Here is a 72,089-nt window from a genome sequence, read left to right on the forward strand (position 1 = left end):
AAAGAAAAATATAGGCTGATCTGGTATGCAGAAAGTAATTATTTTCTTGTAACAATCAATACTGGCGTGATGAGAAGATAACCAATCCATGCCAAGTATAATATCAAAACCCTGGATCTCTAGGAGAATCAAATCAGCAAGGAGTTCGTGGTCTCCAATAGAGATCAAACAAGATGGGTAGACCAATTTTGTTGCCAATGAATCTCCAACAGCAGTTGTTACATATAACATATAATCTAGGGGTTTAGGTAGAATATCCAAGTGACAAGCAAAGTATTTTGAAACAAACGATAAGTTGGAGCCGGGATCAAACAAAACTTTTGCATTTCTTTTAGAAACATGAAGAATACCTTCCACCACTGATTTAGAAGCTCTAGAATCTTGTTCAGTGATAGCGTATACTCTAGCATGGGCTGAGGGTCTAGGAGACAATGGCTCTCTTTTCCTGTTCAGTGGGCAATCTTTTATTTGATGACCTAGCTTTCCACAATTGAAACATGCTCCAGTCACCCGAAAACACCGACTTGTCTCATGATTTAACCCGCATTTTTCACATAACTGAGTCCTCCCCCATGGTTTCCTTTTCTCAAATCCAGATGTCTTAAACCTCTTGTTACTATCTTCGTATTCATTTACTCTCCTGCTTTTGCTAGTAAATTTGTCCCTTTGGTTCTTGCCAATGATTTCTTGAATTTCCTCCATGTCTCTTTCAATTTTCAAAGCTCTTTCTACCGTATCAGCATATGTTTGTAATTTTAAAGCTGACATTCGGCTTCTTATTGCCGGCCGTAATCCCCTTTCAAACCTTCTTGCCTTTCTAGATTCATCATCAGTCATATGTGTGGCAAACCTGGAGAGCTCAGTAAATTTAGATTCATACTTTGTAACCGTCATACTTCCCTGGATAAGATTCAAGAACTCCAATTCTTTTTGCTCTCTCATACATTCTGAAAAATATTTATCGTTAAACTTTTCTTGGAATAACTTCCATGTCATTGGCTCATGTTTGATTTTAGACATCCTCTTAATCATTCTCCACCAGTGTTCAGCTTCTCCCTCCAGCATAAAGGTGGCAAGAAAAACCTTTCGTTCATCAGAGTAATTTAAGGCATCAAATATTTTCTCTATCTGCATCATCCATCGTTCCGCCACCATTGGATCAGACTCACCACTGAAACTGGGAGGACTAAGCTTCTTAAACTGTCCAATTCCCAACCCCGTCTGGTTTGATGTCTCTGCCCCATCATTATTTCCTTGTTGGACAGGTTGTTGTTGTTGTTGCATCACTTGTGCCATAGTCTCCAAAGTCCGCATAAAACCACTCAATTGATCAGCAGTAGATGCAACAGGAGAACCAGATGATCTCGTCATCCTCGCTTCCTAAAATATCAAAAGAACATTTTCTTTGATCAATCTCTAAATGGTAGTCAATAAACCTCAAATAAAGATAATATTCTTAGTGATTCTCAAATCATGCTCTGATACCACCTCTGTCACGCCCCTAAAAATATCCATGATATTTAAATTTTTTTTTTTTTCGCCACAACTAACCCAGGATCCAAACACACATTTGAGGTCACTAAGAAAACATTCAGATCGAAAATTTCACTTCTATAATCTATCAATTCATAACCCTGTGCAATTCATAAACATAGCACACATCACTCGATAATTTATACAATCTGAACTCAACTCATCAAAATAAAAACCACAATATAAATCCACAAGTGGGGAAATCTATGCAGTCACCACAATCATCGATTTACCATAAGTTCATATCATTACACGAATTTAATTTAACATTCCAAAACCCTATACATGAGGGATCCTTTAACTTACACAAAATCCACAGGTTTAGATTCATAGTCACATTTCATTAGATGCAACGTAGCTTATACACAACTACATATATGCTAACAAAAGTTCTGCCCAACGTCTTCTAAACTTTCCACTGCCTCAGCCCATTCTTAATATTTAAGCAAGCGATACGCTATCCTGAAAAATTTATCAACAAATGGGGTGAGCATAAAGAGCTCAGCAAGTGACTAACATATCCATATCAAAATAGTACAATTTCCAAAAAGATGCAGTTTCAAACACAAAGCAGAATATACGATTTCGTATACATAATATCATTAGGAGCAGAATCATAATTGTCCTTTTTAATCATACATATTTGGTTCCTGACAGATGGGGCATAGAGTAATTGGAGCATATCAGAAACAAAGGAAACATATCGGAGCTTATCAATGGCATATAAAATGTTCCAAATCACATCAACGACATAGGGAACATTACGAAGCAAAATCAGCAGTGAATGAAGCATTTCAGAGCATATCAAACTCATATGTCGTACAGAAGCTCAAACGTCGTCCTTGACGTTACAATCATATCATAACTATCCAGAGCACGAACAGAAATAACTCACCAAAACTCTGGATGTCATATCAAACATATAGAGGGTGTAGTGGGATCTCAGTCAGAATGTGATTCATCCATTTCTGAATAACCACCTGACAAAAGTCTCCCACGTCTGGGAGCTCCATCCACCCACGTCTAGGTAAAGTCAAAGGGGCCGGCAGAGCATCGCAGGCTCTAAGCAATATCCCACAAAGTGGGACCCCACAAAGCGGGCAAATAAGCGCATACCAGAATATCCCACAAAGCGGGACCCCACAAAGCGGGCAAATAAGCGCATACCAGAATATCCCACAAAGCGGGACCCCACAAAGCGGGCAAATCAGCGCATACCCTTTACCATTTCTGGCAAAGGTCCAGACAATCCCACACACCAGAGTACAAGAAGGCAGTTTCAACAATAAGTAGCATATAACGGAAGCACACGCGGAACAACCAAACGTACATGTGCCTTTTCAAAAGCAATGTGATGCAAGGAACAAATCTCTCACAAAAGTATTCATTTTAGGAAAGAAATGAAGCAAGAGTGTATAGGGATTCCAAACAATCATAATCAGCTCAATTCCAATAAGAAGATTAGGCGAATTCAAGTATCCAAAGGAAATGGAACAGAATACGCGAAATCGACCAAAGCTCGATTTCGGACAGAATTCCAATGGCACATCAAACAAATATTTCAGAATAACAATTATACTCCAATACCCATAAGAAGGCTATGGTCGAACCATATATCAATCTATATTCGGATGGAACAGATTTCATATGAAACAGGGCTCCCAACACAGAGTTACCTCTGATTTGGTAACACAAGGTCAAAATCACAATCACTGTTTTGCAGAATTTATAAGGTCGGATTCAACAGACGATAGGGTGGGCAATTGAACTCCAAAATTTTCAAACTATTTGTCAAAAGAGAGTATTTCAAGTCTAGTTTCAAATAAAATCAGTTTGGTACAAACCAGAATTTTCAACAGGGAGTTATAGGCGTTTTAGTATCGAAAGGTCAGAAATCTTGAACTCTGTTTTACAGCGTCTATAGGCTCTTTTGAAACAAATTTTTGGGTAAGTATTCGGTGTCCAAAATCTACAAAATCGGTGTCAAAAGAAATATATACGAGTCTAATTTCAAACAAAAATAGTTCCTGCCTGAATCCTCATTCTGTACTAAAACTTATAGCTGAAACAGTGCTTAGGGGTCAGTTTACCGAAAAAAAACTTTCAGAATCCATGGTTTTATGTCCAAGGAGAGACACATCAGTTTCTAAATAGAAATCTTCCAATTTATTTTGAATCAACATAAAAACAGAGTCTAATACTGCTGTAGGATGGGGTTAGAATACTTGCCTTTGGAAATTTTGACCCGAAATGACAAGATTAAAGCAAGAACCCTAAAAGCCCCAATTTTCTTTCTCTTCTTCTTCTTCTTCTTCTTCTTCTTCTTCTTCTTTCTTTCTTTCTTTCTTTCTTTCCCTGATCACCCACGAGCTGCCTCCTCTGCTTCCTTAAGAATGAAGGCAGAGAGGCTTAAGCGGTGGAATTTGTCATTTGGTGCATTTTGCAGTTTAGTCCTTGTTTTCATCATATTCACAATTAGGTCCTTAGGGTTTACATATAGGTCCTCAGATTCTTTCTTTTCTCTTTTTTTTTTTTGAACAGATCTCCCAAATCTTACAAATAAGGTACCTCTGATTCATACTCTATTTCTTTTGTCAATTAAAATAGATGCTTACGTTATCACCAGAAATTTATACGAACATTCGGAAATGAGGGGTGTTACAATAGGAGTCTTAAGTAGGAGTCCTATTAGGAGTTGGCTAGAAGTAGGAGTCTTGAGTAGGAGTCCTATTATGAGTTAGGGTTTAGAAGCCCTATAAATAGTCATGTATTCCTCCTCTTTTCACAAGCAATAGATGAATCTTTTCTGCAGCCTTTGAGCAGCAACTTGGAGGGAGGAGTCTTAAGTAGGAGTCCTATTAGGAGTTGGCTAGAAGTAGGAGTCTTGAGTAGTTGTCCTATTATGAGTTAGGGTTTAGAACCCCTATAGAGTTCCAAGGAGGCCGATCCCCTAAAGAGATCAACCCCAAGTTTAGAATCTGTAAGGGTTCTAACAAAGTTCTGCAAGAACCACTCGAGAAGTCTAAGAGCTTGCCATAGAAGCTTATCAGAACTCACCAAGAAGATCATCGCGAAGTCCAGGAGCTTGCCGGGAGAACATCGGAGCATCGCCGAGAGTTCGTCGGATGTTCGTTGGAAGTACGCTAGAAGCTCACCGGAAGAAGTGATTGATACACCGAAACATGAATTGCAGTAATCATATCTTAATTATCGTAGTTAGAGTATAGATTAAGTTAGGATTGGGAGGTAATCCCAGTAACTTAATTAGGGGCCAATTGAGCCCTTAAAAGACCTAAATTGGGCCGAATGGAACAGCCCATTCGACCCTTGAATTCCTGGCCGACGATGGCACCGCTTGGGAGACTCAGTCTCCCAGAAATTTTGGGTGGTAGTACCACCCCTGTTAGGTAGTAATACTGCTAGAGTTCGGTCTCCAAGCTCTATCGGGCGGTAGTATCGCCCAGACTGAGCGGTAGTACCGCCAGGACCCCGGAAATCTAGGATTGGATACTTTTAGGCTCCATCTTTGAACTCATTGGGGCCTATAAAAACCTCACCCTTTTCTACGTGAAAAGGAACGAAATCTTGAAATACTCTTGAGTCTTTGAGGCCTTAAAGTATTGTAAAAGCTAGAGTTCTCCTCCTTCTTTTCTAAGTGTTGAGATCATTCAAGAGAGGAGTGAAACTTGTAAGGGTTGTCTCCTAAGCCCGACAAAAGGAGAAAAGCTGTAAAATGGTAGTTGGCCTTCGCCTATTGAAGAAAGGCCTCTAGTGGATGTTGGTGACCTCGTCGGAGGAGGAAGTCGAAAGTGGATGTAGGTCACGTTTGACTGAACTACGCCATAGTCCATAGATAATACAAGGAAATCCAATCCATTCGACCTGTTTGTCATTAGTTACCGTATACTTATAGTCTCTCATCCATATAATATCTCAATGACCATATACTGGGCATGGTGTTATCAGGCCCATATGGTTTCTGCTCGAGTCTCGCTTAATTAGATTCTCCAAGAGAACTCTTTCTCTCTTAATCCGAACGACCCTAGCCAGGCATTTGTCTAAGCAAGAACATATGAGATATTCCTTTTATAACATCGAGAGTGGATGATCCTATATCGACACTCAATAGGCCTCATAAGAGTAGCTACCACTCCCAATTACCGATTGTGCTAGATTTGGAATCTCCAGACCTATAAGTCCAGTATCAAAGAGTAGAGTACTCATACAGGATATTCTTGGTGTCTTAGGTCCAAGGACCAAATACACCACTTGGACTACGAAATTGCTGTTTGTCGAAATGGCATCATCAACCATCTAAAATTTCGTAAGCGTATCAATTAGTGAACTCATTCTCCAATGAGCACTTGTATTGTATCTCTAGTATCCTGTTAGGACTCTAGCTAGGAGAGTCCTAATTGAGAGGGACATTCTGTTAGGACTCTAGCTAGGAGAGTCCTAATTGAGAGGGACATTCTGTTAGGACTCTAGCTAGGAGAGTCCTAATTGAAAGGGACACTCTGTTAGGACTAATTAGGAGAGTCCTAATTGAAAGGGACATTCTGTTAGGAGGTTTTTTCTTAGAGAAGAATTAGGAGTTGTAAGGGAATAGGAGTTTTGAGTATGAGTCATATTAGGAGTTGGTTAGAAGTAAGAGTCTTAAGTAGGAGTCCTATTAGGAGTTAGGGTTTAGAAGCCCTATAAATAGCCATGTATTCCTTCTCTTTTGATAAGCAATAGATGAATCTTTTCTGCAGCCTTTGAGCAGCAACTTGGAGGGAGGAACCCCTATAGAGTTCCAAGGAGGCGATCCCCTAAAGAGATCAACCCCAAGTTTAGAATCTGCAAGGGTTCTAACACCTGGTATCAGAGCAGCGTTCTTAGCATCTCGCTGCCCTTCCATTGCCATCCAAAGCAATTCCCACAATTGCTTAAAAGATCGTCGCCGAATTCCACCATCATCTCCACCACCGCAGATCAACCTTTGATCTCCCCGTGAATTGCAACAGAGATTTCGTCAAGAAACCGCTGTTTCTTCGACGATAATTCTGCTCTTACAAGACAACACAATTCTGCAGCAAACTTTCATTGATTTTTATCAAACCTATACATGCCTTTAACTCGTCAACAAAAGAGAGATCTTACATCATAGATTTGGAGTCATATACTATGGCATCTGAGGACGCAATCAATGCTACATTTGAAGCCTTTGAGGCACGAATGGAGGATAAGATTCAGACTCTCCTTACCGAATTCAGTTTGGGCCGACCACCAAGCCCGAAGAAATCATATCAAGGAGAGAGCTCTAATCAATCACATCATGCCCAAAGAGATGACTTCCAAGAGAGGGGAGGCTCTATGATCGACCCCAACTATTCGCGCATGAGAGTGGACTTCCCTAGATGGGAAGAAGGAGACCCAATTGGTTGGATCTCGCGCGCTGAGCGATATTTTCGGTACCATAAAACTGCGGATGCATCCATGGTGGAAATTACAGCTATACATCTTGAAGGGGATGCCATACAATGGTTTGACTAGTTTGAACACACTTATGGAGCCCTTTCATGGCGACAATTCAAAGAAGGACTACTGATCCGCTTCGGACCAACTTATTACGAGAACATTGACGGACAACTCGCAAAGATCCGACAAACCTCCACCATTCAGGAGTACCAAACCAGGTTTGAAAGGTTATCTAATCAAACTCGTGATTGGTCTGAAAAACAGTTATTGGGGACTTTTATTGAGGGCTTAAAGCCGGAGATTCGGGGAGAAGTTAAGGCGCGACAACCATACACGCTTATGGCAGCCATCTCTTTTGCACGACTTCAAGAGGAGCGATTGAACCATGAAACCCGGAGGACAAGGATCACTCCACGACCTACAATACTAAAGCCCTCAGCCCCCCCTACTATCAACCGAGTCCCTGCACCGAAAAGGTTAACAAGAGAAGAACTTCGGGAGCGATCTGCGAAGGGGTTATGTTGGCATTGCGATGAGCCGTGGAGCCGCGAGCATCGCTGTAAAAAAGGTAGACTTCTTATGATTGAACCAGTAGAAGAAGAGGTCATTGAACATCTAGAAGAGAGCCTTGAACATGAAGAAGAAGATATGGAAGAAGAGCCATAGCCGACTGACATTACGGTACACGCACTAGCCGGCTATTCAAATCCGCAAACGATGAAAGTTGGAGGCCTTCTCAAACAACAGCCGATCACTGTTCTCATCGACACGGGTAGCACTAATAACTTCCTGAATAGTAAGGTTGCTGCTCGGATGGCACTGCATATTGAAGGTTGCAGCAAGTTCGATGTAAAGGTTGCCGACGGTAGAATCCTAAAGTGCGACCAAAGATGCCCGCAGGTGAAACTATTACTGCAAGACCAAGAAATTATCACCGATTTCTTCCTCCTACCAATCGATGACTATGAGGCAGTGCTTGGTATAGAATGGCTGACTACACTAGGTGATGTCTCTTGGAACTTTTCTAAATTAATTATGAAATTCTACTGTAAGGGCAAACAGATTATCCTACGCGGGAAGCGCGGAAGCAACGTTACCACTGTTTCGACCCAACGAATGGAGAAAGTTTTACACAAGGTAAATGGTGCCTTTTTGATGCACCTCCAGCAGCAACCAAAGGGGAAGAAAATAGAATTTGAAGATCAAAATCTTGCCTAATTGCTTACTGAATTTGCCGACATATTTGCTGAACCGCGCGGTCTTCCTCCTTCTCGGCAACATGACCATCGAATTCCAATCCTTCCGGGCAAGCCACCAGCGAACACTCGACCATACCGATATCCTCACCTCTAGAAAGATGAAATTGAAAAGATCGTAAAGGAGATGCTTGAAACAGGGGTGATTCGACCAAGTTGCAACCCTTATTCCTCACCAGTGCTACTTGTATGCAAGAAGGACGGAACTTGGCGGATGTGCATCGACTACCGAGCTTTAAATGGCATCACCGTCAAGGACAAATACCCAATACCGGTGGTGGATGAACTTCTTGATGAATTGAAAGGAGCTCGAGTCTTCACGAAGTTGGACCTCCGATCCGGTTACCACCAAATTCGGGTATGTAACGATGATATTCCAAAAACTGCATTTCGCACACATGATGGCCATTATGAATTCTTGGTAATGCCTTTTGGACTCACTAATGCTCCTTCAACCTTTCAAAGTCTCATGAATGATATATTTCGGAGCTTTCTTCGTAAATTTGTGCTGGTATTTTTCGATGATATTCTCGTTTACAGCCCTTCTCTTGAGACTCACTTTCAGCATTTACGGATTGTTTTGACGATCCTTCGGGAGAATACTCTTTTTGTTAAGCAACCAAAGTGCAGCTTTCTCCAGCAAAAAGTAGAGTACCTTGGGCATATAATATCAGAAGGAGTGGCGGTAGACCCAACAAAAATTGAGGCAATGCAAGGCTGGCCGAAACCTACAAACTTGAAATTACTGCGGGGGTTCCTTGGACTAACGGGCTACTACCGAAAATTTGTTAAGGACTATGGGAAGATCAGTGCACCACTCACTTCTTTACTAAAAAAAGATGCTTTCCAATGGTCGGACAAAGCCTCTACTGCCTTCGACAAACTTAAAGCAGCCATGACAACAACACCGGTGCTTGCGCTATCGGATTTCAATAAACCCTTCATCATTGAGGCCGACGCATCTGGAGTCGGAATTGGAGCCGTTCTCATGCAAAATGGTCGACCACTCGCATACACTAGCAAGGCATTATCTCCCTCCCATCAAAATATGTCAGTATATGATAAGGAGATGCTTGCTATTGTACACGCAGTAACGAGGTGGAGACCCTACCTGATCGGCCGGCGATTTCAAATTAAAACCGACCATAAAAGCCTCAAGTACTTTTTGGAGCAAAAGATATCATCCCCTGAGCAGCAAAAATGGGTAACCAAACTTCTTGGATTTGATTATGAAATTATTTACAAAAAGGGGAAAGAAAACATTGTTACAGATGCACTCTCACGGCTACCTGAACAAGCTAAGGTTTCAGCCATCTCCCTTCCTACCACCGGTCTCCTCGAGGACATTAGGGAAGAATGGAAGAAGGATCCAGAGATCAGCAAGATCATAAAAAAATTGGAGGAGGATCCAAGTGCAATAGCCCACTACACCTGGGATTCGAGGGATTTACGCTACAAAGGTCGCATTGTGCTTATACCTGACTCCCCTTGCATCGCAATCATCTTGCATGAAATGCACTCTATACCTTCAGTAGGGCACTCTAGATTCCTAAGAACCTACAAAAGAGTGAAGCAAAATTTTTATTGGAGAGGGATGAAAAAAATTATTGCTGAATATGTGGCACAATGTGATGTATGTCAACAGCACAAGGGTGAAACTGTGGCAAATCCAGGGAAGCTACAACCACTACCCATACCAGACTCAGTGTGGACTGACATCTCCATGGACTTCATTGAAGGGCTGCCATCTTCCAAAGGTAAAAGCACGATTCTCGTGGTGGTTGATCGACTTACGAAATATGCTCATTTTTGTGCTGTGAGAAATCCCTACACTACTGCTAGTATTGCTCAGATTTTCATAGAAAATATTGTTAAACTGCATGGGATGCCAAGGTCCATCGTAAGTGATCGTGACAGGATCTTCACTAGTAAATTTTGGACCGAGTTATTTCAGTTACAAGGCACCAAACTCAAGATGAGCACAGCATATCATCCACAAACTGACGGCCAAACAGAGGTGGTAAATAGGTGCTTAGAGACGTACCTCCGGTGTTTCGCTAGCGACCGACCAAAAGAGTGGGCAAAATGGCTTCCTTGGGCCGAATGGTGGTATAATACTACATATCATTCATCTACAAAATGTGCCCCTTATGAAGCATTGTATGGTCGACCAGCACTTGTGATTCCAAAGTATGTAATTGGCTCGACCAAGGTAGATCAGGTTGACCAAGAATTGATTGATAGGGACAAACTCTTACAACTGTTAAAAGATAATCTCTCTACCGCTCAAGCCAGAATGAAGCAGCAAGCCGACACACGACGAAGTGAAAGAGAATTTTCAGTGGGAGATTGGGTTTATCTTCGCCTACAACCATACAAGCAACTCTCTATCAACACTCGAGCCTCCATGAAGCTATCCCCACGTTTTTATGGGCCCTATCAGATCACAGAGCGTATTGGAGCCGTGGCATACAAACTTAAATTACCTGAAGATGCCAAAATTCACCCTGTCTTCCATGTATCATGCCTAAAGCCCAAGTTGGGAGAACACGAGTCACCCCAGATCCAACTGCCCAACACAACTGAGGATGGAGTTATTCAAGCCCAACCACAAGCCATCCTCGATCGCAGGATCGTGATGCGTCGCCGACATCCCTCTACTGAAGTACTAGTGCATTGGAATAATCTACCACTTGAAGACGCCACATGGGAACCATATGAGGAGCTGAAGACCCGGTTCCCTGAGTTCATGGAATCTCAGCCTTGAGGACAAGGCTGATTTGAAGAGGGCGGGTCTGTTAGGACTCTAGCTAGGAGAGTCCTAATTGAGAGGGACATTCTGTTAGGACTCTAGCTAGGAGAGTCCTAATTGAGAGGGACATTCTGTTAGGACTCTAGCTAGGAGAGTCCTAATTGAAAGGGACACTCTGTTAAGACTAATTAGGAGAGTCCTAATTGAAAGGGACATTCTGTTAGGAGGTTTTTTCTTAGAGAAGAATTAGGAGTTGTAAGGGAATAGGAGTCTTGAGTATGAGTCATATTAGGAGTTGGTTAGAAGTAAGAGTCTTAAGTAGGAGTCCTATTAGGAGTTAGGGTTTAGAAGCCCTATAAATAGCCATGTATTCCTTCTCTTTTGATAAGCAATAGATGAATCTTTTCTGCAGCCTTTGAGCAGCAACTTGGAGGGAGGAACCCCTATAGAGTTCCAAGGAGGCCGATCCCCTAAAGAGATCAACCCCAAGTTTAGAATCTGCAAGGGTTCTAACATATCCCCACATGAGCAGCTATGAGACTAGCTGCATTCATCATATGGACGGATATACAACATACTAGTCTGTCCGGTTATCTTGATATCCCCCTCAAGTAACCTATGACTAGGATTATTTAGAATCTATGTTTAAAGGCGAATCGGTCTCATTATCATGATCTAATCATGATCTGATTCTCTTTGAGCAGATCCTAAATATATTCATACAATATAAAGTGATAAAATACTAAATAATAATAATAAGCAAAAAGACTGAATGTCAAGTCACATGTGCCATCACTCTTGTGATTGGCTTTTATGGCACTTATGACTAGCAATCTCTCACTTGACCTAAAGTCAATCGCCCATGTTGCTAAAAGACAATTTGATATAATAACTTTGTTAGTGGATCTGCAATATTATCTTCGGATGGAACTCTTTTCACGACTACATCTCATCGGGTCATGATCTCTCTAATAAGTTGGAACCTCCTCATAACACTTCTAATGAGACCCAGATTCTCTCATTTGAGCAATCGCCCTGTAGTTGTCGTAATATTAGGAAATCAGCTCCTTACTACCTAGCGTGACTCCTAGATATGTGATGAACTTCTTTATCTAGACTCCCTCCTTTGCTGCCTCTGTTGTAGTAATGTACTCTACCTCTATGGTCGAGTCAGAAGTAGTATCTTTTGGAACTCTTCCAGCATATTGATCCTCCATTCATGGTATACACATACCTCAAATTCGACTTACTATCATCAATATTGGACTAGAAACTCGAGTCCGTGTAGCCTTCAACCCTAAGACTACTACCTTCATATACTAGTAAAAGATCCTTAGTCCTTCTCAAGTATTTAAGGATACACTTTACTATTTTCTCATGCTCCAAGCTTGGATCCGCCTAATATCTACTTGTGACACTTAGAGCATGCACTATATTTGTAATATCTCTCACTTTTGAAATTTATTAATAATGATTTATTTATAAATCGGAGGATATATATGTAAATATAAAAATTTGAAGGGCTAAACTGTTAAGTTGTAAAAAAAAGAAAAAAAAAAAGGAAATAGCATTCTTATCCCACCGCTATGGAAATAGAGTGAGGAGCTATGGGGCGTTGGGGAGAGAAGAGGGAAAAGAAGAGAGGAGGAAGAAGAGGGAGAAGAGAAGAAAAGAAGAAGAAGAAGAGAGGGAAGAGGGAGAGGAGAGAGAGGTAGCTGCAGCAGCTAGGGTTGCAGCACCTCTGTTTCCTATAGGAGGAAACAGAGGAGGGCATCGGGGAGAAGAAGAAGAAGAAGAAGAAGAAAAGAGGAGGGTGGCTGTGATAAGGGCGACAGCGAGGGGCTGTGGGGCGTTGGAGGGGAGAAAGGGAGAAGAGGAGAAGAAGAGAAGAAGAAGAGAGAGGAAGGTGGCTGCGGCAAGGGCTGCAGCGAGGAGGTGTGGGGCATCGGGGAGGAGAAGGGAAGAAGAGGAGAAGAAGAGAAGGAGAAGAAGAAGAAGAGGAAGAGAAGAAGGAGAAGCGGGAGAAGAGGTTGTGATGTTAGAGCCCTTGCAGATTCTAAACTTGGGGTTGATCTCTTTAGGGGATCGGCCTCCTTGAAACTCTATAGGGGTTCCTCCCTCCAACTTGCTGCTCAAAGGCTGCAGATAAGATTCATCTATTGCTTATCAAAAGAGGAGGAGGAATATATGGCTATTTATAGGGTTCCTGTTAGGATCAAGAGCACTAAGGGGGGGGGGGGGGGGTGAATTAGTGCAGCGGAAATCTTTCAACGATAAAACACATTCGAACGATAAAAATGATTTTGGTGTGAAAGCCGATTCTAAGATTACTTTAACTTAAGATCAAACGAGATGATGTTAAAGTCAATCTATAAAGGCAGTTTGCAGTTATGATGAAAACCAGAATATAAGCGGAAACTGAAATACGACGTTCGTACGAAGAAGCTGATTTACGTCTAAATGTTGATTCGTAAATCACTTGATTAGGCGAGATGCAGTTTAAGCAAGGATATAAAGGCAGTTTGTAGTTATGATTGAAATCAAAATGTAAACGCAAACTGAAATATGATGATCGTACGAAAAAACAGATTTACGTCTAAACGCTGATTCGGAAAGTGCAAAGCTTGAAACCCGATCGTATATGTGCAGAAAGCAGTAAGCTTTAGAGGAGGTTTGCAGTAAAGATAATATGCTCAAAGTAAATGCAAACCGAGATTTAGAGTGGTTTGGTCAATCTTGACCTACTCCACTTTTGGCTTCCTCCACCGACGAGGTCACCGACGTCAACTAGAGGCTTTCCTTCAATAGGCGAAGGTCAACCACCCTTTTATAGTTTCACTCTTTACAGCTCAGAACTTGGAAGAAAAGAGGGAGAAGAACTTTTGGCCTTTACAACAATTTTGAGCTCTAAAAATCACAGAACAAGATCAAGATTTCGGTGTATGTTCAGTGCTCTTTCAGTGCTGAATGGGTGGGGTATTTATAGGCCCCAACCCAGTTAAAATTTGGAGCTCAAAACTATCAATTCCCAGAATTCCGGGATCAGGCGGTTGCACCTCCTGCTAGAGCTCGAAGACTGAGCTCCGGCGGTGCAACCTCCTGACTGAGGCGGTTGCACCGCTCAGCCAGTGCTCGGAGACCGAGCCCAGGCAGTGCCACCTCTTGTCAGGGGAGGTTGCACCGCCCAGTCTCGCTCGGAGACTAAGCCCAAGCGGTGCCACCGCCTGGCTGGAGTGGTTGCACCTCCCAGTCTCACTCGGAGACTGAGCCCAGGCGATGCAACCTCCTGCCTTGGGCGGTTCAACCGCCTAGCAGAAATCAGGGTCCGAATGGGTTGATCTATTCGGCCCAATTTGGGTTTTTCAGGGGCCCAATTGCCCCAAGATTAAGTTAATGGGATCACCTCCCATTTCCAACTTTTTTTTTTTGTAAGTAAAAGTAAATTGATTATGTGTAAAGTTTCTACAAATAGCTTTATCTATACAAGTCATAGACAAAGCCAAGTAACTTATAGAGTGCGAATGCGATAGTTATGACTACACATGCTGTAAACTATAACTCATAATTATAATCAATATAGAAAATGTTTATCCAGATATATCAAAACTACCTGTGGGTACATAATTTGGCATCATTCCCAAGATCTTTAGCTAATAGCAAAATTAAATTTGATAAAAATATCTTTTTCTCTTTGGGTGAAGTGCTCCGTTTTGAGATCTTGCTCCATACGGGATCTTGAGTCTCTAATAATCTCTTTCAATAATTGAGCATTGTTTGTGTGTTGGCATTCAAATATTCTGTTACATCTCTCCTACCACATCCACCAAATAGCGCATCTGAAAGTAACCTTTGCCAATTGTGTTAGAGGCCCTTTTCTTGAGAAACATTGCATGAGGTCACTTAGTTCTTGGTGCAAGTTTGGTTGCGGCAGTCTATTGAGTTCAAATCGCTGGAGAATCTCCTTCCATATCCATTTTGTATAATCACAAGCAAAATAGAGGTGGTCAACAGTTTTTTCTTGTTGCATACAAAGGGAGCATCGATTAACATGATAGATACCTCTTCTTTTCATATTGTCTATTGTCGGTAGTTTATTGAGAAGAGCCTGCCATGTACATAAGGAATGTCTTTGTGATCCCGGTCGATCCCATGTCCAACTGCTTGGGACCCACTTGTTATTTCTTTGCCTAATTTGATTCCATGCGGATGTGGCACTAAATTTGCCATTGTCATGAGGCCAAATAAGTATATCTGAAGAGTTGTTCCTGATTGGAATAGCTATAATAGTCGGCCAAAGTGATAACATTTCGGGAGAAATAGGATTAGGGAGACACCAAGCACCGTTAGCAATGAACTCAGAAACCTTCCAATCTTTGGGAGCCCCAAGATCTTTTCGTATTCTATCACCATATAATTGAAATATACTCTTCCCATTTACCCAAGGATCAAACCACATATTTGTACTAGTACCAGAAGAGATTGCATAGGAAATGTGTTTCATTAGCCAATTCCTTGCCTTTAAAATTCCTTTCCAAGCTGCTGAGTGGTATGTTCTTGTTGAAATTTCCCAGATTGATTCCTTTGAAAGATACCTAGCAGAAACCCAATGTGACCATAAGGAACATTTGTTTTGTAAAAGATCCCACAATTGCTGTACCAGATAAGCTTGATTCCAATCTCTAATATTTCTCAAGTTTAGCCCCCCTTCATGTTTCGGTTTGCAAATGCTATCCCAATTTATCATATGCATTGTCTTATCATTTGTATCATTCCAGAAAAAGTTCATTAATAACCGTTCAATATCATGGAGAAGTCCAGCAGGTAGAAGAAATGCATTACACCAATATATAGAGTAGGAGTGCAATACCGAACGGATGAGTTCGAGTCGTCCTGCTTTTGATAGAAACCTATTTTTCCAAGAAGAAATTCTATTCTTTATTTTTTGCAAGATAGGCTGACAATGGGTTTTGTGAATGCCTGTGGATATGAGCGGGAGACCCAAATAAGGAACTGGCAAGCTTCCCTCACTAACCCCCAAAGTTTGCACAATAAAGACCTTATCCACAACGTAAGGGCTCATATATACTTTACTTTTCGCATGATTTAACTGAAGTCCAGAAATCATACCAAAGTCATTCATAATAGTAGCCAGGTTCTTTACTGAAGTTGGTTCATTTTGGAGAAAGATAAATAAGTCATCTGCAAATGTTATATGTGATATATGAATAGAACCAGCAATGGGTACCTTAATGCTGCCATTTAAGACTGCGTGTTCTAACATACAGCTAAGTCCTTCCATCGCAATAGTAAAAAGATACGGAGATAGTGGATCACCTTGTCGGATGCCATTCGTGCTCCCAAAAAAACCAATAGGTGAGCCATTAAAGAGTATCGAAAACTTTGGAGTTTCCAAGCAAGATTGAATCCAATTAACCCATTGCTGTGGGAAGTTCATATCGAGGAGCATCTTATAGATAAACTTCCTATTAACTGAATCAAAGGCTTTCCGTAAATCAGCTTTAAAACAGATTTTTGTCCCTCTTGCTTTTGAATGCAAATCTTTGACCAAGTCATTAGCAAGCAAAATGTTATGATGTATACTTCTCCCTTTGATGAAAGCAGCTTGATTTGGGCTAATAATCTTGTGTATTACCTTTTGCATTCTATTTGCCAATACTTTGGAGATGATCTTGTAAATAAAGTTGCATAATGATATGAGTCGATAGTTCTCTAGTGAATCAGCCCTGCATTCTTCGGAATTAAAGAAATAAAAGTGCAATTCATCTCTCTAAGAATATGACCTGAAGAGAAGAAATGTTGGCAAGCCTTGATCACATCATTTCCAATAATAGACCAAGCAGTTTGGTAAAATTCAGCTGGAAATCCATCTGGACCTGGGCTTTTGTGCTTTGGTGACTTAAAGATGATAATCTTATTGAGAATTTAGATGAGGTTAAAGCACACACAGAGCAAAGCACACACAGAGCAAAGCAAACCTCATCTAAATTCTCAATAAGATTATCATCTTTAAGTCACCAAAGCACAAAAGCCCAGGTCCAGATGGATTTCCAGCTGAATTTTACCAAACTGCTTGGTCTATTATTGGAAATGATGTGATCAAGGCTTGCCAACATTTCTTCTCTTCAGGTCATATTCTTAGAGAGATGAATTGCACTTTTATTTCTTTAATTCCGAAGAATGCAGGGCTGATTCACTAGAGAACTATCGACCCATATCATTATGCAACTTTATTTACAAGATCATCTCCAAAGTATTGGCAAATAGAATGCAAAAGGTAATACACAAGATTATTAGCCCAAATCAAGCTGCTTTCATCAAAGGGAGAAGTATACATCATAACATTTTGCTTGCTAATGACTTGGTCAAAGATTTGCATTCAAAAGCAAGAGGGACAAAAATCTGTTTTAAAGCTGATTTACGGAAAGCCTTTGATTCAGTTAATAGGAAGTTTATCTATAAGATGCTCCTCGATATGAACTTCCCACAGCAATGGGTTAATTGGATTCAATCTTGCTTGGAAACTCCAAAGTTTTCGATACTCTTTAATGGCTCACCTATTGGTTTTTTTGGGAGCACGAATGGCATCCGACAAGGTGATCCACTATCTCCGTATCTTTTTACTATTGCGATGGAAGGACTTAGCTGTATGTTAGAACACGCAGTCTTAAATGGCAGCATTAAGGTACCCATTGCTGGTTCTATTCATATATCACATATAACATTTGCAGATGACTTATTTATCTTTCTCCAAAATGAACCAACTTCAGTAAAGAACCTGGCTACTATTATGAATGACTTTGGTATGATTTCTGGACTTCAGTTAAATCATGCGAAAAGTAAAGTATATATGAGCCCTTACGTTGTGGATAAGGTCTTTATTGTGCAAACTTTGGGGGTTAGTGAGGGAAGCTTGCCAGTTCCTTATTTGGGTCTCCCGCTCATATCCACAGGCATTCACAAAACCCATTGTCAGCCTATCTTGCAAAAAATAAAGAATAGAATTTCTTCTTGGAAAAATAGGTTTCTATCAAAAGCAGGACGACTCGAACTCATCCGTTCGGTATTGCACTCCTACTCTATATATTGGTGTAATACATTTCTTCTACCTGCTGGACTTCTCCATGATATTGAACGGTTATTAATGAACTTCTTCTGGAATGGCACAAATGATAAGGCAATGCATATGGTAAATTGGGATAGCATTTGCAAACCGAAAGATGAAGGGTGGCTAAACTTGAGAAATATTAGAGATTGGAATCAAGCTTGTCTGGTACAGCAATTGTGGGATCTTTTGCAAAACAAATGTTCCTTATGGTCACATTGGGTTTCTGCTAGGTATCTTTCAAAGGAATCAATCTGGGAAATTTCAACAAGAACATACCACTCAGCAGCTTGGAAAGGAATTTTAAAGGTAAGGAATTGGCTAATCAAATACATTTCCTATGCAATCTCTTCTGGTACTAGTACAAATATGTGGTTTGATCCTTAGGTAAATGGGAAGAGTATATTTCAATTATATGGTGACAGAATACGAAAAGATCTTGGGGCTCCCAAAGATTGGAAGGTTTCTGAGTTCATTGCTAACGGTGCTTGGTGTCTCCCTAATCCTATTTCTCCCGAAATGTTATCACTTTGGTCGACTATTATAGCTATTCCAATCAGGAACAACTCTTCAGATATACTTATTTGGCCTCATAACAATGGCAAATTTAGTGCCACATCCGCATGGAATCAAATTAGGCAAAGAAATAACAAGTGGGTCCCAAGCAGTTGGACATGGGATCGACCGGGATCACAAAGACATTCCTTATGTACATGGCAGGCTCTTCTCAATAAACTACCGACAAAAGACAATATGAAAAGAAGAGGTATCTATCATGTTAACCGATGCTCCCTTTGTATGCAACAAGAAGAAACTGTTGACCACCTCTATTTTGCTTGTGATTATACAAAATGGATATGGAAGGAGATTCTCCAGTGATTTGAACTCAATAGACTGCCGCAACCAAACTTGCACCAAGAACTAAGCGACCTCATGCAATGTTTCTCAAGAAAAGGGCCTCTAACACAACTGGCAAAGGTTACTTTCAGATGCGCTATTTGGTGGATGTGGAAGGAGAGATTTAATAGAATATTTGAATGCCAACACACAAACAATGCTCAATTATTGAAAGAGATTATTAGAGACTCAAGATCCTGTATGGAGCAAGATCTCAAAACGGAGCACTTTACCCAAAGAGAAAAAGATATTTTTATCAAATTTAATTTTGCTATTAGCTAAAGATCTTGGGAATGATGCCAAATTATGTACCCACAGGTAGTTTTGATATATCTGGATAAACATTTTCTATATTGATTATAATTATGAGTTATAGTCTACAGCATGTGTAGTCATAACTATCGCATTCGCACTCTATAAGTTACTTGGCTTTGTCTATGACTTGTATAGATAAAGCTATTTGTAGAAACTTTACACATAATCAATTTACTTTTACTTACCAAAAAAAAAGAAAGACATCAAGATTTCGAGTGTGTGTTTTGTGCTTTCAGTGCTGAATGGGTGGGGTATTTATAGGCCCCAACCCAGTTCAAATTTGGAGCTCAAATCTGTTAATTCCCGGAATTCCGGGATCAGGCGGTTGCACCGCCTGGCAGAGCTCGAAGACTGAGCCTCTGGGCGGTGCCACCTCTGTTAGGGGCGATTGCACCTCTTTGCCAGAGCTCGAAGACCGAGCTCAGGCGGTTGCACCGCCTGACTGGGGAGGTTGCACCGCCTGGTAGAGCTCGAAATTTAAGCTCTAGCAGTGCTACCTCTTGACAAAAGAGGTTGCACCGCCTAGTCTCGCTCGGAGACTGAGCCCGGGGCGGTGCCACCTCTTGGCTGGGGCGGTTGCACCGCCCAGTCTCGCTGGGAGACATAGCCTGGGCGGTGCTACCTCCTGGCTTGGGCGGTTGCACCTCCCACAGTAATCAGGGTCCGAATGGGTTAATCCATTCGGCCCAATTTGATTCTTTCAGGGGCCCAATTGCCCCAAGATTAAGCTAATGGGATCACCTCCCATTTCTAACTTAATCAATGTGCTAACTATGATTATTTCCTAAGACATATTCTGCAGCTTGCTCCGGTGCGTCAATCGTTTCTTCCGGCGAGTTTCCGACGAACTTCCGTCGATCATCCGACGAACCCTCGGTGATCCTCCTGCGGACTTCCAGCAAACTCCTGGACTTGCGACGATCGACTTGGCAAGTTTCGACGAGCTCCTTTGGCAAGCTTCTGGACTTCTCGGATTTGTTCCCGCAGAACCTCCGACAACTGTCCGAACTTCCTTTGAGCTCTTGAACTCCCAACATGATCATTGTCATAACTCCGGCGCAACTCCTGCTACATGTCTTATTTTCATCGTAGTTAATCCTGCACACTTATCTCAACACACAGATTAGACAAACAATTGACAATTGACTTCATCATCAAAATCCGAGATTCAATAGAATAATGATTTTTCTTATGAATTCTTGGATTTATAACATGAGATTTTGTTAGAACCCTTGCAGATTCTAAACTTGGGGTTGATCTCTTTAGGGGATCGGCCTCCTTGGAACTCTATAGGGGTTCCTCCCTCCAAGTTGCTGCTCAAAGGCTGCAGAAAAAATTCATCTATTGCTTAAGAAAAGAGAAGGAATATATGGCTATTTATAGGGCTTCTAAACCCTAACTCCTAATAAGACTCCTACTTAAGACTCTTACTTCTAACCAACTCCTAATAGGACTCCTACTCAAGACTCCTATTCCCTTACAACTCCTAATTCTTCTCTAAGAAAAAAAACTCCTACATGAATGCCCCTCTCAATTAGGACTCTCCTCGCTAGAGTCCTAATAGAATGTCCCTCTCAAGGACTCTCTTAGCTGGAGTCCTAACCATTTTACATGAATGTCCCTCTCAATTAGGACTCTCCAAGCTAGAGTCCTAACAGACCCGCCCTCTTCAAATCAGCCTTGTCCTCGAGGCTGATGATTCATGAATTCTGGAAATTTGATCTTTATGTCGTCATAGTTCTCCCAAGTTGCATCTTCTATTGGTAGGTTCGCCCACTGTATTAGCACTTCATTAGTGGGTTGTCGTCATCGAGTCACGATCCGTCGATCAATAATGGCACTTGGTTGGGTCTGGAGTTCTCTTTGGGTAGTCATATTTGGTGGATGGCTTTGGGCTGTCTCCAAGCACCTATTTAAAACTTCTGTTTGGTTGTTGGTTTGTGGGTGATATATCATACTCCTTTTCAATTTAGTACCCTGCATATGGAATAACTTTGTCCAAAATCTACTCTTGAAGATGCAAGTAGAATTTGTCACAAGCACAATGCGTCCCTTATAGCATAATTCTTTTGAGTCTCGATTGTAATGAGTCACGGAGCTTGGTGCTTCCTCCAATTTTTTTTTTTTTTTTTTTACTAGTCTCCGAATCTTCCTACCATTCCATCTTAATATCCTCAAGGAAGTCGCTGGTTGGAAGTAAAATGACCAAAAATTCAACTTGCTCAGGTAGCTGCGAAAGCGCATCTGCAACAACATTCTCTTTCCACATTTTGTAAGTTATTTCATAATCAAATCCAAGAAGTTTTGTTACCCATTTTTGCTGCTCGGGGGAAGATATCTTCTGCTCCAAGAGATATTTTAGGCTTTTATGGTCGGTCTTGATTTGAAAGTATCGCCTGATCAAGTACAATCTCCACCTCGTTGCTGCGCGCACAATGGCGAGCATCTCCTTATCATATGTTGACATATTTTGATAGGAGGGAGATAATGCCTTGCTAGTGTATGTGAGTGGTCGACCATCTTGCATGAGAATGGCTCCAATTCTGACTCCAGATGTGTCGGCCTCAAAAATGAAGGGTCGGTTGAAATCTGGTAGTGTTAGCACCGGCGTCGTTGTCATGGCTGCCTTAAGTTTGTCGAAGGCAGCGGAGGCTCTGTCCAACCATTGGAGGACATCTTTTTTCAGTAAGGAAGTAAGTGGTGCACTGATCTTTTCATAGTTTTTCACGAACTTGCGGTAGTAGCCTGTTAAACCAAGAAAGCCATATAGCAATTTTATTTTTCTCAAGGGCAGCCAGTTTTGCATTGCTCCAATTTTAAAGGGGTCCACCGTCACACCTTCCTCTGATATGATATGCCCACGATATCCCAACTTTTGTTGAAGAAAGTAAAAATTTCTAGTGGCCGTTGTGTGTTCGAAAGGCGGTTTTCGGTATGACTTCTTCGTACACTCGTATTTGATAATACCCGGATCAAAGGTCCATCTTTGTGAAGATTTGTGCTCCCTTTCATATAGCAATTCATCTAGTACTGGAATAGGGTAATTATCCTTGATAGTTATGCCATTGAGAGCTCGGTAATCAACGCATATTCGCCATGTTCCGTCCTTCTTGTGTACAAGTAGCACCGGTGAAGAGTAGAGGTTGCAACTCGGCCGAATAACTCCTGTTTCGAGCATCTCTTTTATAATCCTTTCTATTTCATCCTTCTGGAGATGTAGATACTGATATGGCCAAGTATTTACTGAAGATTTGTCTGGAAGAATCGTTATACAATGATCAAGCCGACGGGTAAGAGGTAGGTTGCACGGTTCGTCAAATATATTTGAAAATTCAGCAAGCAAAGGAAGTAGATTTGGATCTTCAAATTCTATTGGCTCTCCCTTAGTTTGCTGCTCAAGTTGTACCAAAAAGCCACTGCATGCTTTATGCAAAACATTCTCCATTTGTTGTGTGCAAATCGTTGTTATGTCGCCCCCACGTTTCCCATGCAATGTCACCTGTTTCTCCTTACTGTAAAATTTCATAATTAGTTTCATAAAATTCCAGAAAATATCACCTAATGTCGTCAACCATTTAATTCTGAGCATGGCCTCATGATTGTTAAGAGGGAGAAGGAAGAAATCTGTAATTATCTCTTGGTCCTTCATCAATAGTTTCTCCTGCGGGCGCCTACGATCACAATTCAAAATCCGTCCGTTGATGACCTTAATATCAAACCTGCAGCGATTCTCGATAGGTAATGCTATCCGAACAACAAGCTTACTATATAGGAAGTTAGTAGTACTGCCCGTGTCGATGAGAACAGTGATCGGTTGTTGTTTGAGAAGGCCTCCAACTTTCATCGTTTGCGGGTTTGAGTAGCTGGCTAGTGCGTGTACTGTAACGTCAGTCGGTTGTGGCTCTTCTTCCGCATCTTCTTCTTTATGTTCAAGGCTCTCTTTTGGATGTTCAATGACCTCTTCTTCTATCGATTCAATCATAAGAAGTCCTCCTTTACTACAGCGATGCTCACGGCTCCACGGCTCGTCACAATGCCAACATAACCCCTTCGCATATCGCTCCCGAAGCTCTTCTCCTGTTAACCTCTTTGGTGCAGGGACTTGGTCGACAATAGGGGGGGCTAAGGGCTTCAATATTACTGGTTGAGGAGCGACCCTAGTCCTCCGAGCTTCATGGTTCAATTGCTCCTCTTGATGTCGTGCGAAAGAGATGGCTGCCATAAGCGTGTACGGTTGTCGCGCTTTAACTTCTCCTCGGATCTCCGGCTTCAAGCCCTCAATGAAGGTCCTCAATAGCTGTTTTTTAGACCAATCATGATTTTGATTAGATAACCTTTCAAACCTGGTTTGGTACTCCTGAATGGTGGAGGTTTGTCAGATCTTTGCTAGTTGTTCGTCAATATTCTCGTAATCAGTTGGTCTGAAGCGAATCAGTAGTTCTTCTTTGAATTGTCGTCATGAATAGCATCCCCTTCAAGATGTATAGCTGTAATTTTCACCATAGATACATCCGCGGTTTTGTAGTACCGAAAATATCGCTCCGCGTGCGAAATCCAACCAATCGGGTCTCCTTCTTCCCATCTAGGGAAGTCCACTCTCATGCATGGATAGTTGGGGTTGGTCATAGAGCCTACCCTCCCTTGGAAGTCATCTCTTCGGGCTTGGTGTGATTGGGCAAAGCTCTCTCCTTGATATGATTTCTTCGGGCTTAGTGGTCGGCCCAATCTGAGTTCGGTAAAGAGCGTCCGAATCTTATCCTCCATTCGCGCCTCCAAGGCTTCGAATTTAGCATTAATTGCCTCCTTAGATGCCATAGTATATGGCCCCAAATCAATGATGTTAAGATCTCTCTTTTGCTATTGGGTTAAAGGCATGTATAGGTTGAGAGAAGTGATGGTCGAAAGTGTTGGTGGATTGGTGGATGTAGGCTACGGTTTAGGCTTGTTTTGTGGCTGTTTTGGGTGCAGTTTGAGGGTGTGGTTTGGTAGAGTTTTAGGGCTGTGGATGAAAGTTTTGGATCTGTGGTAGATGGTAGCAAAGGTTTGACAGAAATCCGTGGAAGTTCCAGCAAGTATGTGCTGTCTTGTAAGAGTATAATTGTCGTCGAAGAAACAACGGTTTCTCGACGTAATTTCCACCAAAAATTTGAGAGAATTAAGGAGGGAATTGATAGCAAAATCACAGTTTATATGACAGCAAGGATATCTAATTTAATCAAGAAAATTTTGGCAGTATAACAGCAAAGAAATTGGTGCAAGTTGCAATTGCAGAATTATCATCGAAAAATTTCAGCGGGTTACGATGAAAATTTGCAGCAACATAAAATCATTTTTAGAGATGAATTTCTTAATAGATCAATCTTAGATGGAAGCCAAGATGATATATGAAGTCTATAAGAAATTTCATTTAAAAAAGATTACAAATAGATGGGTTAAGGCAACGATATGCAGCTGAAATTTTCTGCAGCATAGATTTTCAAGTGCAGCAGATTGGACATAAAAGATCAGTAGTTTATATTGAGAATTTTTCGATGAAACCAAAGGGAAATCTACTGTTAGGAAATGTCAAAGATGTCATAAAAATTTTGTAGAAATTTGGATAGAAAAAGCACAGTAGCAAGATCAAACAGATGGTGCTATCAGCACCATCTGATTTCCCTTTGGTTTTATCAAAAAATTTCCTAACAGCAGATTTCCTTTGGTTTTATCAAAAAATTCTCAATATAAACTATTGATATTTTACGTCTAATATGCTATACTTGAAAATCTGCACTGTAAAATTTCAGCCGCATAGCACTGATTATTTGATCTTGATACTACGTTGTTTCTATCTAAATCTTTACAATTTTTTCATGATAGCTTTAACACTTCCAAACAGTGGATTTTCCTTTGGTTTCATCAAAAAATTCTCAATATAAACCACTGATGTTTGACGTCAAATCTGTTATACTTAAAAATCTGTGCTGCAGAAATTTTCAGCCGCATATTGTTGCCTTAACCCATCTCTTTGCAATTATTTTTGAATGAAATTTCTTATACACTTCATAGATCATCTTGGCTTCCATCTAAGATTTATTTATAAAGGAATTCATCTGTAAAAACAATTTTGTGTTGTTGTAAATTTTCATCATAAACCGCTGAAATTTTTTGACGAGAATTCTGCAATTGCAACTTGCACCAATTTCCTTGCTGTTATACTGCCAAAATTTTCTTGATTAAATTAGACATCATTGCTGTCATATAAACTGTGATTTTGCTATCAATTCCCTCCTCAATTCTCTCAAGCTTTTGGTGGAAATTACATCGAGAAACCGTTGTTTCTTCGACGATAATTCTACTCTTACAAGATAGCACATACTTGCTGCAACTTCCACTGATTTCTATCAAACCTTTGCTACCATCTACCATAGATTCAAAAATTTCATCCACAGCCCTAAAACTCCACCAAACCACACCCTCAAACTGCACCCAAAATAGCCACAAAACAAGCGTAAACCGTAGCCTACATCCACCAATCCACCAACCCTTTCGACCATCACCTCTCTCAACCAATACATGCCTTTAACCCGACAACGAAAGAGAGATCTTAACATCACAGATTTGGTGGCATATACTATGGTATCTGAGGAGGTAATCAATGCTAAATTCGAAGCCTTGGAGGCGCGAATGGAAGATAAGATTCAGACGCTCTTTACCGAACTCAGATTGGGCCGATCACTAAGCCCAAAGAAATCACATCAAGGAGAGAGCTTTGCCCAATCGCACTAAGCCCAAAGATATGACTTCCAAGAGAGGGGAAGCTCTATGATCGACCCCAACTATCCATGCATGAGAGTGGACTTCCCTAGATGGGAAGAAGGAGACCCAATTGGTTGGATCTCGCGCGCTGAACGATATTTTCGGTACCACAAAATCGCGGATGCATCTATGGTGAAAATTACAGCTATACATCTTGAAGGGGATGCTATACAGTGGTTTGAATGATTTGAACAAAGTTATTGAGTCCTTTCATGGTGACAATTCAAAGAAGGACTGCTGATCCGCTTCAAACCAACCGATTACGAGAATATTGACAGACAACTAGCAAAGATCCGACAAACCTCCACCATTCAGGAGTACTAAACTAGGTTTGAAAGGTTATCTAATCAAACTCATGATTGGTCCCAAAAATAGCTATTGAGGACCTTCATTGAGGGCTTGAAGTCGGAGATCCGAGGAGAAGTTAAAGCACGATAACCATATACTCTTATGGCATCCATCTCTTTTGCACGACATCAAGAGGAGCGATTGAACCATGAAGCTCGGAGGACTAGGGTCGCTACTCAACTAGTAATATTGAAGCCCTCAGCCCCCCCTACTGTCGACCAAGTCCCTACACCAAAGATGTTAACAAGAGAAGAGCTTCGGGAGCTATATGCGAAGGGGTTATGTTGGCATTGTGACGAGCCGTGGAGCCGTTAGCATCGCTGTAGTAAAGGGAGACTTTTTATGATTGAACCAATAGAAGAAGAGGTCATTAAACATTCAGAAGAGAGCCTTGAACATGAAGAAGAAGATGCAGAAGAAGAGTCACAACCGACCGAAGTTACGGTACATACACTAGCCGGCTACTCAAACCCGCAAACGATGAAAGTTGGAGGCCTTCTCAAACAATAACCGATCACTGTTCTCATTGACACGGGCAGTACTAATAACTTTCTAAACAGTAAGGTTACTATCCAGATGGCCTTACCTATCAAAAATTGCAACAGGTTTGACATTAAGGTCGCCGATGGATGGATTTTGAAGTACGATCGTAGGCGCCCGCAAGTGAAACTGTTGCTGATCATGAGGCCTTACCAAGAGATAATTGCATATTTCTTCATTTTCCCTCTTGATGATCATGAAGTCATGCTCATAATTAAATGGTTGATGACATTAGGTGATATTTCTTGGAATTTTATGCAACTAATTATGATATTTTACAGTAAGGAGAAACAGGTGATACTGAACGGGAAACATGGGGGCGACGTAACGATGATTTGCACACAACAAATAGAGAAGGTTTTGCATAAAGCATGCAGCTGATTTTTGGTACAACTTGAGCAGCAAACTAAGGGAGAGCCAATAGAATTTGAAGATCCAAACCTACTTCCTTTGCTTGCTGAATTTTCAGATATATTTGACAAACCGTACAACCTACCTCTTACCCGTCGGTAAGATCATTATATAACGATTCTTTCAGGCAAACCTCCAGCAAATACTCGGCCATATCAATATCTACATCTCTAGAAGGATGAAATAGAAAGGATTGTAAAAGAGATGCTCGAAACAGGAGTTATTCGGCCAAGTTGCAACCTCTATTCTTCATTGGTGCTACTTGTATGCAAGAAGGACGGAACATGGCGAATATACGTTGATTACCGAGCTCTCAATGGCATAACCATCAAGGACAAATACCTTATTCCAATAGCCGATGAATTGCTAGATTAAAGGGAGTACAAATCTTTACAAAGCTGGACCTTTGATCCGGGTATCATCAAATATGAGTGTGCGAAGAAGACATACCGAAAACCACCTTTTGAACACACAACAACCACTACGAATTTTTGCTTTCTTCAACAAAAGGTGAAATATCTTGGGCATATCATATCAGAGGAAGGTGTGATAGTGGACCCCTTCAAAATTGAAGCAATGCAAAACTGGCCTACCCCGAGGAACATAAAATTACTACAAGGCTTTCTAGGTTTAACAGGCTACTATCGTAAGTTCGTGAAAAACTATGGAAAGATCAATGCACCACTTATTTTCTTACTAGAAAAAGATGTCTTCCAATGGTTAGACAGAGCCTCCGCTGCCTTCGACAAACTTAAGGTAGCCATGACGACGACGCCGATGCTAACACTACCAGATTTCAATCAACCCTTCATTATTGAGGCCGACGCATATGGAGTCGGAATTGGAGTCATTCTCATTGAAGATGGTCGACCACTCGCATACACTAGTAAGGCATTATCTCCCTCCCATCAAAATAAGTCAACATATGATAAGGAGATGCTCGCTATTGTGCATGCAGCAACGAGGTGGAGACCCTACTTGATTGGTCGACGATTTCAAATTAAAACCGACCATAAAAGCCTCAAGTACTTTTTGGAGCGAAAGATATCATCCCCTGAGCAGCAAAAATGGGTAACAAAACTTCTTGGATTTGATTATGAAATAACTTACAAAAAGGGGAAAGAGAATGTTCTTGTAGATGCGCTTTCGCAGCTACCCGAGCAAGCTGAAGTTTCAGCCATTTCACTTCCGACCAGCAACTTACTTGAGGATATTAAGATAGAATAATAGGAAGATTCATAGACTAGTAAGATTATAAAAAAATTGGAAGAAGCACCAAGCTCCGTGGCTCATTACAATTGGGACTCAAAAGAATTACACTATAAGGGACGCATTATGCTTATGATAAATTCTACTTGCATCTTCACGAGTAGATTTTGGACAAAGTTATTCCATATGTAGGGTACTAAATTGAAAAGGAGTACGACATATCACCAACAAATCAACGGCCAGACAAAAGTTGTAAATAGGTGCTTGGAGACAGTCCAAAGCCACCCACAAAATATGACTATCCAAGGAGAACTCAAGACCTAGCCAAGTGCCATTATTGATCGACGGATCGTGACTCGACGACGATGACCCACTACTAAAGTGCTAATACAGTGGGTGAACCTACCAACAGAAAATACCACTTGGGAGAACTATGACGACTTGAAGATCAAATTCCTAAAATTTATGAATCGTCAGCCTCGAGGACAAGACTGATTTGAAGAGGGCGGGTCTGTTAGGACTCTAGCTAGGAGATTCCTAATTGAGAGGGACATTCATGTAAAACCTACCTAAGCCGACCCCTATTAAAGAGGTGAAGAGGCCGACTAGGGTTAGGAGGTTGTTTCTTAGAGATGAATTAGGAGTTGTAAAGGAATAGGAGTCTTGAGTAGAAGTCCTATTAGGAGTTGGTTAGAAGTAGGAGTCTTGAGTAGGAGTCCTATTAGGAGTTAGGGTTTAGAAACCCTGTAAATAGCCATGTATTCCTCCTCTTTTGATAAGCAATAGATGAATTTTTTCTGCAGCCTTTGAGCAGCAACTTGGAGGGAGGAACCCCTATAGAGTTCCAAGGAGGCCGATCCCCTAAAGAGATCAACCCCAAGTTTAGAATCTGCAAGGGTTCTAACATGATATGAATGCATGAAATACTCATGATATTATTTTGATGCATACAAATGAGAAGTTATTATCATGCATGGTAGGATGTAATTTGACGTTTTTGTTGAATCTCGTATTTTGATGATGAAACTACTTGATATATGTTTATGATTTAATATGCGTTTTGAGTGACGCAGGATGCTTCGATCAGGATGAGACAATTAATGCATGAAAATCATGTTGTGCCGGAGGAACATGTCAGAAGATTGGACGTCGGGCCGGTGGATCGGTCGACGTATCGATAGAAGGCTTCGGGCCGTGGACTCGGGCATCGAGCCAAGGAGAGCGGGTATTGTGCCAAGGATATCGGAGTTGTGGAGTCAAATGGCCGATTGGACAATAGGCTGCAGGAGAGGTCGATGCGCCGAAGAATCGGACGAAGCGTCGAGAGACCAATGACATGCCGGACAACTTGGTTAATTGCTTAGGATTAATTATCTCGATCAAAGTTTTGTTTTAAGTGTGTAGGATTAACTACGATGGAAGAAAGACATGTAGCAAGAGTTGCACCGGAATCAAGACAATGATCACGTTGGGAGTTTGAGAGTTCGACGGAAGTTCGGACAGTCGTCGGAGGTTCTACGAGAACAAATCCGAGAAGTCCATGAGCTTGCCAAAGAAGCTCATCGGAACTCGCCAAGTGGATCGTCGCAAGTCCAGGAGTTTGCCGGAAGTCCGCAGAAGCATCACCGAGGGTTCATCGGATGATTGACGGAAGTTCACCGGAAGCTAGCCGGAAGAAGCGATTGACGCGCCGGAGCAAGTTGCAGTAAATATCTTAGGAAATATCGTAGTTAGCACAATGATTAAGTTGAAAATGGGAGGTGATCCCATTAACTTAATCTTGGGGCAATTGGGCCCCTGAAAAACCCAAATTGGGCCGAATGTATCAACCCATTCAGACCCTGATTTCTGCTAGGCAGTTCAACCGCCTCAGTCAGGCCGTGGCACCACCTGAGCTCAGTTTTCGAGCTCTGGTAGGAGGTGCAACCGCCCCGGACAGAGGTGGCACCGCTTGGGCTCGGTCTCCGAGCTCTAGCTAAGCGGTGCAACCGCCTCAGTCAGGCGATGGCACCGCCTGAGCTCGGTCTTCGAGCTCTGGCAGGAGGTGCAACCAACCCTGATAGGAGGTGGCACTGCCCAGAGGCTCAGTCTTCGAGCTCTGCCAAGCGTTGCAACCGCCCCAATCAGGCGGTGCAACCGCCAGATCCCGAAATTTCGAGAATTGACAGTTTTGAGCTCCAAATTCAAACTGGGTTGGGGCCTATAAATACCCCACCCTTTCAGTACTTAAAGGGCACCCACGAACCACCAAGATTCTGATTTTACTTTGTGATTTTTAGAGCTCAAAAGTGTTGTATGAGTTGAAAGTTCTTCTTCCTCTTTTCTTCCAAGTTCTAATCTGTTAAAGAGAGGAAATGAAATTCTGTAAGGGTTGTCTCCTAAGCCCGTAACAAGGAGTGAAACTGTAAAAGTGTGGTTGGCCTTTGCCTATTGAAGGAAGGCCTCTAGTTGACGTCGATGACCTCGTCAGTGGAGGGAGCCAAAAGTGGAGTAGGTCAAGATTGACCGAACCACTCTAAATCTCGGTTTGCATTTACTTTGAGCATCTTATCTTTACTGTAAACCTCCTCAATAGCTTACTGCCTTTTGTGCTTTTACGAATATGTTTCAAAGTTTAGTGCTTTCCGAATCGGCGTTTAGACGCAACCCAGTTTTATCGTACGAACATCATAATTCAGTTTGTGCTTACGTTCTGATTTCCATCATAACTGTAAACTTCCTTTATATCTTTGCTTTAACTGCATCTCGCTTCATCTCAAGTTAAAGTGGTTTACGAATCGGCTTTCATACCAAAATCGCTTTTATCGTACGAACGTCGTATTTCAGTTTGCGCTTATATTCTGATTTTCATCATAACTGCAAACTGCCTTCATAGATTTACTTTAACGTCATCTCGCTTGATCTTAAGTTAAAGTAATCTTAGAATCGGCTTTCACACCGAAATCACTCTTATCGTACGAACGCGATTTTAATCGTCGAAAGTTTTCTACTGCACTAATTCACCCCCCCCCCCCCCCCCCCCCTCTTAGTGCTCTTGATCCTAACAATTGGTATCAGAGCGGGGTTAACTCTCAAATGGATTAAAACCCAAGAGAGATGACATACGCCGGAAACCAAGAGGGCCATTCTATTATACGTCCACCCATATTCAATAGGACGGACTACACCTATTGGAAGACCCGAATAAGGATCTTTCTTATTTCTATGGATTATGAACTTTGGAATCTTGTCGTAAATGGATTTTCAAAGTCTTATCTTCCAATGATCGATTGGAATGATTTGGAGAAGAAGTATTTTTCTTTAAACGCAAAGGCTATGAATACCTTATTTTGCGCTTTGGACGAAAATGAGTTCAATCGGATTTCTATATGCGAAACGGCTTTTGACATTTGGTGAACACTTGAAATCATGCACGAGGGAACTAGTAGAGTCAAAGACTCAAAAGTTAACATTTTATTGCATGATTTTGAGCTTTTTCGAATGCAACCAAGCGAGACTATAGGCGACAACAGAGCAGAAAGGAGACTATAGGCGACATGTACACCCGTTTCACGGATGTCGTCAATAGTTTAAGAGCTTTTGGAAAATATTTTTCGGATTTTGAACTCGTAAACAAGATTTTGCGTTCTCTTTCTAAGAAGTGTGATTCAAAAGTAACTGCAATACAAGAAGCTAAAAACCTAAATAACTTACCACTTGAAGAACTAATTGGTTCGTTGATGACATATGAAATGGTGCATAATGCACATGATGAACATGATGAACAAAATCACCTTCCAAAGAACAGGAAGGATTTGGAACTCCGGACAAATGAATACCACTTAGCGATGACTCAAGTGATGAGGACAATGATGAACTTGAACTTCGAACACTAAATCTTAATAAGTTTATTAAACAAAAATCTAAAATAAACAATAAACTTGAATGAAGGAAGAGGCTAAAGAAGAAGAACACAAAGTGGTATGAATTGAGCTCCTCCGAAGACGAGGAGAAAATCAAGAAAGGCGAGGTGGCAAACTACGCCTTAACCGCTTTCAATGATGAGGTAATCGAAATCCCCCTAATTTATTTTGAAATTACTTGATGCTCTCATGATGTTTTTTTTTTTGTTTAGAATTAATTTTCTTAAAAATTACATGATTAAAAAAAAAATTATGATCATGCTAAGTAATCTCGAAAATGATAATATTGCATATTTTATGATAAACAAATAAAATGATTTTGATTGAAAATATGAAATCATGATTAAGAAGTAATAATGTGTATTACGTTGATTTCCATTTTTGATTAAAAAAAATCATGTTTGATTTGAAGAAATACATAATGATGTAATATTAAATATTTTGATTAACAATTTTATGCATGAGATTTTAAGCTTTACATGATGATAAGCATGTGTTATTTTCATGAGTGTATTTGAAAAACTATGGCAAAAATATGCTCGAATGCATGAACTTGTTAAGATTATTTTTTGAACTTTCTTGATTCAATGTTCAAATCACTTAATTGCCATGATGATTTTACACTATTACATGCCTTAATAACATGTTGGAAATTATATACTTTGGATACAAAAATTTTTATGATCATGAGCATGTTTTATCTTCATGATTGAACTTGAAAATCTATAGCAAAACCTTGTCCGAATGCATGAAAGTGTTAAATTTCATTTTTGGATTTTCTTGATCATAATAGTTCATTTTTGAGAATCTATTGATCTTGATGGTTTTATGATGAAATTCATTTTTTGATCCTAAACGTTGATGCATGTTTAACATAAATGAAAAAGCATGCTAACATGAAATCAGTCACTTAAAATAAAATACTTAAAAAAGGGAAAAATATATTATCAATGAAATCATGAATCTACTTATGTTACGAATTTTGTGAACCATAAAAATGATTTTTGGTGATTTGAATTTAAATGAGTTTTATCCAAAATCATGATCTTGGTTCTGTGATATTTACAAATTAAGATTTATTATGAATCAAGATTTTTTCATTAATCGTTCTCCTAAGATTTTCTTTTGATTAATTATGGAGTAGGTTTTTTAAAAAAAAATCATGTCTTTTGGTATTCACATGTTCTAATCTTTCATGATATGATTTTTATGTAATTCCTTGTTGTTAGGATCGGAGCGGCACTAAGAGGGGGGGGGGGGTGAATTAGTGCAGCGGATTAAAACTTCGGTTTCGATAAATCTTTCGTACGATAAGAATGGAACTTAAAAAGCTAAACTTGAAAGCGTATTCTTAAATTTGTGCAGCAAAGGTAATAAGGAACTAAAGCTTGTAAGAAGGTTTGCAGTAATGTAAATAGCAATAATGAAATGCAAACCAGAGATTACGTCGATTTTAGAGTGGTTCGGTCAAATGACCTACATCCACTTGCGAGGCCCCTCTTCGATGAGGCTCCGACCTTCCACTAGCAAATCTCTTGAAATGGAAGGGCAAATACCCCTCTTACAACCTTTTATAAGCAGTTCAACCTCTTACAAATTTACAGCAAGAAGGAATGAGGAGAACTCTAGCAAATTGAAAACAAGAAAGGCAAAGACTCTTCTAAGACTTTTCTCTCAATCACTTGCTGCACAAAAGTTGTTCTCTCAGTTGAGATTTGAGGGGTATTTATAGGCCTCAAGAGGATTCAAATTTTGGGCTCCAAAATTTGAATTCTCTTTGGGTTCCCGGTGCTGGAGGTGCCACCGCCCAGCCAAGCGGTGCCACCGCCCAGCGCTCGGGTGCTGGACGGTGCAACCGCCCAGCCCAGGAGGTGTCACCGCCCAGCTCTCGGGTGCTGGGCGGTGCCACCGCCTAGCCTAGGCGGTGCCACCGCCTAGGCCAAATCAGCTCACTGGTTGGGCTCCAAACTTGGCCCAAACCAGTCCGAACTCGGGCCCAATTGGCCCCTACTTGGGTTATAGGATTAACACATAATCCTAACCCTAATTAACGTGCTAACTATAAATTTAAAGACATTTTCTAGGCTATTACAAAGTCCGTAAGTCAAGACTTCTTCCGACGAGCTTCCGGCGAACTTCCGACGGTCTTCCGATAAACTCTCGAAAACCATTCTGCGGACTCCCGGCAAGCTCCTAGACTTCACGATTTGATCTTGACGAGTTCCAACGAGCTTCTTCAGCAAGCTCCGATCTTTCTCGGCGAACTCCGCGAACTTCCAACGAACCTTCCGGCGAGCTTCCGAAAAAACCTTCGGCAAGCTCCCTACTCATTCTCGGCTAGTTCCGGCAGCATTCCCAACGAACCTTCGGACTTCCGTCGAACTCTTGAACTTGCAATGAATCCTTCGTGCTTGACTCCGACACTTTGTTTTGCTTTATGTCTTCGTCGTTATCGTAGTTAATCTTGCACACACAAGTAAAAATTCTACTCCGATCTAGACAATTATTATAAAGCGAATTGATATTCTGTTGCCTGGCACGTCATTGGTTGGTGCTTCGTCCGATTCTTCGGCTCATCGTCCTCTCTTGCGGCTTGTTGCCCAATCAGCGGTTGACCTCCACAACGTCGATATTCTTGGCGCAATTCCGCTCTTGGCCCGATGCCCGACGTCCGAAGCCTTCTGCCATCCAATATCCTAACGTGATCTCCTCCGGCGCAACGTCAATTTCTCCTGCCTTAATTGTCTAATCCTGATCGAGTAGATCTGCATCACTCAAAATACAGTTAAATATAAACATAATTATTAATTGGTTTTATCATCAAAATACGAGATTCAACAATCTCCCCCTTTTTTATGATGACAACCAATTGATGACGGAGTTAAACTTGACTCTCGGAGTTTAAACAAACTCCCCCTATCAATATGCCATATTGATAGAACCTTGAATTCAAACTGAATTCAAGTTATTGTAATATTCATCATGAATACTTGCAACACATCATCATGAACATATGCATAAAACTTATGCATCACATGTCATGTCATCAACATACTTCTCCCCCTTTGTCATCAACAAAAAGGAAAAGTACCACAATCAAGTGTTTGTTATATGGGTTCAACTTATTGCATGAAAAACATAATATCAAGTTTTATCATCATGCAATCTAACGATTAAAGATGTGTAAGTTTAGCATGTTTGGTCTTCTTGAGATAGCTATTGATTGCTTCTCTTTAGACTATAAGCTAGCAATTTTTATGATATGCAAGTTTTACTACATACAAGCTAGCAAAAAAATTATGAAAGCAAATACAAGATAGCTTTCTTGTGTAAGCTCATGATTCTTGCTTCCTATTGCAATGTGCAAGTTTTCAAATTTTGCATCTTGAGCGAGCAATATTTCTCCCCCTTTGTCATTGTCAAAAAGAAAAGAAGAATACAGTTTTGTAGTTCTTTTTCCTTTTACAACGATTTCAAAATCATGACAAAGGATGAATAATCAAGTTATAAATGTCAAGACAATTTTTCATCATGAATATTTTATCATTGCATGCATCATTATCATAAGTTGAAGTATTACATGCATAATATCATATCATCATTCATAATTACATTAATGTTTCAATATAGCAATTTCTTCTCAGAATGTGTAACTTAGCACTCATTGCTTCTCTTGATATTTGCGAGCTAGCTAGCAAAATTTGCTCCCCCTATGTCATTATCAAATAGAAGGGAATAACAATACAATAGTGTAATTCATTTCCTTTTACTATAATCTTCAAATCATGACAAGGGTCAAGTGTCAATCTTATTTATGCATCATTATATTTTTAAATTAAAATATACATATTTTCAAAAGCCTTATATTTCATTCATGCATGATATTGAATAAATCGATCGACATTATGAGGATATCATATATGATACTAAAATTTTTAACTATTTATCAATATTTTGATCATGGTACCAAACAATCATCATTTAGAGCATTCATGATACAAAACATTAAATCAACATTTATCATTTTAGCAACAACTCATAGCATTTAAATCATGATTTACATCATATGTAATACATCACATCATAATTAGAAAGCACAAGTATTGCATGCATCATTGCAAATCATAAATGTTTCATGATGGTATAAATTTTGTCAAATTATATCCTACCATGCATGATCAAAATTTCTCCCCGTTTTATCATTGAAAACAAGAAAGAAGTAGGGAAGAGCATAAAAGTGTAAAATATTTCAATCATTTCAAGGCATTTATATCATAGATATAAAGAAATCATATCATCAAAGATAAAACCATTTGAATACTAAAAGACATGATTCATTTTATCAAATCTCTTCCTTTTATAAATAACAAAAATTGTATGTGTACAAAGAAGAGATTGTGATTAAAAAAGAATCTCAAGTAGTAAATCCAAGAAATCAAGATCATAATTTAAATACAAACTCATTCAAATTCAAATCGTCAAATTCATCAAAATCTCAACATTACTTTCAAGAGATTCAAAATGATATACATAGATTTATCATAATAATCATCAAGATCAATAAGATAGAGAAAAATAAAATTTCAAGGAAAAAATATTTTTCTCTTTTTAGTTGTTTCAATTCATATGATTTTATTTCATTTATGCCAAATAAAAACATATATCATGTTTAAAACCGAAAGTGTAAGATTTATTACAACAAAGATCAATAAGGCACTTCCATTATAGTAAAAATCAATAATCCATAATTCGCAAGATTCATCATGCATAATTTTAAAATTTATTAAGCATGATCATTATGCATGACACTAAAACGTGGTTTCAAAATGTTTAATATTTTCATTGCATAATTTCATCATTATGCATCATCATATTTTCAAATTCGAACATGCACAATTTCAAAACTATATCTTTTATTTTTCATGCATGATACAAATAACACAATCATCAATATCGGCATATCATACATGATATTTAAGCATTCATGATAAATCATTTTGGCAACATGATCATAGCTATTCAAATGATAGTATCTAAATGTCAAAATTCATTACATCCTATCATTCATGATCATTAACTTCTTATTTGAATTTCATACATTATTTCGTTTCATCACATAAGGAATATCAAGAAGAGTTATTGGGTGATGAGATAAATATTTCATGAGTACAAAGAATTACATAAAAATCATATCATGAAAAGATAATAATAGAAGACACGTTTTGTTTTGAAAAATCTCCTCTTAAATAATCAAGGAAAAATCTTAGGAGATCATGATATAGATAAAATTCATTCAATCTTAATTCAAGTATATAAAATTTCTCAATTCATTATGAATCATAAAAAGAATTGTGGTTCCGAAATATCATGATTCATTTAGGAAAATTTTCTCTTTAGTGCACGATAAGAAGAAATATAGCAATGATACCAATCATAATTCATTTGGATAATAGATGCTAAAAAGGAATATTGAGGATACAAGATCTTGATTTTTATAGAGTAAATCTCAAGTTATAAATCTCGAAAAATCAAGATAAAGCTCATTCAAATTCAAATCATCAAATCAAAAATTGTTTTCAAGATATTCATAAAAAGATGATAAAATAGATTCATCAAACCAAGAATTTTCAAGAAAAATACTTTTATCTATTTAGTTGTTTCATATAAGTATGTCTTTGTGCTTTTTGTGCCAAAAAATATATATATATCATCAATCATTTAGGATCGAAAAATAAATTTCTTCATAACAACCATCAAGATCATTATGTATAACTTTTAAAATCTCATGCATAAAATGGTATTAAAATATTTAATATTTTCATTCCATCATTTTGCATTTTTTATTGAACATAATTTTGAATGATTCTTATAGATAACTAAAACTTCTTTAGTTTTAATTTATATGATTGAGTTTATCTTAGCATGCTCAAATTTTGTTCATATGTCAAAACCATACATCATGTTTGAAAACCAAAGACAAGATTCAAAAAAAAAAAAAAATCATCAAGCCTTCCTTTCAAAAGTTATGCATCGTCATTGAAAATCAATATAGAAATCGTCAAAATACACATTCTTGCTTCTCAAGCACATACATAAGATTAATCTTACTAGGTGTATAAGAATTAGATTTATATCTAACATTTTATTGCATTAACATAACACATGTAATTTTTAAGAAAATTAATCCTAAACTAAATTAAAAATAACTCATGAAAGTATTATGTAATTTCGAAATAAATTAGGGGGATTTCAATTACCTCATTGTTGAAAGTGGTTGAGGCGTAGTTTGCTACCTCGCCTTTCTTGGTTTTCTCCTCGTCTTCGGAAGAGCTCGATTCATCCCAATTTTTATTCTTCTTGCGTTCAAAGCAAGTAGTTCCATTCTTTTTTCTTTTTAATTTTTGTTTCATTTGTAGTTTAAGTTCATCATCACTTGAGCTTATGCTCGAGTGGTCTTCATGTGTTCTATGTCTGAAATCCTTCCTGTCCTTTGGAAGGTTATTCTCGATTTTCCTTTTTATCACATTGTTCATTTCATAGGTCATTAGAGACCCAATAAATTCTTCGAGAGGGAATGTTTTAAGGTCCTTGGCCTCTTGAATGGCCGTAACTTTTGGATCCCAACTTTTTGGAAGGGATCTTAAGATTTTAGTGACTAGTTCAAAATTAGAAAAACTTTTACCAAGAGCTTTGAGTCCATTGATGATATCCGTGAAACGGGTGTACATGTCTCCAATGGACTCACTTGGTTTCATCCAGAAAAGTTCGTAAGAATGCACAAGAATATTGATTTTGGACTCTTTCACTCGGCTAGTGCCTTCATGAGTGACATCTAGAGTTCTCCAAATATCAAAAACCTAGTCACACATCGAAACGCGATTAAATTCATTTTTGTCAAGTGCACAATATAAGGCATTCATAGCCTTTGCATTTAGAGAAAACATATTCTTCTCCAAATCATTCCAATGGTTCATTGGGAGAGAAGACATTTCAAATCCATTTTCGACTATGTGCCATAAATTCAAATCCAAAAAAAGTAAGAAAACTCTCATTCGAGTTTTCCAATAAGTGTAGTCCGTCCCATTGAAAAAGGGAGGACAAATGAGAGAGTGACCCTCTTGAAAGCCGTAAAGAGCCATTTCTATTTGGGTGTTAAACCAAGGTAGAAAAACGTGGCTCTGATACCAATTGTTAGGATCGGAGCGGCACTAAGAGGGGGGGGGGTGAATTAGTGCAGCGGATTAAAACTTTGGTTTCGACAAATCTTTCGTACGATAAGAATGGAACTTAAAAAGCTAAACTTGAAAGCGTATTCTTAAAGTTGTGCAGCAAAGGTAATAAGGAACTAAAGCATGTAAGAAGGTTTGCAGTAATGTAAATAGCAATAATGAAATGCAAACCAGAGATTACGTCGATTTTAGAGTGGTTCGGTCAAATGACCTACATCCACTTGCGAGGCCCCTCTTCGATGAGGCTCTCACCTTCCACTAGCAAATCTCTTAAAATGGAAGGGCAAATACCCCTCTTACAACCTTTTACAAGCAGTTCAACCTCTTACAAATTTTCAGCAAGAAGGAATGAGGAGAACTCTAGCAAATTGAAAACAAGAAAGGCAAAGACTCTTCTAAGACTTTTCTCTCAATCACTTGCTGCACAAAAGTTGTTCTCTCAGCTGAGATTTGAGGGGTATTTATAGGCCTCAAGAGGATTCAAATTTTAGGCTCCAAAATTTGAATTCTCTTTGGGTTCCCGGTGCTGGAGGTGCCACCGCCCAGCCAAGCGATGCCACCGCCCAGCGCTCGGGTGCTGGACGGTGCAACCGCCCAGCCCAAGAGGTGTCATCGCCCAGCTCTCGGGTGCTGGGCGGTGCCACCGCCTAGGCCAAATCAGCTCACTGGTTGGGCTCCAAACTTGGCCCAAACCAGTCCGAACTCGGGCCCAATTGGCCCCTACTTGGGTTATAGGATTAACACATAATCCTAACCCTAATTAACGTGCTAACTATGAATTTAAAGACATTTTCTAGGCTATTACAAAGTCCGTAAGTCAAGACTTCTTCCGGCGAGCTTCCGGCGAACTTCCGACGGTCTTCCGATAAACTCTCGAAAACCATTCTGCGGACTCCCGGCAAGCTCCTAGACTTCACAATTTGATCTTGACGAGTTCCAACGAGCTTCTTCGGCAAGCTCCGATCTTTCTCGGCGAGCTCCGCGAACTTCCAACGAACCTTCCGGCGAGCTTTCGAAAAACCCTTCGGCAAGCTCCCTACTCATTCTCGGCTAGTTCCGGCAGCATTCCCAATGAACCTTCGGACTTCCGTCGAACTCTTGAACTTGCAATGAATCCTTTGTGCTCGACTCCGACACTTTGTTTTGCTTTATGTCTTCGTCGTTATCGTAGTTAATCCTGCACACACAAGCAAAAACTCTACTCCGATCTAGACAATTATTATAAAGCGAATTGACATTCTGTTGCCCAGCACGTCATTGGTTGGTGCTTCGTCCGATTCTTCGGCGCATCGTCCTCTCTTGCGGCTTGTTGCCCAATCAGCGGTTGACCTCCGCAACGTCGATATTCTTGGCGCAATTCCGCTCTTGGCCCGATGCCCGACGTCCGAAGCCTTCTGCCATCCAATATCCTAACGTGATCTCCTCCGGCGCAACGTCAATTCCTCCTGCCTTAATTGTCTAATCCTGATCGAGTAGACCTGCATCACTCAAAATACAGTTAAATATAAACATAATTATCAATTGGTTTCATCATCAAAATACGAGATTCAACACTTGTATTACTTATGGTATGATTTTTATGTAATTCCTTGTATTCACATGTTCTAATCTTTCATGATATGATTTTTATGGTTTATCTCATCACCTAATAATTTTTCTTGATATTCCTTATGTGATGATAAGAATATATGATCCAAACTTCTTATTTGTATACATCAAAAATAAATTAATGAATATTTCATGTATTCTTATCATCTTTTTTTTTTTTTTCTTACCAAAAAAAAGATGATAAGAATACATGAAATATTCATTAATTTGTTTTGATGTATACAAATAAGAAGTTTCGATAATGTATGGTAGAATGTAATTTGACAAATTTGGTACCATCATGTTGCAAAATAAATGATGATTATGAATCATGCATTAATGATGATTGTATATTTTATGATTTGACATGATGCATGCAATGATGAAATATTCATGAATTTGAAATGATGCATGCAATACTTATGACAATGACGTACATAATGTATTGCATATGATATGTATCATGAATGCTTTAAATGATGAATGTTTGGTATCATGATCAACATGTTGATAAATGCTTAAAAATTTTAATGTTTAAGTATCATGTATAATATATCCATTAATGATGATTGATTTATTTTTCGGTATTATGCATGAAAAATAAGGTTTTTGAAATTATGTATGTTTTAATTTGAATATATAATGATGCACAAATAAAATTGTGTACCGAACAGTATTAAAGTCTCCAAGAACAATCCAAGGTACATTGAGATAGCCATTTGCAACATTAGTCAGGTCAAACCAAAGAGTATTTCTTTCTTGCATACTATTTGAAGCATATATACCAATGAAATTGAATTGACAGCCATTCTTTTTGTCCTCTACCTTAAGATGAATGAATTGATCAGTAGCAGAAATAAACCAAGCATTAATAGAGTTAGGATGCCATAAGACCCATATTCTACCAAAAGTTTCATTTGAGTCATTGGTAAACAGTTCTGCGTCCGGCTATATTAAATTCTTTTGAGCTTGAACGCGCGATTGTTTAATTTTTGTTTCTACTAAAATGCGGCAGACTTGATTATTCTGTTGAGCTCCCGACATTTCTCCGGCTTATTAAGTCCGCGAACATTCCAACATGTTATCTTCATCAGTAATAAAGAAATGAAAAGGTGGTAAGGTATTCATCTTACGACTTTGGATGGGCTGTACCATCCTTTTTCTTATCCTTCGGTTTTGAATTTTCCTCCCGCACAATATCCTTACCTTTTATGGCTTTATTCCTATATTTATCCACTTCATCTACAGCTTGCAGATTTTTAAACTTTAAAATACCTTGAATCATGTGGTCTTGATTGGCAGGGTTTGTTGAAGCACGATAAGATTGTTGCAGCACAATATTCTGGATAGTACTTGTTAGGGTAAACACCTTTTTCTTAGCCGTGACCCGGGGGGTCGTCTCGGCTCGTTCGGGGGTCCGAATGGCGAGGATCTCCCTGGGGCGTTGTCTCTGCCAAGGCGGTCGGGCGTAGCCTCGGCCTCGGGGCGACGCTGCGACTTCCTCCGGGCGGGGATGCTGCGTGTCCGGACAGGGACCTTGGCTCGGTACCTGCACAAAGGTCGGGTCGGGATGCTCCACCTGACCCCTCCGACGATCAAGTTAGAGAGTGACGTGGAGGTCGTTTTCCTTTCAGGAGCAAGTCCCCTTTTCTCCTTCTGGCTCGGGGGTGTTTATAGGGGGACTCGGCATTACCGGGTGCGCCATCCCGTCAGTCGGGGTCGTACCTCCGATAGCGTCTGACATCGCCGAGGATGTTGCGTAGGGGACCGGGGAATTGCAGGGTATGGGCAAGCTCCAACCGCTACCTACTTTTGTCTCGTCCTACTGTGCTGGGTCAACAGAAGGGGGCTGTGGGCTCAGCGAGGCTGACGTCCGGACGCAGACCATCACCCTCATTGCTCTTCCTGGGGCGCCGCGCCTGTCCACGTGCGGGGGACGTTGCCAGGAGTGGGGTCCGCCATTTTTTGCCATATCATATCCCCCCCCCAAAGGAAGCCATGGCTCGGCATCGGACGGCGGGGATTCGAGGCGTGGCTTTGATCGGTAAGCGATGGTTCTCTTCGCGGTTCACGATTGAGGCACATGTCCGGGGCAAATAGGCCGCGCTGCGTAGGTGCTTTCGGCGACACGCGGCCGAGGAGCACGTCTCGGGCGGGCTGGCCATGCCGAGGACGTGGTCTCGGGGACATGCAGCCGAGGAGCACGTCTCGGGCGGGCTGGCCGCGCCGAGGAGGTGGTCTCGGGGACATGCGGCCGAGGAGCACGTCTCGGGCGGGCTGGCCATGCTGAGGACGTGGTCTCGGGGACATGCAGCCGAGGAGCACGTCTCGGGCGGGCTGGCCGCGCCGAGGAGGTGGTCTTGGGGATATGCGGCCGAGGAGTACGTCTCGGGCGGGCTGGCCGTGCCGAGGACGTGGTCTTGGGGACATGCGGCCGAGGAGCACGTCTCGGGCGGGCTGGCCGCGCCGAGGACGTGGTCTCGGGAACATGCAGCCGAGGAGCACGTCTCGGGCGGGCTGGCCGCGCCGAGGAGGTGGTCTCGGGGACATGTGGCCGAGGAGCATGTCTCAGGCGGGCTGGCCGCGCCGAGGAGGTGGTCTCGGGAACATGTGGCCGAGGAGCACGTCTCGGGCGGGCTGGCCGCGCCGAGGATGTGGTCTCGGGGACATGCAACCGAGGAGCACGTCTCGGGCGGGCTGGCCGCGCCGAGGAGGTGGTCTCGGGGACATGTGGCCGAGGAGCACGTCTCGGGCGGGCTGGCCGCGCCGAGGAGGTGGTCTCGGGAACATGTGGCCGAGGAGCACGTCTCGGGCGGGCTGGCCGCGCCGAGGATGTGGTCTCGGGGACATGCAGCCGAGGAGCACGTCTCGGGCGGGCTGGCCGCGGCGAGGAGGTGGTCTCGGGGACATGTGGCCGAGGAGCACCTCTCGGGCGGGCTAGCCGCGCCGAGGAGGTGGTCTCGGGAACATGCAGCTGAGGAGCACGTCTCGGGCGGGCTGGCCGCGCCGAGGAGGTGGTCTCGGGAACATGCGAAAAGATCATCGTTCCTCTTAGGCGTCGAGGAGTCGCAGTGGCCGTTCTCCCTGTCCTTCCCTACAGCGACCTTGGGTCCGCATTTATGATAGGGTGTTCGTTGACCTTCCCTGATGCGATGAGTGAGTGTGCGGATGAGCTGTTGGCCGCTATGGGGAGACGAAGGGACGTCTCTCCTGGCGAGATTTTTCCTATGTAAACGGCGCACTCGGCCCGTTTCTCGATTCTTGTTGCTGAGTCTTGGACCTCGTCATCCTTTCTGTCATCGCGCCTTCTCCTTTCCTACGCCGTCACTCCCCAGTCGCTCTCTCGCCGTCCCTCTTGTTCGTTCCAAAGCCGGTAAGGATGCCCCTCTCGCCTGTCTCTCCACCTTTGTCCCTCGATAGAGCTCGGGAGCGCACGCCTCCGCCCTCCCCAGACGAGGAGGCGGCGCGAGCCCTTGAGGCTCTAATGTGGCCGCACGACCTCGACTCGGCGGTGAGCGGGTCGTTGCTGGAAAAGCTCCGGGAGCGTTTTCACATCCCGGAGGAGTTTGTTCTGGTCGCACCTGATCCGGGGCAGCGGTCGTACGACCCGGTCCCTCGAGATTTCGCGCTGACTCAAGATGCCCTAGAGGCTGGGTTGCGCCTTCCCCTTCACCCTATCATTGTCTCCTGTCTTTCTCTGTGGCGGATTTCGCCTTCCCAGGTGGCGCCTAACTCATGGCGTTACCTAGTAGCGTTCTTAGGGGAATGTTATTATGCTAACATCACCCCTACCCGAAACCTCTTTCTCTCTTGTTTTCGCCTTCTCAAGGGGCCGGGGGGCTATTTCGTGTCAGCCCGGGCCGGCTTTCGCGTCGGGGGGGCCCCTTCGAATAACAAAGGGTGGAAGGGACGGGTTTTTTATGTTAACTAGTCGAAGGATTGGGGCTTCGGAGTTCGGTGGGCAGTGAGGGTAATAGATAACACAGTCCCGGACTTGAACGACGAGGAGCGTCGGGACCTGAAGAGGCTTCGGGCAATCCTTCCCGGTTCTCAGGCCATCCGAGCTATGACCGAGGAGTGGCTGGCCGAGGCGGGTCTTAGCCCGGCTTTCGGGGGTACGTTTATAGCGGGTGTTCTTCGTGTCTCGCCTGTTCCCACAGTTTGTGATAGTTTGCTTGTTTTCCTTTGTAGGAATGAAGCTTCTGTCACTCCGCGGTGGCCGCTCGTCGTCGGCTTCTTCCCCACGCCCGTCCGCCGCTCTCTCTCCGCATCCCTCAGTCGACCCGTTGCCCGGCTCGGCGGACGCTCCGTTAGAGATCCTGGAGGGGCGCCCGTCAAAGAAGGCGAAAACAGCTGGTCCTTGGAAAGCCAAGGCGGGGGCCATCCCTTCGACAACCGTTGGCACAAAGCGGGCCGTTCGGGATGAAGGGCCTTCCCAAGTGGACGGGTCTAGCCAAGGGGCGGCCGGGAAGAGGTCGAGCCTACCTACGGTGGACGACCTGTGCGGGCTACGCACGGGGGCCGACGAGCCTCTATGGTCGTTGGTTATGGGCGAGCTTCCTCCGGGGGAGGCTTCCGACCCGCTAGTCGCCCGCTGGAAAGGGCTATCCCGGGGGGACAAGGTATGGGCCGGGGGAGATCCCTCGGCCGCTTTTCTTCGAGGAGTGCTCCACCCCGACTTGGCTCGGGACCTATACACCCTGCCCTCGGAGGCTATGCTCAACAAGGCGGGGAGGTTTCTGACACTTGTAAGTGTTTTGTTAACTTCAAGTGTCTTTGTGACTGTGCGCTGACCCTCTTTCTTCTGTGGTAGGGCCTCCACTACTCGACGGCGCTGATGGACCGAGTGCGTGACGCTGGCCAGGTAATCTGGAACCTCAGCAAGTGCAACTCCGAGCTGTGCCACCAACTAGAGGAAGTTCGGGCCGGGTCGGGCCCAGAAGCGGTGGCGACCGCGGAAAAACGCGCTACCGACTCCGAGGAGGAGGTGGCGCGCCTGAAGGCGGAGCTCGAGCAATTGGGCAGTTCGGTCAAGGAACTCGAAGAGTTTCTCCGTTTGGATCGGGCGGAGCTGCGCCTACTGAGGTCGGAGGCGCTTGGCCTTACCAAAAGGGCGGAAAAGGCCGAGGCTGAAGTCCGCGCAGCTTCGGACGCGCTAGCCGAGGAGGTCCGCCTTCGCCCGTCGAAGGATAAAGAGGCGATCGAGGCTTACAAGAAGTCCGAGAACTTCGAGCTCGGATTGACCCGAATGGGGCGAGTATCCCTATGAGTACGGATACAGAATCGCCCTAGGTCGCTTCGGCTCATGCCCTCCTGGCTCCGAGGTGGAAAGGGATCCCTTTGCCTCCCATCCCGTGGATCTGGAGGTGGACATGCCGGAGGACGTGCCATTCGATGACCGCCCGAAGACTCCAGGAGAGTGATGAGCGTTGTTTTTTGTATGTCGGAGTCGAGGTCGAGGGTGTGAGGGGTTTTCTGTATGAGTTTTGGTTTCTGTTCCTCATGGTTATGGTTTTGTATCCCCTCCTTTTTAATAAGATGCTCTTTTCTTCTGATTTCCGTGTTTGCGTAGTGCCCGCGTCTTCAGATGAAGTATTTTCTAAGGTTCTGTATGTTCCAAGTCCGGGGCACGGGGTCGCCATCCATTGTTGCGAGTCGGAACGTCCCCGGTCGGGATACTCCGATGACCCGGTAGGGTCCTTCCCACTTCGGGGCCAGTTTCCCCCTTACTTGGGTTGGGTGGCTGACCTCGATTTTGCGCAGGACCAGGTCCTCAATCTTTATCGACCGGGGTCGCACCCTCCGATTGTAGACCCTTGCCATGGCTCTTTTGTAAGAAAGAGCTTTCTGGTGTGCGCTGGCCCGTCTTTCCTCGAGCAGATCCAGGTTGGATCGGAGTCCTTCACACGAGGCCTCTTCGCTGTAGCCTGCTGTCCGCGGAGTTGGGACGGCTACTTCGGATGGTAATACAGCCTCGGTCCCGAACGTGAGGCTGTAGGGAGACTCCCCGGTCGGGGTCTTGGGGGTAGTGCGCAGCGCCCACAGGACGCTCGGGAGCTCTTCGATCCAAGCCGATCGGGTAGCGGACACCCTCCTCTTGAGACCGTCGACGATAGACCGGTTGGTTACTTCAGCTAGCCCGTTTGCCTGGGGGTAAGCCACCGAGCTGAATCTCAGCTGAATTTTGTGCTCAGCGCAAAACTCTTGGAACCTCCTGCCGGCGAATTGAGGTCCATTGTCGGTGACGATGGACTGGGGCAGGCCAAACCGAGTTATGAGGTTTCTCCACACGAACCTTTCCACTTGTGACTCCGTAATGGTGGCTAGGGGCTCGGCTTCGACCCACCTGGTAAAGTAGTCCACTCCTACGATGATGTACTTCCGCTGGCCGGAGGCGGGTGGGAGAGGCCCGAGTATGTCCAGCCCCCACTGCGCGAATGGCCAAGCACAATCGACGGGGGTGAACAGGACCGCCGGCTGTCGGGCGATGCGGGCGTGCTCCTGGCATGAGCTGCATCGCCGCACGAAAGCTTTCGCGTCCTGGCGCATGGTCGGCCAGTAATACCCCTGTCGAAGTATCTTGTGCGCCAGGGCTCGTTCGCCTATATGTTCCCCGCAGGCCCCTTCATGCATGTCGGACAGCACAGTCCGGGCTTCGTTCGGCTCTAGGCAGCGTAGCAAGGGGCGTGAGAAAGACCGCTTGTACAACCGTCCTCCTTCTTCAGAGTACCATGCCTGCGTCCGACGCAAGCGTCGAGCCGCTATTTCGTCGTCGGGTAGGGTTCCGTCTCGCTTGAAGCGTAGCATCTCTTGTACCCAAGTGGCCGGCGCGCCATCCGTGACTGTAGCGACGACCTCTATGGCTCGGTGGGGGAGCTCTTCGGTCTCGGGTCGAGCCCTGGGGGCCGAGCCGGACGCCAGTTTTGCCAGGGTGTCGGCTCGCTGGTTCTCGCTCCTAGGAACATTCGACAATTCAAAATGGACGAACTTGGTGGCAAGGTTTTTTACCTGTGCCAAGTATTTCGCCATGGTCGAGTCCCGGGCTTCGTATTCGCCGTCGAGCTGCCTAGCCACCAGCTGTGAGTCGGTGATTACGCGTATGTCGGTCACCCGCATCTCCAGTGCCAATCGGAGCCCCGCCAGGAGAGCCTTGTATTCTGCTTCGTTGTTGGTGGCCCTGAACCCGAAACGGAAGGAGCGCTCAATCGAGCGGCCGTCAGGTGTCACCAGCACCAGCCCTGCGCCGGCGCCCTTTGCGTTGGCTGACCCGTCTACGTGGAGAGTCCACGTGTCACGCGGTGGCTCGAGTCCTTCGCCTGTACTCGGGGTCAGCTCCGCGATAAAGTCTGCCACGGACTGGGCTTTAATGGCGGTCCGAGGCGTGTACTGTATGTCATGCTCGCTGAGCTCCACTGCCCATTTGAGGAGGCGCCCTGCAACGTCGAATTTAGACAGAACGAGCCGAAGCGGCCGGTCAGTTATTACCTCTATCGGGTGGGCCTGGAAGTAAGGGCGGAGCTTTCGCGCTGACAGGACGAGCTCCAGTGCCAGCTTTTCGATTGGCGGGTAGCGTCCCTCTGGTCCGCTTAGCATGTGGCTGACATAGTAGACCGGCAGTTAATCGCCGGAGATTTCCTTGACCAGAACCGAGCTGACCGCGTGCTGAGAGGCGGCGAGGTAGAGGCTCAACTTCTCCCCTGGGGAGACTGACACGAGTCGGGGGAGGTTGGCCAGGTGTTGCTTCATCTGCTCGAAGGCCATTTCACATTCCGCCGTCCATTGGAAGTTTTTTGGATCCTTCAAGGCCTTGAAGAAGGGGAGGCAGCGATCTCCCGATCGGGAAAGGAAGCGTGATAGGGCGACTAACCTCCCGTTAAGGCGTTGCAGGTCTCTGATCGTCCGAGGGGGCTGCATGTCTATGACAGCCTGGACCTTTTCCGGGTTGGCGTCAATCCCTCTCTCGTGTATGATGAATCCGAGGAATTTTCCTGAGGTTACGCCAAAGGCGCACTTGGCAGGGTTGAGGCGCAGGCCGAACCTTCGCAGGGTGTCGAATGTTTCAGCCAGGTCGGAAGGATGAGCTTCGGCTGTTCGGCTTTTCACGATCATGTCGTCGACATATACCTCCATGTTTCGTCCAATCTGGTGGGCGAACATCCTGTTCACCGTCCTTTGGTAGGTGGCCCCGGTATTTTTCAACCCGAACGGCATGACTTTGTAAAAATATATCCCCTGCTCGGTGAGGAAAGCTGTGTGTTCTTGGTCTTCGGGTGCCATCCTGATTTGGTTGTACCCGGAGAAGGCATCCATAAACGAGAGACGGGCGTGGCCGGCTGTGGCGTCGACTAGCTGGTCGATCTTCGGTAGGGGGTAGCAATCTTTTGGGCAAGCATTGTTGAGACTGGTGTAGTCAATGCACATCCGCCAGCTTCCATTAGGCTTTTTGACAAGGACTACATTGGAGAGCCATTGTGGGTACCTGGCCTCTTCTATGAAACCGGCCGCTAGAAGTTGGCTTACCTCTTCTCGGATGGCAAGTTGCCGATCTGGGGCCTGCCGCCTGGGCCTTTGTTTCACCGGACGGGCATCGGGCGAGATGTTTAGGTGGTGTTGCACGACTTCCGGGTGGACTCCTACCAGGTCAGATGGCGTCCAAGCGAAGATGTCGGCGTTGGCTTGCAGAAGGCCGACGAGCTGCTGTTGCTCCTGTTCGGGCAGTCCTGACCCGATCTTGACTGTTTGGTCGGGCCTGCCTTTGATCAGCGGTAAGTCGATGGTGGATTCCTTCGGCTCGGGGCGGGGGGTCGGTTTTTTTCCCTCCCGGGGGTCCTCCAGCTGGAATTGGACCCTCGCTCTCTTGTTTAGCGATACGGCGATTAAGTAGCAACGCCTGGACTCCCAGGAGTTCCCCGCTACTTCTCCGACCCCATCGTGGGTCGGGAACTTGATGGTTTGGTAGTAAGTTGAGATGACGGCTCGGATCTTGTTGAGGGTTGGCCGTCCGAGGATGGCGTTGTATGCCGTGGGGAGGTCGACCACTAGAAAGGAGGTCATCACTGTCTTTGTCCTCGGGAAAACTCCCAAAGTTAGGGGCAGGGTGATAACCCCTAGTGACGAGATTGAGGCGCCGGTGAACCCCGTGAGCGTTGAGCATACCGGCTTCATGTTCTCCTTTACCAGGCCGAGCTTTTGGAAGGCGTCCCAATAAAGTATATCGGCCGAGCTTCCAGTGTCGACCATGATCCTTCTTACTTGCGCGTTGGCGATTCTGGCTGATATCACCAGTGCGTCATCATGTTCGGTTGGCACGGGTCCCCCGGTCGGGAAGGTGACTTCGGGGCCTTTTTCATGTTTGGAAGCTTCGGCTCGGGAGGCCCTGGCGTAGGCCTTTCCGCCCGCCATGGAGTTCCCTCCGGACGCTGGCCCGCCGGTTATGACATCTATGTGCCGCTCCGGGCGTGGCGAGAACTCCTTATCTGGCCGGAGGTATGAGCCGAGGTGCCCTCGGCGGATGAGCTCCTCAATTTGCCTTTTTAATTCTCGACACTCCTCGGTGTCGTGACCGGGCTGTCGGTGGAAACGGCAGTATTTAGAGCGGTCCGCGAGTTCGCGTGGGCTATTCATCGGGTGAGGATCTTTGAGAAGACCTTTCTCCTTGATGTGGAGAAATATTTCGGTCCGGGAGGAGTTCAAGCCTGGGGGAGGGGACCTGGGTACCGCATCGTCGAGTCCGCCAACCCTACGCCGGGAGGTAGCGGGCTGTTGCTGCCGGGGCTGCTCTGGCTTAACCCTCTTGCGCTCGTCGCGCCTTCCGACCATCCATGCTTCAGCAGCGACGAACTGGTTTGCGCGTTGTAACATTTCGGGTACCGAAGTGGGGGGTCGCTCCACCAGAGACCAAAAGAATCGGGTAGGCCGCAGGCCCATCATGAATGCCTGCATCATCAAAGAGGGGTGATCATCAGTCAGCCCGCGAATTTGTATGGTGAAGCGGTCCATGAAGTGAGAAAGGGGCTCGTCCTCCCTCTGGTTGAGCCCGAGGAGCATTGCCACCGACGGCTTCGGCTTGGCGTGAGCCAGAAAGTTAAGTTCGAAATCCTTGGCCAACTGGTCGAAAGAGGCGATGGACGCGGTCTTCAGATTGCTGTACCACGCCCGGGCTGGGCCTCGCAGGGTTATCGGGAAAGCCCTGCACATCAGGGCGTCGGACGTCCCATACAGCGCCATCTGGGCGCGGAAAGCGGCTACGTGGTCAGCCGGGTCGGTGGCGCCATCGTAGGCGTCTAATGAAGGGAGCCGAAAATGCGGCGGGATCGCATGCTCTTGAATCTCGGGGGTGAAAGGGGACCCCTGGTGTTGCTCGGCCCCCGGGTCTCCCCTGGTCCGGCGAACCTCACGCTGCACCTCATCCAGTCGGCGACCTACGAGGTGTAGCTGGGCCCACAGGCCCTCCGCCGAGTCTGAAAGCGGGGCTACGGGCATCGGGTGCGTCGCTGGATCCTCCGCTCCTCGGCTCCCGGGTTGGGTCGATTGGCCCAGAGGCGAAGCGGGAGACTCGGGAAGCGGTGCGGGGTTCTGGGCGGCGGACCGTTGCCGTGGTGGAGGTAGGGTTGAGTGCGAAGACGTCGGAGTAGAGACTAGCGGAATGATGGTCTGCATCACTCCCGTAAGAGCCCGGACCTGGTGTGTGAGGTCGTAGAAGGCTTCAGGCGGCACGGGGGACGGTCCACTGGGATTGGCGATGGGTGGCAACAGACCAGGGTCGTTGAACAATCGCCAATAGCGCTCCGAGATCGCAGCGGGGCGCTCGTCCCGAACCCCCTCCTGTTGGGGATGCTCTTCCGTTGCGTCGGTCGTGTGCGACCTGACGGCTGGGGGTTCGTCGGAGTGAGCATGTTGATCGCTTGACATTCGGACCGGTCCTCCTTCTAGCGCCATTATGTTAGGGTAAACACCTTTTTCTTAGCCGTGACCCGGGGGGTCGTCTCGGCTCGTTCGGGGGTCCGAATGGCGAGGATCTCCCTGGGGCGTTGTCTCTGCCAAGGCGGTCGGGCGCGGCCTCGGCCTCGGGGCGACGCTGCGACTTCCTCCGGGCGGGGATGCTGCGTGTCCGGACGGGGGCCTTGGCTCGGTACCTGCACAAAGGTCGGGTCGGGATGCTCCACCCGACCCCTCCGACGATCAAGTTAGAGAGTGACGTGGAGGTCGTTTTCCTTTCAAGAGCAAGTCCCCTTTTCTCCTTCTGGCTCGGGGGTGTTTATAGGGGGACTCGGCATTACCGGGCGCACCATCCCGTCAGTCGGGGCCGTACCTCCGATAGCGTCTGACATCGCCGAGGATGTTGGGTAGGGGACAGGGGAATCACAGGGTATGGGCGAGCTCCAACCGCTACCTACTTTTGTCTCGTCCTACTGTGCTGGGTCAACTGAAGGGGGCTGTGGGCTCTGCGAGGCTGACGTCCGGACGCAGACCGTCACCCTCATTGCTCTTCCTGGGGCGCCGCGCATGTCCACGTGCGGGGGACGTTGCCAGGAGTGGGGTCCGCCATTTTTTGCCATATCAGTACTTGTTGGAGTAGCCTGGCTAGAGAGGTTTGTTGGGGCATGAGTTTGTTGAGACAGAATATCCTTGTTAACGATGTTTGTTGTGGCCTGAGTTTGTTGAGGAAGAATATCCTTGCTGGCGAGATTTGTTTGGGCCTGAGTTTGTTGAGTTATTGTGGACGGATCCAATGATATTGGAAGAGATGAAGTTCCTGACTTATGTTTCTCCTGTCCACTAGTACCAAGGGAAACCTCTGTTGTGGAAGGCTCCGACATTATAGGAAGAGATATAGTTTTGGATTTGTCTTTCTGTCCGCGGTGCTGTCCTTGCGAGTCGGAATGCTCAATAGTCTTCGCCACCATCGGTGCTACTGCCATTAGAGAAGACTCGCTTTGTTGCTGAGGTGCTTGACGTGGTCGATAGGCCTTTGTGATTTGTTTTGAATTTTGCTGACAAGCTCCATTTGCATGACCAAAAGATAAGCAATGCTGACATCGTTGTGGCTTCCAGGAATATGAGACATGTACCTTCCGAGTGTTCCCGTCAAGATCACGATAGAAAACCTCATTTGGAAGATCTTCATCGGAAGAAACCAGTACACATGCTCGTGCAAATGCTAATCTCGTCTGAGCAGCTGTTGCTTTGTCGATGTAGAGTGGCTGTCCCAGAGTGCTGCATAACTTTGCAATAAAACGTCGACTCCAAAGATGTAGAGGAAGACCTTGAAAGGATACCCATAATGGAATAGACTGTAGGCTATCTAACTCCAAACCGACATCAGGAGACCAGCGTCATAGAATCATTGGATGGCCGCGAATAGTCCAGAATCCTTCGAGGACCCGTTGTAAATCTTCTTCAGAGTATAGCTTGCAAACAAAGAATCCGTTCTCCAGCATATGAAGATCAAATGATGATATTCCCCATCGAGTTTTGATAAATGATGATAGTGGGAAATAAGATATTTTGAGACCTACCACATAGCCAACAATCGCCATAGACCATGTCTCAATAAGCTCTGCTGAATCAGCAGTCTCGTATACAGCAATCTTCTTATCAGCCTGAACTTCTGGAGTAAAGAATTCCAAGCTTAGATCCGGACTTCCAACCGGAGCCTTGAAGAGGCTAGTCCAAGGCCTAGGGTCACTGGAAATGAGGGCAGGCTGCCGCGATTTAGAGCGCGACCTACTTCGATGCTGTTTCGTCGAAGGAGTTTCTCTCTGGAGAGGATATGGAGGAGGAGCCAATTGAGGGGTAACGGTAGGGAGTCTTACCATCGTATCAACCCTCCCGCCACCGTCGCCAGCCCTAGGGGCCGTCGCTGCCATGTTTGATCCCTCTTCTGGTCGCGGCTATAGAATCGTCTCCATAGGGAAAAGCCACCGTCGCAGTATATCATATCGCCGATACAGTACTGTCGCCCTAGAGAGATCTGGTCGCCGCTATAGTATCGTCGCCCTTGGGGAGAAGCCGACGCTGCAGGAGATCCGATCACCACTACAGTAAGGGAGATCAGATCGTTGCTATAGTATAGTCGCCCGTGGGAGAAAGCCAACGCTGCAGGAGTCAGATCGCCCTAGGGAGATCTCGTCGCCACTACAGTGTCATTGTCGCTACAGTACCATCGCTGCTACAGTGTCGCCGCCGCTACAGTACCGTTTATTCCATTATGTCCTTACGACGCTGGTCTCCTGATGTCCGTTTGGAGTTAGATAACCTACAGTCTATTCCATTATGGGTATCCTTTCAAGGTCTTCCTCTACATCTTTGTAGTCGACGTTTTATTGCAAAGTTATGCAGCACTCTGGGACAGCCACTCTACATCGACAAAGCAACAGCTGCTCAGACGAGATTAGCATTTGCACGAGCATGTGTACTGGTTTCTTCCGACGAAGATCTTCCAAATGAGGTTTTCTATCGTGATATTGACGGGAACACTCGGAAGGTACATGTCTCATATTCCTGGAAGCCACAACGAAGTCAGCATTGCTTATCTTTTGGTCATGCAAATGGAGCTTGTCAGCAAACTCCAAAACAAATCACAAAGGTCTATCGACCACGTCAAGCACCTCAGCAACAAAGCGAGTCTTCTCTAATGGCAGTAGCACCGATGGTGGCGAAGACTATTGAGCATTCCGACTCGCAAGGACAGCACCGCGAACAGAAGGACAAATCCAAAACTATGTCTCTTCCTATAATGTCGGAGCCTTCCACAACAGAGATTTCCCTTGGTACTAGTGGACAGGAGAAACATAAGTCAGGAACTTCATCTCTTCCAATATCATTGGATCCGTCCACAATAACTCAACAAACTCAGGCCCAAACAAATCTCGCCAGCAAGTATATTCTTCCTCAACAAACTCAGGCCACAACAAACATCGCCAATAAGGATATTCTGTCTCAACAAACTCATGCCCCAACAAACCTCTCTAGCCAGGCTACTCCAACAAGTACTATCCAGGATATTGTGCTGCAACAATCTTATCGTGCTTCAACAAACCCTGCCAATCAAGACCACATGATTCAAGGTATTTTAAAGTTTAAAAATCTACAAGCTGTAGATGAAGTGGATAAATATAGGAATAAAGCCATAAAATGTAAGGATATTGTGCGGGAGGAAAATACAAAACCGAAGGATAAGAAAAAGGATGGTACAGTCCATCCAAAGTCGTAAGATGAATACCTTACCATCTTTTCATTTCTTTATTACTGATGAAGATAACATGTTGGAATGTTCGCGGACTTAATAAGCCGGAGAAATATCGGGAGCTCAACAGAATAATCAAGTCTGTCGCATGTGATATTGTTATTCTAGTAGAAACGAAAATTAAACAATCGCGCGTTCAAGCTCAAAAGAATTTAATATGGCCGGACGCAGAACTGTTTACCAATGACTCAAATGAAACTTTTGGGAGAATATGGGTCTTATGGCATCCTAACTCTATTAATGCTTGGTTTATTTATGCTACTGATCAATTTATTCATCTTAAGGTAGATGACAAAAAGAATGGCTATCAATTCAATTTCACTGGTATATATGCTTCAAATAGTATGCAAGAAAGAAATACTCTTTGGTTTGACCTGACTAATATTACAAATAGCTGTCTCAATGTACCTTGGATTGTTCTTGAAGACTTTAGTACTGTTCGGTACACAAATGAAAAAGAGGGGGGTAAACAACTTTCAGAAAGCCATCTTCAAAGTTTTAATGATTACATTGACACTGCAGCTTTGTTTGATATGAAATCTGTGGGTAATTGGCTCTCCTGGAGTAATCAAGGTGCAGCTAACAGAAAAATAATGGCTCGACTTGATAGGTGTTTGATTAATCATGAATGGTTAACAGTTTACCAATATTCACTTCTTGAGTATGGTGCTCCTTTGTTTTCTGACCATTCTTTAATGTATATACACGCAGACAAAGCGACACTAAGAGGCAAGAAATCGTTTAGATTCTTTAACATGTGGAGTACTCATCCTCAATTTCTTGATGTTATCTGATCTGCTTGGAATGTTAACGTGCATGGATCCCCCCTTACATCTTATGTCAAAAGCTCAAAGCCTGTAAAGCAGCACTAAAGGAGTGGAATACAGATACCTTTGGCAATATTACCACCACAGTTCAATTTTGCAGGAAGGAACTAATGTCATTGCAACATGAGCTGCAACTTCAGCCAAATGATGAGAATATTTTCTACAAAGAGACAGAAGCTAGAAATAAGCCTTAAAACAGGAGGAAAGTTTTGCAAAGCAGAAGTCTCGATAGCATTGGCTTACACTAGAAGATTCTAATACTAAATTTTTCTATGCTTCAATTGCTACTCGAAGGGTTGTTAACCGTATCAGCAAATGCAGAGACAAAGATGATAATCTTATTGAGAATTTAGATAAGGTTAAAGCACACACAGAGCAATTTTTTTATTCCTTACTCAATCAAGCTAGGAAAACTAATAACATTCATGTGGAGCCGACTAGAAAACTTGATTCGGAAGCTATTTCAACCCTCAATGCCCCAATTACAGACGACGAAATTGTATGTGTTGTCTTTAAGTCACCAAAGCACAAAAGCCCAGGTCCAGATGGATTTCCAGCTGAATTTTACCAAACTGCTTGGTCTATTATTGGAAATGATGTGATCAAGGCTTGCCAACATTTTTTCTCTTCAGGTCATATTCTTAGAGAGATGAATTGTACTTTTATTTCTTTAATTCTGAAGAATGCAAGGGCTGATTCACTAGAGAACTATCGACCCATATCATTATGCAACTTTATTTACAAGATCATATCCAAAGTGTTGGCAAATAGAATGCAAAAGATAATACACAAGATCATTAGCCCAAATCAAGCTGCTTTCATCAAAGGGAGAAGTATACATCATAACATTTTGCTTGCTAATGACTTGGTCAAAGATTTGCATTCAAAAGTAAGAGGGACAAAAATATGTTTTAAAGCTGATTTACGTAAAGCCTTTGATTCAGTTAATAGGAAATTTATCTATAAGATGCTCCTCGATATGAACTTCCCACAACAATGGGTTAATTGGATTCAATCTTGCCTGGAAACTCCAAAGTTTTTGATACTCTTTAATGGCTCACCGATTGGTTTTTTTAGGAGCACGAATGGCATCCGACAAGGTGATCCACTCTCTCCGTATCTCTTTACTATTGCGATGGAAGGACTTAGCTGTATGTTGGAACATGCAGTCTTAAATGGCAGCATTAAGGTACTCAATGCTGGCTCTATTCATATATCACATATAACATTTGTAGATGATTTACTTATCTTTCTCCAAAATGATCCAACTTCAGTAAAGAACCTAGCTACTATTATGAATGACTTTGGTATGGTTTCTGGACTTCAGTTAAATCATGCAAAAAGTAAAGTATATATGAGCCCTTACGTTGAGGATAAGGTCTTTATTGCACAAACTTTGGGGGTTAGTGAGGGAAGCCTACCAGTTCCTTATTTGGGTCTCCCGCTCATATCCATAGGCATTCACAAAACCCACTGTCAGCCTATCCTACAAAAAATAAAGAATAGAATTTCTTCTTGGAAAAATAGGCTTCTATCAAAAGCAGGACGACTCGAACTCATCCGTTCTGTATTGCACTCCTACTATATATATTGGTGTAATGCATTTCTTATGCCTGCTGAACTTCTCCAAGATATTGAACGGTTATTAATGAACTTCTTCTGGAATGGCACAAATGATAAGGCAATGCATATGGTAAATTGGGATAGCATTTGCAAACCGAAAGATGAAGGGGGGCTAAACTTGAGAAATACTAGAGATTGGAATCAAGCATGCCTAGTACAACAATTGTGGGATCTTTTGCAAAACAAATGTTCCTTATGGTCACAATGGGTTTCTGCTAGGTATCTTTCAAAGGAATCAATCTGGTAAATTTCAACAAGAACATACCACTCTACAGCTTGGAAAGGAATTTTAAAGGCAAGGAATTGGCTAATCAAACACATTTCGTATGCAATCTCTTCTGGAACTAGTACTAATATGTGGTACGATCCTTGGGTGAATGGGAAGAGTATATTTCAATTATATGGCGACAGAATATGAAAAGATCTTGGGGCTCCCAAAGATTGGAAGGTTTCCGAGTTCATTGCTAACGGTACCTGGTGTCTCACTAATCCTATTTCTCCCGAAATGTTATCACTTTGGCCGACTATCATAGCTATTCCAATCAGGAACAACTCTTCAGATATACTTATTTGGCCTCATGACAATGGCAAATTTGGTGTCACATCCGCATGGAATCAAATTAGGCAAAGAAATAACAAGTGAGTCCCAAGCAGTTGGACATGGGATCGACCGGGATCACAAAGACACTCCTTATGTACATGGCAGGCCCTTCTCAATAAACTACATACAATAGACAATATGAAAAGAGGAGGTATCTATCATGTTAACCGATGCTCCCTTTGTTTGCAACAAGAAGAAACTGTTGACCACCTCTATTTTGCTTGTGATTATACAAAATGGATATGGAAGGAGATTCTCCAGCGATTTGAACTCAATAAACTACCGCAACCAAACTTGCACCAAGAACTAGGCGACCTTATGCAATGTTTCTCAAGAAAAGGGCCTCTTACACAACTGGCAAAGGTTACTTTCAGATGCGCTATTTGGTGGATGTGGAAGGAGAGATGTAATAGAATCTTTGAATGTCAACACACAAACAATGATCAGCTCTTGAAAGAGATTATTAGAGACTCAAGATCCTGTATGGAGCATGATCTCAAAACCGAGCACTTCACCCGAAGAGAAAAAGATATTTTTATCAAATTTAATTTTGCTATTAGCTAAAGATCTTGGGAATGATGCCAAATAATGTACCCACAGGTAGTTATAGTCTATAGCATGTGTAGTCATAACTATCGCATTCGCACCTTATGAGTTACTTGGCTTTGTTTATGACTTGTATAGATAAAGCTATTTGTAGAAACTTTACACATAATCAATTTACTTTTACTTACCAAAAAAAAAAAAATTTAGCAAATGTTACATCATACTTAAAACATTCAATGGTTGACGACATTAGGTGATATTTTCTGGAATTATATGTAACTAATTATGAAATTTTACAGTAAGGAGAAACAGGTGAGATTGCACGGGAAACGTGGGGCGACATAACAACGATTTGCATACAACAAATGGAGAATGTTTTGCATAAAGCATGCAGTGGCTTTTTAGTACAACTTGAGCAGCAAACTATTTTTTTTGGTAAGTAAAAGTAAATTGATTATGTGTAAAGTTTCTACAAATAGCTTTATCTATACAAGTCATAGACAAAGCCAAGTAACTCATAGAGTGCGAATGCGATAGTTATGACTACACATGCTGTAGACTATAACTACCTGTGGGTACATTATTTGGCATCATTCCCAAGATCTTTAGCTAATAGCAAAATTAAATTTGATAAAAATATCTTTTTCTCTTCGGGTGAAGTGCTCGGTTTTGAGATCATGCTCCATACAGGATCTTGAGTCTCTAATAATCTCTTTCAAGAGCTGAGCATTGTTTGTGTGTTGACATTCAAAGATTCTATTACATCTCTCCTTTCACATCCACCAAATAGCGCATCTGAAAGTAACCTTTGCCAGTTGTGTAAGAGGCCATTTTCTTGAGAAACATTGCATAAGGTCGCCTAGTTCTTGGTGCAAGTTTGGTTGCGGCAGTCTATTGAGTTCAAATCGCTGGAGAATCTCCTTCCATATCCATTTTGTATAATCACAAGCAAAATAGAGGTGGTCAACAGTTTCTTCTTGTTGCAAACAAAGGGAGCATCGGTTAACATGATAGATACCTTTTTTTTTCATATTGTCTATTATAGGTAGTTTATTGAGAAGGGCCCTGCCATGTACATAAGGAGTGTCTTTTTGATCCCGGTCGATCCCATGTCCAATTGCTTGGGACCCACTTGTTATTTCTTTACCTAATTTGATTCCATACGGATTTGGCACTAAATTTGCCATTGTCATGAGGCCAAATAAGTGTATCTGAAGAGTTGTTCCTGATTGGAATAGCTATGATAGTCGGCCAAAGTGATAACATTTCGGGAGAAATAGGATTAGGGAGACACCAAGTACCGTTAGCAATGAACTCGGAAACCTTCCAATCTTTGGGAGCCCCAAGATCTTTTCGTATTTTGTCTTCAAAACTACATGATAATAAAACTTGATATTATGTTTTTCATACAATAAGTTAAACTAATATTCCAAACACAAGAATAGTTGGACTTCTCCTTTTTGTTGATGACAAAGGGGGAGAAGTATGATGTTATGCATAAGTTTATGCATAAGTTCATGATGACATGTTGTAAGTATTAATGATGAATATTGTAATAACTTGAATTCAGTTTGAATTCAAGATTCTATCAATATGACATATTGATATGGGGAGTTTGTTTAAACTACGGGAGTTAAGTTTAACTCCGTCATCAAGTGGTTGTCATCATCAAAATACGAGATTGTTGAATCTCGTATTTTGATGATGAAACTACTTGATATATGTTTATGATTTAATCTGTGTTTTGAGTGATGTAGGATGCTTCGATCAGGATGAGACAATTAAAGCAGGAAAATCATGTTGTGCCGGAAGAACATGTCAGAATATTGGACGTCGGGCCGGTGGATCGGTTGACGTATCGATAGAAGGCTTTGGGCCGGGGACTCGGGCATCGGGCCAAGAAAAGTGGGTATTGTGCCAAAGATATCAGAGTTGCAGAGTCAACTGACCGATTGGGCAATAGGCTGCAGGAGAGGACGATGCGCCAAAGAATCAGACGAAGCGTCGAGGGACCAATGACATGCCGGACAACTTGGTTAATTGCTTAGGATTAATTGTCTCGATCGAAGTTTTGTTTTAAGTGTGCAGGATTAACTACGATGGAAGAAAGACATGCAGCATGAGTTGCACTGGAATCAAGACAATGATCACGTTGGGAGTTCGAGAGTTCGAACAGTCGTCGGAGGTTCTGCGGAACAAATCCGAGAAGTCCATGAGCTTGCCAAAGAAGCTCGTCGAAACTCACCAAGTTGATCGTCGCAAGTCCAGGAGTTTGCCAGAAGTCCGTAGGAGCATCACCGAGGGTTCATCGGATGATCGACGGAAGTTCGTCGAAAGCTCGCAGGAAGAAGCGATTGACGCACCGGAGCAAGTTGCAGTAAATATCTTAGGAAACATCGTAGTTAGCATAATGATTAAGTTAGAAATGGGAGGTGATCCCATTAACTTAATCTTGGGGCAATTGGGCCCCTGGAAAACCCAAATTGGACCGAATGGATCATTCGGACCCTGATTTCTGCTAGGCAGTTCAACCGCCTCAGTCAAGCGGTGGCACCACCTGAGCTCAGTCTTCGAGCTCTGGCAAGAGGTGCAACCGCCCCTGACAAAGGTGGCACCACCTGGGCTCGGTCTCCGAGCTCTGGTTGAGCGGTGCAACTGCCTCAGTCAGGCGGTGGCACCGCCTGAGCTCGGTCTTCGAGCTCTGGCAGGAGGTGCAACCGCCCCTGACAGGAGGTGGCACCGCCCAGAGGCTCAGTCTTCGAGCTCTGCCAGGCGGAGCAACCGCCCCAGTCAGGCGGTGCAACCGCTAGATCCCAGAATTTCGGGAATTGATAGTTTTGATCTCCAAATTCAAACTGGATTGGGGCCTATAAATACCCCACCCTTTCAGCACTGAAAGGGCACCCAGAAACCACCAAAATTTTGATTTTACTTTGTGATTTTTAGAGCTCAAAAGTATTGTATGAGTTGAAAGTTCTTCTTCCTCTTTTCTTCCAAGTTCTAATCTGTTAAGAGAGGAAAGAAAATTCTGTAAAGGTTGTCTCCTAAGCCCGTCAAAAGGAGTGAAACTGTAAAAGGGTGGTTGGCGTCGCCTATTGAAGGAAGGCCTCTAGTTGACGTCGGTGACCTCGTCGGTGGAGGGAGCCAAAAGTGGAGTAGGGCAAGATTGACCGAACCACTCTAAATCTCGGTTTGCATTTACTTTGAGCATCTTATCTTTACTACAAACCTCCTCAATAGCTTACTGCCTTTTGTGCTTTTACGAACGTGTTTCAAAGTTCAGTGCTTTCTGAATCGACGTTTAGACGCAAATCAGTTTTATCGTACGAACATCATATTTCAATTTGCGCTTACGTTCTGATTTCCATCATAACTACAAACTGCCTTTATATCTTTGCTTTAACTGCATCTCACTTCATCTCAAGTTAAAGTGGTTTACGAATCGGCTTTCATACCAAAATCGCTTTTATCGTACGAACGTCATATTTCAGTTTGCACTTATATTCTGATTTTCATCATAACTGCAAACTGCCTTCATAGATTTACTTTAACGTCATCTCGCTTAATCTTAAGTTAAAGTAATCTTAGAATCGGCTTTCACACCGAAATCGCTCTTATCGTACGAACGCGATTTTAATCGTCGAAAGTTTTATGCTGCACTAATTCACCCCCCCCCCCCCTCTTAGTGCTCTTGATCCTAACAGTTTTGATACCATCATGATTTGAAATATTTATGATTTGGAATGATGGATACAATAGTATGATTTTTTGATAAAATGATGTGAAAGTCAACTATTATCATTTTTTGAAATGATACTCTTGAATGATCATTTATCTTTGTCATGCTTTGAATGGAATCTCTTGACTCGCGGTTCACTCAAAATCTATCGCTCTCAGGTCAACTTGCATTAGTACAGCTATCTTACATGATGTAAAACTTGCTATCTTGAACATCACTAAGACTTGCTAGCTTGCAATCTCAAGAGAAGCAATAATGCTATCTCAAGAAGCAAAACATACTAAACTTGCATATATAGCAAAATTTACAAACTTGCAAAACTCGAAATTTTTGCTAGCTTGCATGATGATAAAACTGAAGATTATGTTTATTATGCAATGATTTGAACATGTATATTTTAAAAACTTGATAGTTGTACTTCTCCTTTTTGTTGATGACAAAGGGGGAGAAGTATGATGAAGTCTTATCATAAGTTTTACGATAACATGTTGCTTGGATTTTTGAATCCAAAAGTTCTATCAATATGGCATATTGATAGGGGAAGTTTCTTTAAACTTCGGGAGTTACGGTTAACTCCGTCATCAATTAGTTGTCATCATTAAATAGGGGGAGATTGTTGAATCTCGGATTTTGATGATGAAACCAATTTATAGTGTTTATGATTTAATCTGCATTTTGAGTGATGCAGGATGCTTCGATCAGGGAGAGACAATTAAAGCAGGAAGAATCATGTTGGGCCAGAGAAAAACATGTCAGAAGATTGGACGTCGAGCCAAAGGATCGGTCGATGTATCGACAGAAGGCTTCAAGCCATAAGTTCAAGCATCGGGCCAAATAGAGCAGATATTGTGCCAAGAAAATCAGAGTTGTAGAGGTCAACTATTCGATTGGGTAATAGGTCGTAAGAGAGGACGATACGCCGAACAATTAGACGAGGCATCGATGAACCAATGACATGTCGGACAATATCTGATTAGCTTAGTATTAATTGTCTGGATCGAAGTAGGTTTTATGTGTACAGGATTAATTACGATAGCAAGGCATAAAGCAAAATGAAGTCTCGAAGTCAAGGATGCGATTTCATTGGGAGTTCGAGAGTTCATCAGAAGTCTGATTGTTCATCGGAAGTTCTGTCAGAATTAACCGAGAAGTCCAAGAGCTTGCCAAAGAAGCTCATTAGAACTCGCCAAGAAGATCGTCGTGAAGTCCAGGAGCTTGCTAGGAGTCCGTTGGAACATTGCCGAGAAATCGTCGAAAGTTCGTTGGAAGCTCACCAGAAGAAACCTAGACTTATGGACTTGTTTAGCTTAGTAATTATCTTAGATTTCATAATTAGCATATAATTGGGATGGAATTGGGCCAACCCATTTAGGGGCCAGTTTGTCACGAACGGTCGTCGTGCACCCGCAACAACTCCATTCAACGAACAGTTCATCACTCTTATCTACATGTACAGTAGCTTGACAGTATGTTTTGCCTTGGTTTTGAGTCATTTTGCTTGTAAAAATGCAAGTTCGAACAAGTTGTAGTGCTACAAAGCGACCGCTCATCGAACCAAGCAAAACAACCCCAAAACAGCTCCATTTTTGTGTACCACAGGCTGTTTTCTGCAGTCCTCTTTCGCTCACCAAAACGTCAGCCATCTTAGCCCCTTGGAACCCCCCGGGTGGCACAAGGCTGGATGGGGCTTTGGTATAGTGTCAGGCATTAAACAACCTTTCGCAAGTTCGTACGTTACCTTAATAGGAACTTGTTGTCGCGCCCGACACCCGGTGAGCAAGGACTTGCAGTTGTTCGTTCAACCCTCTAAAGTCCTTGTTTTCCCCCTCTCCCTCTTTTCTCTTGTGTACACAAGGTGCTTGCTGAATTGCTTGTAAAGCTTCCCCCTTTCGCGAGACGTTGGGACTTGTCCATCGCTCATTCTTCGGGACCTACAAGAGGTTGCAAGTGGGCTGAGCTTTGCGGAGCAATATTGCAAGGGTGAAGTACGACTTAGGCAAGGCAAGCTAAGTTCACATCTTTGCAGCAAGGGTGCCTCACGACTTAGGCAACGTAAACTAAGTTTGCGTCTTGGCCGCAAGGGTGCCTCACGCCTTAGGCAATTCCAGCTAAGGCCATGATATTGTGGTATCAGAGTGGACAAACACTTCGAGCGAGCAGCGAAGGAACTTCGCAACTTCGCCATGGCAAAGAATCGTGGCAAATAAAGTAAGACGGGGCAAGCTAGACCCTTGCCCCAAGCAGCCGCAGGCGGGCTATATGTGCACACTCGCTCTCATGCTGTTGAAGCTGCTCAAGAGAAGCACGATAGCGAACATGATGAGTGAGAAGTTGGCTACTCTCCGCAAGCGGAGTAGATGCAATCTAGAGCGCCAACCGAGAAAAAGAGTCACAAGGAGAGACTCACAACGGCGAAATCCCGCTTGGATGTTCTTGAAGCGAGCGTGGATACCATGGCCAACAAAGGCTTGCTGGGGTAGAGAGCTCACAAGAGGAAGTAGAGTCTAGGATTGACAAGGTCGAGGCCCTAGTCGACCAACTATTAGATGACACTAAAGACTCCGTGCAACACCTGCAAGAAGTTGTGGCAGAACTCACTTCAAGGGTGGCCATGCTCACAAGAGCACTAAATGCGGGAAGAAGCAACACCCTCATTGCACCACCACAAAACTTGAGAGCACCCGAGCCTCATGGTTATGGAGGGGCTAGAGATGCCAAAGAGCTCAAGAATTTTCTGTTTGACATGGAACAATACTTTCGAGCTACGAGATCCGATTCTGAAGATACCAAAGTTTCTCTAGCAACAATGTATCTGAACGGAGATGCAAAACTTTGGTGGCGAACCCGTTGGGAGGAGATCCAATAAGGTCGGTGTCGGGTTGACACATGGGAGGACTTGAAGTGAAAATTGAGAACTCAGTTCCTACCGGAGAACACAGAGTTCGTCGCAAGAAGGAAGTTGAGACAACTCCACTAGAGTACTTCCATCCGAGACTACGTGAAATAATTTTCTGCGCTAATGCTGGATATATAGGATATGTTCGAGAAGGACAAGCTGTTCAGCTTCCTCGATGGTCTGAAGTCATGGGCTTAACAAGAACTAAATCGAAGGAATGTCACCGATGTGATTGGGGTAATTGCTGCTATAGAAAGATTCACCGACTTTGTTTCCTCTGAAGATCAGGGAAGGAGGAAACAATCTTCAAACAATCGCCCTCCAAAATATTCTCGAGGGAAGGAGCTCGGGGGCGAACATAAAAAGAAGAGTTCCAACAAAGGGCCAAACCCGAAAGGCAAGGTCCTCAAAACTTAGAGGATGCTTCTTGTGTGGAGGGCCGCACATGGTGAGGGAGTGCCCACAAAAACAGGCACTCAATGCTTTAACAGCTTCCATCCACCCCCCCGATCGGACAAGGGCAAAGCTGTCGCTCTTAGTTCGAGCAGTTTTGAATCCAACAGTGATGATGAGGAGTCGCAAGTACCCCGGATGGGGAAAATGCGTTTGTTGAATGCCATGCGGGATCAAGTGGGAGGGAACACAAAGACAAAGCTACAAAAAGTAGGAAGTGGTGAGCTGATGTACGTAGTCATCAAGCTAAATGGCCAAACGACCCGTGCAATGGTGGACACGAGTGCTACCCACAACTTCATTACCGATTTAGAAGCTGTTAGGACTCTAGCTTGGAGAGTCCCTAGCTTGGAGAGTCCTAATTGAGAGGGACATTCATGTAAAAATGTTACGACTCTAGCTAGGAGAGTCCTAATTGAGAGGGACATTCTGTTAGGACTCTAGCTAGGAGAGTCCTAATTGTGAGGGGCATTCATGTAGGAGATTTTTTCTTAGAGAAGAATTAGGAGTTGTAAGGGAATAGGAGTCTTGAGTAAGAGTCCTATTAGGAGTTGGTTAGAAGTAAGAGTCTTAAGTAGGAGTCATATTAGGAGTTAGGGTTTAGAAGCCCTATAAATAGCCATGTATTCCTTCTCTTTTCATAAGCAATAGATGAATCTTTTCTGCAGCCTTTGAGCAGCAACTTGGAGGGAGAAACCCCTATAGAGTTCTAAGGAGGCCGATACCCTAAAGAGATCAACCCCAAGTTTAGAATCTGCAAGGGTTCTAACACCTGGTATCAGAGCAGTATTCTTGCGTCTCGCTGCCCTTCCACAGCCATCCATCAACCCTCCACAACCATCCAAAGCAATTCCCACAATTGCTTAAAAGATCGTCACCGAATTCCGCCATCATCTCCACCACCACGGATCATCCTTTGATCTCCCCGTGAATTTCAACAGGTTCTGGTTTCCTACCTTACTGCTGCTGCAATTTAGTTATCCTTATTCGAAAATAAAAAAAAAAAAAATCATTCTTATATTGCTGCATAAACTTTTCGTCACAAAGTTTTCATCTATACGACGAAAGATATATTGCAGAATTCCAGCCGCATAGCACCATCTGTTTGATCTTGCTACTATGCTTTTTCTATCCAAATTTCTATGAAATTTTTATGACATCTTTGACACTTCCTAACAGTGGATTTTCCTTTGGTTTAATCAAAAAATTCTCAATATAAACTACTGATCTTTTATGTCCAATCTGCTGCACTTGAATTGCAGAATTCAAGCCGCATCATCTGTTTGATCTTGCTACTGTGCTTTTTCTATCCAAATTTTTACGAATTTTTTATGACATCTTTGACACTTCCTAACAGTAGATTTCCCTTTGGTTTCATCGAAAAATTCTCAATATAAACTACTGATCTTTTATGTCCAATCTGCTGCACTTGAAAATCTATGCTGCAGAAAATTTCAGCTGCATATCGTTGCCTTAACCCATCTATTTGCAATCTTTTTTGAATGAAATTTCTTATATACTTCATAGATCATCTTGGCTTCCATCTAAGATTGATCTATTAAAAAATTCATCTCTAAAAACGATTTTATGTTGCTGCAAATTTTCATCGTAACCCGCTGAAATTTTTCGACGATAATTCTGCAATTGCAACTTGCACCAATTTCCTTGCTGTTATACTGCCGAAATTTTCTTGATTAAATTAGATATCCTTGCTGTCATATAAACTGTGATTTTGCTATCAATTCCCTCCTCAATTCTCTCAAGTTTTTGGTGGAAATTACGTCGAGAAACCGTTGTTTCTTCGACGACAATTCTACTCTTACAAGACAGCACATACTTGCTGCAACTTCCACGGATTTCTGTCAAACCTTTGCTATCATCTACCACAGATCCAAAACTTTCAACCATAGCCCTAAAACTCTACTAAACCATACCCTCAAACTGCACCCAAAACTGCCACAAAATAAACCTAAATCGTAGCCTACATCCACCAATCCACCAACCCTTTTGACCATCACTTCTTTCAACCTATACATGCCTTTAACCTAACAACAAAAGAGAGATCTTAACATCATAGATTTGGAGGCATATATTATGGCATCTAAGGAGGTAATCAATGCTAAATTCGAAGCCTAGGAGGCGCTAATGGAGGATAAGATTCGAATGCTCTTTACCGAACTCAGATTGGGCCGACCACTAAGCCTGAAGAAATCACATCAAGGAGAGAGCTTTTCCCAATCACACCAACCCCAAAGATATGAATTCCAAGAGAGGGGAAGCTCTATGACCAACCCCAACTATCCATGCATGAGAGTGGACTTCCCTAGATGAGAAGAAAGAGACCCGATTGGTTGGATCTCGCGCGCGGAGCGATATTTTCGGTACCACAAAACCACGGATGTATCTATGGTGAAAATTACAGCTATACATCTTGAAGGGGATGCTATACAGTGGTTTGACTGGTTTGAACATACTTATGGAGTCCTTTCATGGTGACAATTCAAAGAAGGACTGCTGATCCGCTTCAGACCAACCGATTACGAGAATATTGACGAACAACTAGCAAAGATCCAACAAACCTCCACCATTCAGGAGTACCAAACCAGGTTTGAAAGGTTATCTAATCAAACTCATGATTGGTCTCAAAAACAGCTATTGTGGACCTTCATTGAGGGCTTGAAGCCGGAGATCCGAGAAGTTAAAGCGCGACAACCGTATACGCTTATGGCAGCCATCTCTTTCGCACGACATCAAGAGGAGCAATTGAACCATGAAGCTCGGTTCAATTGTTGACGATGTTTGTTGTGGCCTGAGTTTGTTGAGGAAGAATATCCTTGCTGGCGAGATTTGTTTGGGCCTGAGTTTGTTGAGTTATTGTGGACGGATCCAATGATATTGGAAGAGATGAAGTTCCTGACTTATGTTTCTCCTGTCCACTAGTACCAACGGAAACCTCTGTTGTGGAAGGCTCCGACATTATAGGAAGAGATATAGTTTTGGATTTGTCTTTCTGTCCGCGGTGCTGTCCTTGCGAGTCGGAATGCTCAATAGTCTTCGCCACCATCGGTGCTACTGCCATTAGAGAAGACTCACTTTGTTGCTGAGGTGCTTGACGTGGTCGATAGACTTTTGTGATTTGTTTTGGAGTTTGCTGACAAGCTTCATTTGCATGACCAAAAGATAAGCAATGCTGACATCGTTGTGGCTTCCAGGAATATGAGACATGTACCTTCCGAGTGTTCCCGTCAAGATCACGATAGAAAACCTCATTTGGAAGATCTTCGTCGGAAGAAACCAGTACACATGCTCGTGCAAATGCTAATCTCGTCTGAGCAGCTGTTGCTTTGTCGATGTAGAGTGGTTGTCCCAGAGTGCTGCATAACTTTGCAATAAAACGTCGACTCCAAAGATGTAGAGGAAGACCTTGAAAGGATACCCATAATGGAATAGATTGTAGGCTATCTAACTCCAAACGGACATCAGGAGACCAGCGTCGTAGAATCATTGGATGGCCGCGAATAGTCCAGAATCCTTCGAGGACCCGTTGTAAATCTTCTTCAGAGTATAGCTTGCAAACAAAGAATCCGTTCTCCAGCATATGAAGATCAAATGACGATATTCCCCATCGAGTTTTGATAAATGATGATAGTGGGAAATAAGATGTTTTGAGACCTACCACATAGCCAACAATCGCCATAGACCATGTCTCAATAAGCTCTGCTGAATCAGCAGTCTCGTATACAGCAATCTTCTTATCAGCCTGAACTTCTGGAGTAAAGAATTCCAAGCTTAGATCCGGACTTCCAATCGGAGCCTTGAAGAGGCTAGTCCAAGGCCTAGGGTCACTGGAAATGAGGGCAGGCTGCCGCGATCTAGAGCGCGACCTACTTCGATGCTGTTTCGTCGAAGGAGTTTCTCTCTGGAGATGATATGGAGTCTTACCATCGTATCAACCCTCCCGCCACCGTCGCCAGCCCTAGGGGCCGTCGCTGCCATGTTTGATCCCTCTTCTGGTCGCGGCTATAGAATCGTCTCCATAGGGAAAAGCCACCGTCGCAGTATATCAGATCGCCGATACAGTACTGTCGCCCTAGAGAGATCTGGTCGCCACTAGAAGCCGACGCTGCAGGAGATCCGATCACCACTACAGTAAGGGAGATCAAATCGTTGCTATAGTATAGTCGCCCATGGGAGAAAGCCAATGCTGCAGAAGTCAGATCGCCCTAGGGAGATCTCGTCGCCGCTACAGTGTCGTCGTCGCTACAGTACCGTCGCCCTTGGGAAACAGCCGACGCTGCAGGAAATCAGATCTCTGCTACAGTGTCGTCGCCCATCGCCCGTGGGAGAAAGCCGATGCTGCAGGAGTCAGAACGCCCTAGGGAGATCTGGCCGCCGCTACAGTGTCGTAATCGCTACAGTGGTCGCCCTAGATCTGGCCGCCGCTACAGTATCATCGCCTTTGCAGTGGTCGCCCTAGATCTGGCCGTCGCTATAGTGTCGCTCCTATATATATGCTTCAAAAAGTCTCCAAGAACAATCCAAGGTAAATTGAGACAGCCATTTGCAATATTAGTCAGGTCAAACCAAAGAGTATTTCTTTTTTTTTTTTCTTCAAATAGTATGCAAGACAGAAATACTCTTTGGTTTGACCTGACTAATATTGCAAATGGCTGTCTCAATGTACCTTGGATTGTTCTTGGAGACTTTAATACTGTTCGGTACACAAATGAAAAAGAGGGGGGTAGACAACTTTCAGAAAACCAGCTTCAAAGTTTTAATGATTACATTGACACTGCAGCTTTGTTTGATATGAAATCTGTGGGTAATTGGCTCTCCTGGAGTAATCAAGGTGTAGCTAACAGAAAAATAATGGCTCGACTTGATAGGTGTTTGATTAATCATGAATGGTTAAAAGTTTACCCAGATTCACTTCTTGAGTATGGTGCTCCTTTGTTTTCTGACCATTCTTTAATGTATATACACGCAGACAAAGCGACACCAAGAGGCAAGAAACCGTTTAGATTCTTTAACATGTGGAGTACTCATCCTCAATTTCTTGATGTTATCAGATCTGCTTGGAATGTTAACGTGCATGGATCCCCCCCTTACATCTTATGTCAAAAGCTCAAAGCCTGTAAAGCAGCACTAAAGGAGTGGAATAGAAATACCTTTGGCAATATTACCACCACAGTTCAATTTTGCAGGAAGGAACTAATGTCATTGCAACATGAGCTGCAACTTCAGCCAAATGATGAGAATATTATCTACAAAGAGACAGAAGCTAGAAATAACTTCATGCAAGCCTTAAAACAGGAGGAAAGCTTTGCAAAGCAGAAGTCTCGACAGCATTGGCTTACACTAGGAGATTCCAATACTAAATTTTTCTATGCTTCAATTGCTACTCGAAGGACTGTTAACCGTATCAGCAAATGCAGAGACAAAGATGACAATCTTATTGAGAATTTAGATGAGGTTAAAGCACACACAGAGCAATTTTTTTATTCCTTACTCAATCAAGCTGGGAAAACAAATAACATTCATGTGGAGCCGACTAGAAAACTTGATTCGGAAGCTATTTCAATCCTCAATGCCCCAATTACAGACGATGAAATTGTATGTGTTGTCTTTAAGTCACCAAAGCACAAAAGCCCAGGTCCAGATGGATTTCTAGCTGAATTTTACCAAACTGCTTGGTCTATTATTGGAAATGATGTGATCAAGGCTTGCCAACATTTTTTCTCTTCAGGTTAGAGAGATGAATTGTACTTTTATTTCTTTAATCCCGAAGAATGCAGG

At 43.3% G+C, this 72,089-nt stretch overlaps 3 protein-coding genes across 3 annotated transcripts; all 3 read right to left on the minus strand.

The window, feature by feature from the left end:
• Positions 1-46,663: 46,663 nt before the first annotated feature.
• Positions 46,664-48,953, minus strand: LOC135616358 (uncharacterized). Its single transcript, XM_065115545.1, has 2 exons — positions 47,109-48,953; positions 46,664-46,720 (listed from the first exon to the last, which is right to left on the minus strand). The coding sequence occupies exons 1-2, from the start codon at positions 48,951-48,953 to the stop codon at positions 46,664-46,666; spliced, it is 1,902 nt and encodes a 633-aa protein (XP_064971617.1).
• A 229-nt stretch (positions 48,954-49,182) lies between these two features.
• Positions 49,183-50,619, minus strand: LOC135616324 (uncharacterized). Its single transcript, XM_065115518.1, has 2 exons — positions 49,881-50,619; positions 49,183-49,761 (listed from the first exon to the last, which is right to left on the minus strand). The coding sequence occupies exons 1-2, from the start codon at positions 50,598-50,600 to the stop codon at positions 49,420-49,422; spliced, it is 1,062 nt and encodes a 353-aa protein (XP_064971590.1). The 5' UTR covers positions 50,601-50,619; the 3' UTR covers positions 49,183-49,419.
• Positions 50,609-51,842, minus strand: LOC135616359 (uncharacterized). Its single transcript, XM_065115546.1, has 2 exons — positions 50,694-51,842; positions 50,609-50,632 (listed from the first exon to the last, which is right to left on the minus strand). Exons 1-2 carry the CDS (start codon positions 51,840-51,842, stop codon positions 50,609-50,611), a joined length of 1,173 nt encoding a protein of 390 aa, XP_064971618.1.
• Positions 51,843-72,089: the final 20,247 nt, after the last annotated feature.

This window comes from Musa acuminata, chromosome BXJ2-7 (genome assembly GCF_036884655.1).
Source record: "Musa acuminata AAA Group cultivar baxijiao chromosome BXJ2-7, Cavendish_Baxijiao_AAA, whole genome shotgun sequence".
In the NCBI taxonomy this organism is placed as follows: Eukaryota; Viridiplantae; Streptophyta; class Magnoliopsida; order Zingiberales; family Musaceae; genus Musa; species Musa acuminata.

What these genes read in the sequence shown, in the direction of transcription:
- LOC135616358 (XM_065115545.1), bottom strand. Translation starts at nt 48,953, where the DNA reads ATGCTAAGCGGACCAGAGGGACGCTACCCGCCAATCGAAAAGCTGGCA. An exon ending in TGGTCCTGCGCAAAATCGAG is followed by an intron (nt 46,721 to 47,108) that starts GTCAGCCACCCA and finishes GTCCACCTCCAG; the next exon opens with ATCCACGGGATGGGAGGCAA.
- LOC135616324 (XM_065115518.1), bottom strand. Translation starts at nt 50,600, where the DNA reads ATGGTCGACACTGGAAGCTCGGCCGATATACTTTATTGGGACGCCTTC. An exon ending in AACTTGCCATCCGAGAAGAG is followed by an intron (nt 49,762 to 49,880) that starts GTAAGCCAACTT and finishes TGACTACACCAG; the next exon opens with TCTCAACAATGCTTGCCCAA.
- LOC135616359 (XM_065115546.1), bottom strand. Translation starts at nt 51,842, where the DNA reads ATGCCCGTAGCCCCGCTTTCAGACTCGGCGGAGGGCCTGTGGGCCCAG. An exon ending in AACATGAAAAAGGCCCCGAA is followed by an intron (nt 50,633 to 50,693) that starts GTCACCTTCCCG and finishes TGGTGATATCAG; the next exon opens with CCAGAATCGCCAACGCGCAA.